The sequence below is a fragment of the Prionailurus viverrinus genome, chromosome B4 (genome assembly GCF_022837055.1).
Source record: "Prionailurus viverrinus isolate Anna chromosome B4, UM_Priviv_1.0, whole genome shotgun sequence".
Classification (NCBI taxonomy): domain Eukaryota; kingdom Metazoa; phylum Chordata; class Mammalia; order Carnivora; family Felidae; genus Prionailurus; species Prionailurus viverrinus.
In genome coordinates this window covers 78,930,675-79,002,763 of record NC_062567.1, presented here as the reverse complement: position 1 = coordinate 79,002,763, position 72,089 = coordinate 78,930,675, and the positions used below count along the sequence as shown (strand labels likewise).

The following is a 72,089-nucleotide window of genomic DNA, read 5'->3' as shown; positions in this document are numbered from 1 at the left end:
AAATAAAGTCACAATGGACAAAGGACCTGAATGTGAGACAGGAAACCATCAAAACCCTAGAGGAGAAAGCAGGAAAAAAAACCTCTCTGACCTCAGCCACAACAGTTTCTTACTTGACAATCCCCAAAAGCAAGGGAATTAAAAGCAAAAATGAACTATTGGGACCTTATGAAGATAAAAAGCTTCTGCACAGCAAAGGAAACAGTCAACAAAACTAAAAGGCAACCAACGGAATGCAAAAAGATATTTCCAAATGACATATCGGACAAAGGGCTAGTATCCAAAATCTATAAAGAGCTCACCAAACTCCGCACCTGAAAAACAAATAACCCAGTGAAGAAATTGGCAGAAAACATGAATAGACACTTCTCTAAAGAAGACATCCAGATGGCCAACAGGCACATGAAAAGATGCTCAACATCGGTCCTCATCAGGGAAATACAAATCAAAACCACACTCAGATGTCACCTCACGCCAGTCAGAGTGGCCAAAATGAACAAATCAGGAAACTATAGATGCTGGTGAGGATGTGGAGAAATGGGAACCCTCTTGCACTGTTGGTGGGAATGCAAACTGGTGCAGCCACTCTGGAAAACAGTGTGGAGGTTCCTCAAAAAATTAAAAATAGACCTACCCTATGACCCAGCAATAGCACTGCTAGGAATTTATCCAAGGGATACAGGAGTACTGATGCACAGGGGCACTTGTACCCCAATGTTTATAGCAGCACTCTCAACAATAGCCAAATTGTGGAAAGAGCCTAAATGTCCATCAACTGATGAATGGATAAAGAAATTGTGGTTTATATACACAATGGAGTTCTATGTGGCAATGAGAAAGAGTGAAATATGGCCCTTTGTAGCAACATGGATGGAACTGGAGAGTGTGATGCTAAGTGAAATGAGTCATACAGAGAAAGACAGATACCATATGTTTTTAGTCTTATGTGGATCCTGAGAAACTTAACAGAAACCCATGGGGGAGGGGAAGGAAAAAAAAAAGAGGTTAGAGTGGGAGAAAGCCAAAGCATAAGAGACTCTTAAAATCTGAGAACAAACTGAGGGTTGATGGGGAGGTGGGAGGGAGGGGAGGGTATGTGATGGGTATTGAAGAGGGCATCTTTTGGGATAAGCACTGGGTGTTGTATGGAAACCAATTTGACAATAAATTTCATATATTAAAAAAATTAAAAAATTAAAAATAGCACATTAAAAAAAAAAGAAATGCTGACTCAGGCTCATGGTTTGCTTGAAAACTAGAGCACTTCCAGAGAATCTGGGGACATAGTCAACAAATGTATAAGATTAAATTCAGCAGTAGTGGAGAATGATTGCTGCATTCTACCTACTTCTCTCTCATCCTTTCTGTTCATCTCTCAGGCTACATATACATCACTATATACCCTTAGCTCAACATGCTATAGGCATTAATGCTCAAAACATTTTTTTCCTCATAAGATATTACACAGCATTAAAAATGGAATCCAGAAACTGAGAGTGAGATATAACCAATTGATTTCAGTTTATCTTTCAATAAATATTTGAAAGGCAGAGATTTTTATTGAGTGATATTTCTGTACCCAGATTTAGAGTGATAAAGGGAGAAATACACACACACACACACACACACATACACACACGCACACACACTGGGTGTTTTAATTTTACAATATGAGGTTGATAGTATAGCTGATGTTATTTCTGGATATTTCTTATATTAGGATTTTATTTATATATCCACCAATTTACTCTTGAAAAATATCATATATTTTTGGAGGCTTTATAAAATATATGTTATAATTTACATATCTGATTTTAATACAGGCAAGTGAAAAATTTTCTTCTCAGAAAAATATGGCCAAATTTTCCCAAAGGGAAATATTACTAATTTTGCAAAATTTATCATACTTTTATGTCAGACGATAATAATTTAAGTTGTTTGAATATAGTAATTCTTAAAGACACTTAGTTGAAATGGTAGTTTTGATGAAGATTTTCTTGGGAACTTTTCATTTTTGCTAATGCATCCACATTTACTCTCATGGGTTCTGTGAACATGTAGGAAAATGAGGTTGCTTTGTCCAACAAATTAGATTGGTTTTCTCATAGAAGGCCTAAGAAATACTATCTTTTACATTTTAACATTTAAAAGGGGGATAATGATTTTAATGGTAGTGCAATGCTAGAAGCTCTCACCTCTTTTGAAAGAGTTGGTATTTCAATATCCCTGGACAGGGACAGATACCTTGATGCATGCACCCAACCTTTTTTTTTGCTCTACCTGCAAATAAATGAATAAACAGAAGGTCTTTGGTGATTTGCCCTGAAAAGTCCCTAATGGATCTTTGGAATAATTTTATTTAGTGAAAACAAATAACTAACAAGGGCTGCTTTGGCTCCAGTGTCCTTAGAGACAAGAGGACAAGCATCAGGTTATTTAGTTCATTTTCTTAGCTTTCTTAGTAGCTTTATTGAAGGAAACTAAACATATAATAAATTGCACACATTTTCAGTGTACAACTTGGTAAGTTTTGTGAAAACATTAAGAATCAAAAGAGTGAACATGTCCATCACCCGTAAAAATGTTCTTGCTCGTCTTTGTAATCCCTTGTGCCTTCTGTGTGTTCCTCCAGGTCTTAGGCAACCACTGATAAGTTGTCTGTAACTACAGATTAGTTTGATTTCTTGTAGAAGTTTAAGTAAATAGAATAATGCAAGATTGTCTCTGAGAGAATGAATATACTGAGAATGAATTTAATAATCCCTGTTTTTATGTGTTAATTGTTCTTTCCTTTTTATTTCTGAGCAGTATTTCAATGTTGTTGGATCTGTTGGGTCTTACAGTTTGTGAATATTACAAATACAGCTACTGGAAATAATTGTGTAATAGTAGATTAGTAGTATGGAAATATACTTTCATTTCTCTTCAGTAAATACTTTGGAATGAAGTAGGATGGTTCGTTAGTTTATAAGTTAGGTGTGCATTTAACTTTTAAAGAATCTGTCAAACTTTTCTAACATTCCTTTAGCATTTTACATTCCCTTTATTTGTATGAGAGTTCCAGTTGCTTTACATTAATGCCAACCCTTAACGTGATGAGTCTTTTTATTTTTTATTTTTTTAAATGTTTATTATTTTTGAAAGAGAGAGAGAGAGACAAAGTATGAGTGGGGGAGGGGCAGAGAGAGAGGGAGACACAGAATCTGAGGCAGGCTCCAGGCTCTGAGCTGTCAGCACAGAGACCAATGTGGGGCTCAAATTCACAGATGTTGGAGGCTTAACTGAACCACCCAGGTGCCCTGATGAGTCTTTAATTTTGGCCATTTTAGTAGGTGTGTAGTAACATCTCACTGTTGTTTTGATTTATAATTCCTTAATTACATAAGATGTACATTTTTAATATTCTTATTTGACATTTGCCTATCTTTTTTTTATTTTAATTTTTAAAAATTTACATCCAAATTAGCATATAGTGAAACAATGATTTCAGGAGTAGAGTCTTTAATGCCCCTTACCCATTTAGCCCATTTCCCCTCCCACAAGCCCTCCAGCAACCCTCAGTTTGTTCTCCATATTTATGAGTCTCTTCTGTTTTGTCCCCCTCCCTGTTTTTATATTATTTTTGTTTCCCTTCCCTTATGTTCATCTGTTTTGTCTCTTAAAGTCCTCATATGAGTGAAGTCATATGATTTTTGTCTTTCTCTGATTACTAATTTCACATAGCATAACCCTCCAGTTCCATCCATGTAGTTACAAATGGCAAGATTTCATTATTTTTGATTGCCAAGTAATACTCCATTGTGTATATATACCACGTCATTATCCATTCATCCAGCGATGGACATTTGGGCTCTTTCTATACTTTGGCTATTGTTGATAGTGCTGCTGTAAACATGGGGTGCATGTGTCCCTTCGAAACAGCACACCTGTATCCCTTGGATAAATGCCTAGTAGTGCAGTTGCTGGGTGATAGGGTAGTTCTATTTTTAGTTTTTTGAGGAACCTTCATACTGTTTTCCAGAGTGGCTGCACCAGCTTGCATTGCCACCAACAATGCAAAAGAGATCCTCTTTCTCCACATCCTCGCCAACATCTGTTGTTGCCTGAGTTGTTAATGTTAGCCATTCTGACAGGTGTAAGGTGGTATCTCATTGTGGTTTTGATTTGTATTTCCCTGTTGATGAGTGATGCTGAGCATTTTTTCATGTGTTGGTTGGCCATCTGGATGTCTTCCTTGGAGAAGTGTCTATTCATGTCTTTTGCCCATTTCTTCACTAGATTATTTGTTTTTTTGGGTGTTGAGTTTGATAAGTTCTTTATAGATTTTGGATACTAACCCTTTATCTTATATGTCATTTGCAAATATCTTCTCTCATTCTATCGGTTGCCTTTGAGTTTTGCTGATTGTTTCCTTCGCTGTGCAGAAGCTTTTTATTTTGATGAGGTCCCAGTAGTTCATTTTTGCTTTTGTTTCCCTTGCCTCCGGAGACATGTTGAGTAAGAAGTTCCTGTGGCCAAGATCAAAGAGGTTTTAGTCTGCTTTCTCCTCGAGGATTTTGATGGCTTCCTGTCTTACATTAAGGTCTTTCATCCATTTTGAGTTTATTTTGTGTATGGAGTAAGAAAGTGGTCCAGGTTCATTCTTCTGTGTGTCGTTATCCAGTTTTCCCAGCACCACTTGCTGAAGAGACTGTTTTTATTCCATTGGGTATTCTTTCCTGCTTTGTCAAAGATTAGTTGGCCATATGTTTGTGGGTCCATTTCTGGGTTCTCTATTCTGTTCCATTGATCTGAGTGTCTGTTTTTGTAACAGTACCAAACTGCATTGATGATTACAGCTTTGTAATACAGCTTGAAGTCTGGGATTATTATGCTTCCAGCTTTGGTTTTCTTTTTCAAGATTGCTTTGGCTATTCACGGTCTTTTCTGGTTCCATACAAATTTTAGGATTATTTGTTCTGGCTCTGTGAAGAATGCTGGTGTTACTTTGATAGGGATTGCATTGAATATGTAGATTGCTTTGGGTAGTATCGACATTTTAACAATATTTGTTCTTCCTATCCAGGAGCATGGAATCTTTTTCCATTTCTTTGTGTCGTCTTCAATTTCTTTCATCAGCTTTCTACAGTTTTCAGTGTATACATTTCTCAGCTCTTTGGTTAGATTTATTCCTAGGTATTTTAGGGTTTTTTGTGCAACTGTAAATGGGATCGATTCCTTGATTTCTCTTTCTGTTGCTTCATTGTTGGTGTAAAGGAATGCAACCGATTTCTGTGCATTGATTTTATATCCTGCAACTTTGCTGAATTCATGAGTCAGTTCTAGCAGTTTTTTGGTGGAATCTTTTGGGTTTTCCATATAGAGTATCATGTCATCTGCAAAGAGTGAAAGCTTGACCTCCTCTTGGCTGATTTGGATGCCTTTTATTTCTTTGTGTTGTCTGATTGCAGAGGCTAAGACTTCCAATACTATGTTGAATAACAGTGGTGAGAGTGGACATCCCTGTCTTGTCCCTGACCTTAGGGGGAAAGCTCTGTTTTTCCCCATTATGGATGATATTAACGTTGGGTCATTCATGTATGGGTTTTATGATCTCGAAGTATGCTCCTTCTATCCCTACTTTGTTGAGGGTTTTTATCAAGAAAGGATGCTGTATTTTGTCAAATGCTTTCTCTGCATCTATTGAGAGGTCATATGGTTCTTGTCCTTTTATTGACATGATGAATCACGTTAATTGTTTTGCAGATATTGAACCAGCCCTACATCTCAGGTATAAACCCCGCTTGGTCGTGGTGAATAATTTTTTTAATGTATTGTTGGATCCGGTGACATTTGCCTATCTTTTTTAGTGGGGTATTCGTGTATGTCCTTTGCCCATTCTTAGATTGACTTCTTTTCCTATTATGGAGTTGTAACAGTTCTTTATATACTCTGGATATAGTCTCCTATCAAATATGATTTTTGAATATTTTCTTCCATCGAATGGGTTTTCCAGTTTCTGAATGATGTCCCTTCAACAACAGAAAAAATTAATTTGGATGTTGTCAAATTGATTTATGCTTATATCAGTTGTGCTTTTGGTGTTATATCTAAGAAACCATTTTTAACACAAGGTCACAGGGTTTACTCTATGTTTTCTTCTAAGAGTTTAAAAATTTTAGCTTGCTTTATTTATTTATTTGAGAGAGAGATAGCACAAGAATGGGAGAGGAGCAGAGGGAAGGAGGGAGGAAGGGAGAGAGAGGGAGAGAGAATCCCAAGCAGGCTCCATGCTGAGTGTGGAGCCCAATGTGGGGATTGATCCCACGACCCTGGGATCATGACTGGAGCCGAAATCAGGAGGTGGACACTCAAATGAGTCACAAAAGTGCCCTTAGAATTTTAGCTTTTACATTTAATTCTATGACTCGTTTTGAGTAAATTTTATATATGCATGAGAAAGATGTCTGAATTCTTTTTTTTTTTTTTTTGGCATATGGATATCCAGTTGTCTAGCACCATTTGTTGCAAATACTATTTTTTTTTTTAATGATTTGTCATGGTACCTTGTTGTAAATTGATTGACCATTATAGTGGATTTAATAGTGCCCCTGAAAAAGAGTTGTCCAAGTTCTAATCTGCAGAACCTGTAATTGTGACCTTCTTTGGAGAAAGCTCTTTGAAGATGCAATTAAGCTAGAAATTTTGAGAAGACTCTAGTTCAAATGATTCCAATAATAACAGAAGAATACACAAAGGATACATAGGGAAGGAAGCCATGTGAAGATGGAGGCAGAGGTTAGAAACTATGCTACTATAAGTGAAAGAATTCCCGGGGCTACTGGAAGCTGAAAGCAGTATGGAAGTATTCTCTCCTTTTTTTTTCTTCCTTGGGACACAGTCTTTGCATGGGGAGGTTTTTTTTAGTTATTAGACAGTATTTTAGAATAAATTAAATTTTGCATAAAGATACATTATGGGCAGAGCATGAAAGGAGTAGTACAAGAACACACAGGAAAGATATGATAGCCAGGATTCCTGCAGAATGTGTGCGGGGGACATTTAAGACATTTTTGGTGTCTATTTTACTTATGTTGCTTAGAGGACAGTCATTTCTTATTTGTTCTGGATCCCTGTTTTTATCTTAACTTTTATATAATTTTATATTATTGTGGGAAAAAATGGAAGCAAAGAAGGGCCAGGAACTCCTGGGAGGGGGAAATAGGCCACAGAACACTCTTTACTGCCGATTAAAGTAGGGCAAAAGGAAGAACATTTGCCAAACACCTGACATTTAGGAGTCACTTTTATTTGCCTTATAGATCTTTGGGAGCTTGACGTGATCTGACTAATCACTTTCAATGTTAATGGTCTAATATATCAATAAAAGATAGAGATTGTAAGAGTGAATGAAAAAACACGACCCCTGTGAGAAACTTCAAAGTCTTCTGTTCCATTCTTTCTTCCCCTTCACATATTCCTATATGTTGTTTACAAGGAACCAACTGTACATATACATTCAGATGAAGAGAAGGGGGACAAAGAAAACTATATCATGCTACCACTAATCAAAAGTAAGCTGGAGTGGCTATTATTAACTTCTGCCCTAATTATTACTATTTCCTTCCATTTGCTTGCTTTGGTTTTGGTTCTTAAAGTGGAGTTTAGGTTGTTGATGTGAGATCTTTCTTATTTTTTAATATAGGTGTTTATTGCTATAAACTTCTCTGCAAGCCTGCTTGTACTATATCCTGTAAGTTTTGATATGCTGTGTTTTTGCTTTCATTCATCTCAAAAAGTATTTTCTCATTTCTCATGTTATTTATTCTTTAATCTATTGGCTATTTAGGAATGTGTTGTTTACTAATTGTAATTTTTTCAAATTTTCTTCATTTGTTGATTTATAATTTTATTACATTGTAGTTGGAGAACATAATTTGTGTCATTTAATCCTTTTTTAAATTCTTGTGATATTGCTTAGTATATGATCTGTCCTAGAGAATTTCCATATGTGTTTGAGAAGAACGTGTATCTTGATGTTTGGTGGGTGTTAGGTTTAGTTGTTGTATAGTGTTACTCATATCTTCGATTTACTTGATAATCTTTTGCCTAGTTCTATCCATTATTGAAAGTGGAGTATTGAGGTTTCTAACTATTATTTTTGAATTGTCGATTTCTTCTTTCATTTTGTGAGCTTTTGCTTCATATATTTTGGGGCTTTTTTGCTAAAGATATGTTCATAACTATCATGTCTTTCTGAAAGGATTTTATCATTATGAAATGTCATTCTTTGACTCTAGTAATAATTTTCATCATAGATCTTCTTTTGTTTGATATTTAATATAGCCATGCCAGCTCTCTTTCAGGTGGTATATGTTTTTTCAGTCTCTTACTTAAATCTTACTTGGGCTTTGAATCTAAAGTTTGTGTCTTGTAGATAGTATTGAGTTAGATAATTTTTAAAAATGCATTCTGTCAATTTCTGCCTGTTGATTGAGGCTTTATTCCATTATATTTAATATAATTAATGATAAGGCAGGATTTATGTTTATAATTTTACTATTATGTGTCTGTCTTTTTTCTTAATTTGTTCATTAGTCCCTTTTTGCTTTAAATCAATATTTCTCTCTCTAAATATGTATATGTATACATATGTATACAGTTTCATTCCTAACAACAGTGCAAGAGAGTTGCCCTTTCTCCACATCGTCACCAATACCTGTTGTTTCTTGTGTTGGTTGATTTTAGCCATTCTGACAGGTATGAGGTGATATTTCATTGTTTTTAAAAAATTTTTAATGTTTATTTTTGACAGAGAGAGGTTGATTGATTCAGAGCATGAGTGGGGAGGGGCAGAGAGAGGGAGACACAGAATCCAAAGCAGGCTCCAGGCTCTGAGCTGTCAGCACAGAGTCTGACATGGGATTTGAACTCACGAATCCTGCGATCATGACCTGAGCTGAAGTCCTACGCTTAACTGACTGCGCCACCCAGGCACCCCTCATTGTAGTTTTGATTTGTATTTCTCTGATGATCAGCCATAAAAAAGAATGAACTCTTGACATTTGCAATGACATGAATGGAGGTAGAGAGTATTATGCTAAATGAAATAAGTCAGTCAAAGACAAATAGCATACAATTTCACTCATGTGGAACTTAAGAAACAAAACAAATGAGCGTAGGGGAAAGAGAGAGATTGAGAGCGCGAGCACGCGCCAGGCAAACCAAGCAAAAGATTCTTAACCGTGGAGAAAAAACTGATGGTTATCAGAGGGGAGGTGAGTGGGCAATGGGTTAAATGGATGATGGGGATTAAGAAGTATATTTGTTGTGATGAGCACTGGGTGTTGTATTGAAGGGTGAATCACTATATTGTACATTTGAAACTAATATGACACTATGTTAACTAACTGGACTTTGAATAAAAACTTAAAAAATAAATATTTTTCTAGTATTCCCTTTTAATTCTTTTTTTTTCATTATGTTTTAGATTTATTTTCTTAGTTGTCATCCTGGGAATTACAATGAGCATCTTAACTTTTGCACTCTAATTCCAATAAACCAAATTAATTTCAATAGTATGCAAAACTGTTCAATACAGCTCAATACATCTTACCTCAGTACTACTATTATCCTAACATCATATCTTCAGGCATAAAAAGCTTAGAATGCAATTTCATTATTGCTTTATGCAATTGTCTTCATTAAGATAGAAAAGAACTATAAACAAACATAATTTATACTATCCTTTTTATTTCCCTATGTATTTACCATTACTAGTGCTCTTCATTTCTTTGGATTAGTTATTGTCTAATGTCTTCATTTCAACTGGAAGATTTCCTTTTAGTGTTTCTTTTGGGCAGTTCTGTTAGCTACAAATTTTCTGGTTCTGTTTATCTGGTAAATTTCTTTAGATTTGTTGGGAACACATCTCAGCTTTCCTTTGAGAATGTCTATACAGGAATTCAGAGTGTAATTACAGTATAGTGTCTTTTGCCAATTTTGGGAAGTTTCCAGCCTTATTTCTTCAAGTACTCTTTTGGAAATCTGATTGTAGGGATATTAACTGTTTTATTATTACCCTAACGGTCCCTGAGACTCTCTTCAGTTATTTTTCTGTGTTTTCTTCCTATTTTTTCAAATTGAGTAAATTATATCCGTCTGTCCTCAGATCTCCAGTTCTCACCTCTGTGATCACTACTCTAGAATTAAGCCCATCCAGCAAGTTTTTCACCTGGACTATTTATTTATAATACTGTAATTTACATTTGATTTAAAGAGATTTAAAAAAATTTTTTTGTGTGTTTGGTTGTAGAGAATTTGTTATTGCTTGTTGAGGTAATTTCATGATGGCTTTTTAAAAATTATTGTCAGATAAATCCACATCTGACTCATTTCAATGTTAATATTTGCTGCCTCTTCACATTTGTGTTGTAATTTTCCTGGTTGTTGGTATGACAAGTGATTTTCTTGTTATATCCTGGACATATTGGGTATTGTATTATAAGACTCTGGAGCCATTTTATTCTTTTTTTTTTTTTTTTTTTTTTTTTGCAGGCAGTTTCCTTGTTGAAGTGTAGCATGAGGGCTGGGTGGATGTTCATGTAGTTTCACATTAAGCCCTGCCAACACCAACCTGGTAAAATCAGTGCATTGAGTCATATTGACTTATTGCTGACAAGTGGAGTGGAATTTCAGGTCCCATCAGCCCCACTGACACCTTCCCATTGGAAGAAGGGCAGTGACTCTCATAGCCTCATTGCCTGAGTAAGGGTTTATGATTACCTCCCTGCTGGGCCTCATTGCCACCAGGGAAGTGAATGGGAGGTATAGTTCATAACCACTTTGTTGCTATAGCCTGTGGAGAATCTGCTCTTAGTGGGGTTCTGCTGATCAGAGAAAGCTTTTTTTTTTTTAGTTTATTTATTTTGAGAGAGAGCAAGCAGGGGAGAGGCAGAGAGAGAGAGCAAGAGAGAGAATCCCAAACAGGCTCTACGTTGTTAGAGTGAAGACCAGTGCGCCGCTGGTGAGATCGTGACCTGAGCCCAAACCAAGAGTCAGATGCTTAACTGGCTGAGCCACCAGGCACCTCCAGAGAAAGCTTTTTATAGGCATTATCTCATAGCTCTATGCCACAGTTATAATTGTTATCACTGTTTGCAGATCAAGAAATCAAATTATAGTTGTGCAAATTGTGTAATGTCGTGCATCTAGAAATTGGTGAAGTTTGGATTGAAATTAAGGATCCCTGACTCTAGTGGTTGTGCTCTAGTTTTCATAATTGTATAGTTGTATCTCATGAGTGTATATGCAAGATGCTGAATGCAAATCCTGTGTGTTTTCTGACTGCTCTACCACTGGGCATTTCACCATCTCTCTCCCTCTCCACTGCCCCCACCCTCAGTCCCCGAGACACAATATTGAAATAAACCAGTTAATAACCCTACAGTGGCCTCAAGGGGTTCAAGTAAAAGGAAGAGTCACACGTTTCATTATGAATCAAAAGCTAAAAATGATTAAGCTAAGTAAGGAAGGACTGTCAAAAGCCAAGATAAGCTGAAAGCTAAGCCTCTTGTACCAAATATTTAGTCACGCTGTGAAAGCAGAGAAAAGTTCTTGAAGAAAACTAAAGTGCTATTCCAAATGAACATAGAAATGATAAGAAAGAAACAGGTTTATAGCTGATATGGAGAAAGTTTTAGTGGTCTGGATAGAAGGTGAAACCAGCCACAACATTTCCTTAAACCAAAGCATAATCAGAGCAAGGCCCTAATTGTCTTCGATTCCTTGAAGGCTAAGAGGTGAGGAAGCTACAGAAGAAAATGTAGCTAGTTAGTTCACGTTAGAAAATGTAGACGTTAGTTCATGAAGTTTAGGAAAAGAAGCCATTTCCATAACATGAAAGAAGCCATTTCCATAACATAAAAGTACAGGGTGAAGCAGCAACTACTGATGTGGAATCTTCAGCAAGTTATCCAGAAGGTCTAGCTAAGATCATTAATAAAGGTGGCTACACTAAACATCAGATTTTCAATGTAGATGAAATAGCCTTATAGTGAAAGAAGATACTGTCTAGGATTTTCATAACTAGAGAGGAGAAGCCAATGTCTGGATTTAAAACTTGAAAGGACAGGCTGACTTTCTCTTGTTAGGGGCTAATGTAGCTGTTGACTTGAAGTCTAAGCCAATGATCCGTGACCATTCTGAAAATCCTAGGGCTTTTAAGGGTTATGCTAAATCTACTCTGCCTGTGCTCTATGAATGGAACAACAAAGCCTGGATGACGGCACATGTGTTTATGACATGGTTTATGGAATATTTTGAACCCCACTGTTGAGACCTAGGTCTCAGAAAAAAGTTTTCTTTCATAATATTATTGCTCATTGACAATGTATCCAAGAGTGCTGATGGAGATTTACTATAAGATTAATATTGTTTTCATGCCTTCTAACACAACATACATTTTGAAACCCATGGATCAAGGAGTAATTTTGACTTTCAAGTTTTATCATTCAATACATTTCATAAGGCTTGAGCTGCCATAGAGAATGATTCTTTTTTTAATTAAAAATTTTTTTAATGTTTATTTTTGAGAGAGAGAGAGCAAATGAGCAAGAGCAGGGGAGGGGCAGAGAGAGAGAGAGAGGGTGACACAGAATCTGAAGCAGGTTCCATGCTCTGAGCTGTCAGCACAGAGCCTGATGCAGCGCTTGAACTCACAAATGGTGAGATCATGACCTGAGCCAAAGTTGGATGCTTAACTGACTGAACCACCCACGTGCCATGAGAATGATTCTTCTTATGGATCTGGGCAAATTGAAAACCTTCTGGAAAGGATTCACCATTCTAGATGCCATTAAGAACATTCATGATTCATGGGAAGACGTCAAAATATCAACATGAATAGGAATTTGGATAAAGTTGATTCTAATCCTCATGGGTGTCTTTGAGAGGTATGAGACTTCAGTGGAGGAAGTAACTATAGTTGTAGTGGAAATAACAAGAAAACAAGAATAAGTAGAGCCTGAAGACATAACTAAGTTTCTACAATCTCATGATAAAACTTTCCTGGATGTAGTTATTTCTTATGGATGAGCAAGGAAAGTGGTTTCTTGAGTGGTTTCTCCAACTCCTTATAAAGATGCTGTGAAGATCATTGAAATAAAAAGATTTAGATATTTAGATAATAAAAAGAATATTACATAAACTTATTGATAAAGCAGTGGCAAAGTTTGAGAGGATTGACTGTAGTTTTGAAAGTTATACTGTGGGTAAAGTGCTATCAAACAGCATCACATGCTACAGAGAATTGTTTGTGAAAAGAATTAACTGATGTGGCAAACTTCATTTCTTATTGTAAGGAATTGCAATAGTCACCCCAAACATCAGCAACCACCACCCCTATCAGTTAACAGTTATCAATATCAAGGTGAGGCCCTCCAGCAGCAAAAAGATTATGACTCGCTGAAAGCTTAGATAATGGTTAGCTTTTCTTAAAAGCAATAATGTATTTTTATTTATTAAATTTTTTATGAAAATATTTTATGTAAATATAGTTGACATACAATATTATGTCGGTTTCAGGTGTACAACATAGTGATTCAATTATTTGAAATTCTTTGTTTGGGTCAATAAGTATTACATATTTGGTCCTCTCTCTGATCTGATTACTTACATAGCAGCTAGCTCAAATATTTCTTATCTTCAATCACTGCATACTTTGTCATTTTCCAACATTGTTGAATTAAAAGGTTTTTGCTTTAGAGGTCCCAATTAGATGGTTACATGAAGTTTCACTTTGTTACTTTAAAAAGTTTCTTTCTTCATAATTAGGAAAGGCAGGTATCAGTTCCCACTTTGTATCTGGTCCTGTAGCTTAGTTTAAAGAATATAGAAAAGCAAAATGAGGGAAAGAACAGGTCACAGTTTGTCTAAAAGTTAACCTTGGCACTTCAATACCAGGTTAGGGGACGTAGGCACAACACGGCATTTCCGGTGGTGGTATAGAAAGGGATTGTGTCTGCAGCCTAGACATGTTGCCTCAGTTCCTGTCACTACAATTCCAAATAAATCACTCCTTCCAAGTCACCTCATTCAGCCTGCATGTACTGAGGATGGTATCTTTTCTTCAAGAAATACCACCATTTTCTCCCAGCTGTTAATATTTCACACTATTAAGAACACTTTCATGGTATTGACATTGATATGATATAGATATTAAAAATTGAATTTACATGAAAATTTGAGTTAGAGGGCAGGGTCACCCAATGATAAAACGTCAGCAAATAAGTCTCTCAATGGAGATAAAATTTACATGTTTTAGGCATAGTTTTTGTTTAAAATGAGGGCGAGATTGTGGTAGAGGATGCTTAGGAGGGTTGCCCCAAATTCTATGATGTGTAGACAATGTTCATTGTCTTAATACATAAAAATAGGTTGTCAGTGACTGTCATATATTTGTCACTCAGGTTGAAAGGCACACTTCATAAATGGTTGTTGAAACCTTTCATAAAATTCACCTTCTGTGAATACAGACTCACACATAGAGCTCACCAGTGTTTCACCACCCACAGAAGATGAACATTTTTTCAGCAGAAAGCCTGCCTCCTCATGAGCCCAGGAAATATTTCTCTACCCTCCTAACCACAAAGCTTATAATAGTTTAAATGGGTAGGTAAAGATCTCTGTTTTGGAAAAATTGATATTCTGATATTTCTAGCAGAGATAAATTTTTCTAAATTGACAAAATTGACCTAATTTTCAGTTAAGTGAAAGAAACAAACATGTCCTTGGTAGTTCTGTCCTAAATATTACTAATAAATCTCTTATGTAAGACCGGGAATCTAGAGGGGGAAGAAACAGACCTGGGGAAAATGTCCTGAGAGACACATATACAAATAACGTTAACATCAGAGGTAGGCCATGTCTATACCAATAAGTAACAGATTGCAAGGCAAAAGTCAACTTTCTTTTATTTTATTTCAATATCATGTTAAATATTTTTAAGATGATAAGGATAGTTTTTCTGATTTATTAATCCTGCAAAATGTGTAATGCTTAGTGTAACATATTCAGATAATAAAAAAGAAAAATCTTCTAATGAAAGAAAAGGCGAAGTGATAACTATGTTGATAGTTTTAAGAAATACCTCTCAGATTTTTATGATTCTTTTGTTTTTATATCTCATGGGCCTTTCTATTTCTATTTTTATAATTAATTGATGAATTATTTTTTTGTATACATGTCTGTTTTTTTCCTGATATATTAGGAATAATTGGCAATAAAATATATAAAGTGCTTAACTTGATAATTTGATACATATGTATGTTGTAGATGGTTACCAAAATCAAGTTAATTAACACATCCATCACCTTATATAGTTAATCTTTGCGGTGAGAATGCTTAAGATCTACTCTCAGCCAATTTTAAGTGTATAATACAGTATTATTAAATATTATCTATACTATACATTAGATCCTCACAACTTATTTATCCTTTTTAAAATAATTGTTTTGAATTCTGTTTAACAGAACTCATAGATTTTCATTTCTTTGGTCTCAGTTACTGGAAAATTACTGCGCTCCCTTGATGGTGTCCTATTTCTTTGCCTTTTCATGTTTCTACTGGCTTTGCACTGATGTCTACAAATCTGAGGGAGCAGCTGCCACTTGGAACCTTTTAAACTGGCTTTGGTGGGAAAAGACTTGCTCCTCCAAATGGCCATGCGGGTGCCAGCTAGGTGTGTGCAGTGTTTCCACATCCAGGGAGGGTGCAGCAGTGCCTCAGAGGGCTGGACACAGAGCAGTGACAATCTAGTCATAGCTGCATCTGAGGCCCCAGGGTGTGGGGTGCAGAGCAGTGACAATCTGACCTTGGTGGTGTTGGTTCAAACTGTGACCTAGGACTCAGGGGGAAGAGTATGTGGTGGCAGAAAGGAAGACATGACCTGGTGAAGTCCTTTAAAAGGCATTAATTAAAGACAGACTTTCAGAGAAACATACTTTTGAAGAGTAAGATGAAAAAGAGATCAATTATAGGATGTCCCTAAAGAATTAAGAGTGAAATATCAGTTGTAATGTGTGAGAAAGCTACTTTAACTCCACATGCACTTCTTAAAATACTCATTCAGATTTATTCAACTTATCCAAGTTTGTAAGCGTTTCAAATGTAGTGAGGGTTGTGACTTAGAATGGTAAATTTTTGTACAGGGGGCTAAATTTACTCCTTCAGTTAAGCTTATGGTCTCTGCAAGTGATTGAAGGACCAACATCTACTTGCACAATCCCTTGTAGGGTATCTTGAATATATTTCTTCTGATACAGTTACATTACTTCTACCAATGTACATAAAAAGTCAAGAAAAAGAAAATATTACATAGACATATTATATTCCAAAATGCCCTCAATGCAATGGACTCCTTGAAAATGGGAGACGGCAATTTAAACACCAGTCATTCAAAAAAAGTGCTTGACAAACATTAAAAGGCTGGAATTTTATTTAAATGATTGCCCCCTCACAGTAGGTATGAGAGGAAGTAACACAGGCACTTTGCTGGAAAGGTTTATAGGACCAGAAGATGTGAAAGAGGGGTGGGTAGTATTAAAACTTCACAACTTTGTGTATATTATTTTTAATACTGTTTCCCTCATATGGTTGTTTTGGGCTATATTTGAGTTTATGAGTGTCTGAGGAGGAAGATGCCAATAGTCAAGATAGTATCTATACCATTAAATTTAACAGTACATACTTCTAATGGTACTTTAAGGTGGGTCATCATTTCACTCATTTAACCAGAATAGACCTAAGCTGTGAATATGGCCCCCTTGCTAAGTACCAGGGATATTTCTGTGATACTTCACCTGTCAAATCTAGTGACAACTGAGTGGAGGTGGGGGCAGAGGAAAAGATTTATCAGGCTTGCTGTGACTGTGCTTTGGATGGAGACTTATAGCTGAGATGAGAATCAACCTCATTCATTACCAATGCAAAGCTTACAAAAGTCATTTAAACATGGGCATCTGACTGATAGGTGGGGAAAAGGCATGAATGGTGAATCACATATTGTATGTTTTACAGGCCAGGTCTAGAAATGGTGCTCATCACTTCCACAGCCATTCTGGTAACTATAACTTTGGTACTTAGACACACCTAACAGTGTAGAACTATGGCAGAAAAATGTGGTCTACTGTGTTGCTAGGGATAACAACCAGCATGTTTGGCAAACATCAATATCTGTCAGATAGTAAGAGTAAATATCTTCAGAGTTTAGTTTTTTTTTTAATTTTTTAACATTTATTAATTTTTGAGGGAGAGACAGAGTGTGAGCAGGGGAGGGGCCGAGAGAGAGGGAGACACATAATCTGAAGCAGGCTCCAGGCTCTGAGCTGTCAGCACAGAGCCCGAAATGGGGCTTGAACTCACAAGCCGTGAGATCATGACCTGAGCCAAAGTCAGACGCTTAACTGACTGAGCCACCCAGGTGCCCCCAGAGTTTAGTTTCAGTGGAGAGTGAAAAATGGAATAGGGTTCACAGTCAGCAAGCTTAAAAAGAAAGTGAGAGTGTCAGTATGAGTGGAGAATAAGTGATACAGAGACAAATAGTATATATATAAAGCTTCAGGTTTTGTGTGTATTCACCTTCCCTTTTGGATTCATTGACTCATTTCTCCTTTACATCTTTGAGAGGAATGCAATTTTTTTAATTGAGTCATGAAAAGCTTGCTTCACTTGCTTGTTTCTCAGTGTGTAAATAAAGGGATTCAGCATTGGTGAGATAGAAGTAATAAGGAGTGAAATCCCTTTATTAATAGCCACCTCATCCTTGGCTGAAGGTTTGACATAAATGAAGATGCAGCTACCATAAGTAATGGAAACAACAATCATGTGGGAAGAACAAGTGGAAAAGGCCTTTTTTCTTTGTTGGGCAGAGGAAAACTTTAGAATGCTCCTGATGATATATATGTAGGAAAGAACTACACACATGAGGGTGATGATGAATGTAAACACAGCACATACTATAACCATCTGCTCTATCAACCATGTATCTGAGCAAGAGATCTTCAGGATAGGAGATGGATCACAGCAAAAATGATCAATGATGTTTGAATCACAGAATTCCAGGTCCAAACCTAGACTGAGTGGTGGGAGAATGATGATCAGTGCTGCTACCCAACAGAAGAGGATGAAGTTCTTGCAGACTCTGCTGTTCATAATGGTCATGTAATGCAGTGGTTTGCAGATGGCCACATAGCGATCATAGGACATGGTGGCCAGGAGAAAAAACTCTGTTACTGCAAAGAGGTCTGTAAACAACAGTTGACTGACACAAGCATTATAGGTAATGGACTTGTCACCAGATGATATGCTATATAAGAACCTGGGGATACAAGCAGTTGTGAATGAAATTTCTAAGAAGGAGAAATTTTGGAGGAAAAGATACATCGGTGTTTTAAGGTGAGAATCAATCAGAGTGAGGGTGATGATGGTTAGGTTTCCAGATGCACTCAATATGTAGGAAAGAAATAGAAAGATAAAAAGCAAAATTTTCAGTCGAGTGTCATCTGTCAGTCCCAGCAAGATGAAAGTCGTAAGCGTGGTTTGGTTTCTCATCTTTGATTATTTCTTGTCTCTTGCCCAATCTGCTTGAAACAATAAAGAGGACTATATGAAGAGCTCCAAAGTCCTGGCCAACTTCTAACCTCAAGTAAGTAGATCTAAGAGTGATTCCTATACACTTGGTTAATGGAGAAGTGAGCACATAACACATGGTGATGTTTGAGTGCCTCTTTGTGTCACACAACTAACTATTCATATTTAAATCACATATTTCCTATTGCTGCTTCTAATAAATCTACAACTTAGCTAGACCTGGTGTCAGTTGAACATATCATCTTATAAACATCATTAAACAAATTCCTCTCTTTATAAGTTGCTTTTGGATCAACAATTCTGCCCTACACCATATTTTCCATCTGCAGACATGCTTCTAGCAGAGAAGACTTGAAAACTAACAATGATCATTGGTCAAATAATCCCAGTACTAAAATTTACATATGTATTAGTTATTAAACTGGCAATGAATATTTATCACATAGTTTATCCTGTGTCAGCTTATTTAGTTCATCTTGGAAGTGTGTTTTTGTTGGATATATTTTCTTAAAGATTCATTTAAGTGTGTTAACAGTCCAATTTTTTTGAGGTTTTCCCCATAGAAATTTTACTTTAAATGTACATATTTAATATTTTTAATATTTACCTTTGGCTGTATTTTCTTTCTACTTTTAGAATATATTATCTACTTAATATATATTGTAGGATATCCTTGTTCTCCAAAGAATTTCTCCTCCAGTTACAAGCTGAAGTCTGGATTTGTATCATCTCATTCATTACTTCTAGGTTTCTTCAACAGTGATGGCCCTAAAGCACTCAAGCTGCTACAGTTTCATATTCTCTAGATCTTGAGAGCTTTTATTCCTCTTTCCCCATCAGTGGTTTCTCATTTAGAGCAGATTCTTGATACTAAAATTTGAAACTGAATTTCCATTGTTTCTTTCTAAACACATTTGACAGTGACAAATCACTCCTTGCATGTATTGAACAGTAATGTGTTTGATTCAAAATTATTACAGAGAAGTAAGGGAACATTAGGAATATGTTTATAGAGCTGAAGAGCCATAGCCCCAATTTTTTTGTTTTTGCCTACCTTGTTTCAGCTAGAAATAACTTATGGTAAATCACATGTACCAATATCACATGTACAAAGAAGTTTTAGCCTTTTAATTATACTTCCACGTTGTCATTTAAATTTCACCTATGTGATGTCTCCTCTGTCTTATCAACCATTTATACATCAACTCATCTGATTTTTGCACCATTTAAACTACTCTAGTCAAGGTCAACACTAGCTTCCCTCTTGTTTCACTCACTAAACACAATTCAGCCTTCATTTAGCTCAAACTCTTTGCTGCATATGAGACTATAAACTGCTACCTTATGAAAGTCATTATAGCTTAATTCCTGCCAACTCATATTTCCTTGAATTTCTTCCTACTACTTTGTCTATTCTTTTTCATTCTCTCTCGTGGCTTCCTTTCCTTCTCCAATCTGTTTGGTTATTGATCCATCTGAAATCTCTTTTCTAGAAAATCCTTTCTCTCACTCTGTCTCTTATGAATAAGTTGAATCTTATAAAAAGGTGACTTCAAATAGACTGATGATTCCCAACTTTGTATCTGCAGGGAAAATATATCTTAGGTGTTCTGACTTCAACATTCAGTTTATTCTTGGACATCTAGATCAGATTTGGAGGGTTTGAATTTAGACTTTTTCTTTTTCCTTTTTGAGTATCCTTGAGTGATTTGCTTAACGTCTTTATCTTGTGCTTTTTTTTTTCATGTGCAAAATTCAGGTAAAAATAATATTTACATCTTAGGGTTATACTGATAAATTTAGATACTATAGATAAAATATCTATAACTGCGTTTGGAATATGGCAAACAGTCATTACTATTAACTATATTGAGCATTCTTATTTTGTTATTTTATTGTGTCTTATTGAGAGTCCTGTGGATGTGCACATTTCAAGATTTTAAATGTGCCTCTCACTATTGCATTTCCTTCCCTGTCAATCCTAAGTCTCATCCAAGGACAATCTTTATTGTTCCTTTTTTCTTTACTCCCATTTTCAGTTTATCACTAGGTCTTGCCATTTTGGCTATCTTCGGAATTTGTTTCTTTTATTCTTTCACTCACAATACTAATTTTACTCTGGGTGTTTTTATCTCATTGAAACATTGCAAAAGCATATTAATACATACTTAACATATACCTTTGCATTCAAAATTTAAAATCAATATAATCTGAATCATTTTTTAAAAATCCCAAATATGATTAATTCTCCCTTATGTATTGTAGAAAAATGTTTCTGAAAGATTATTAACTGACATTAACCCTATACTAGATATTTCCTTAAAACTCTTGATCTGTCTCTCAATTATATGAAAGTTAATTTATTTTGGCTTTAGGTAAGAATTATGGAGAGTAGAAGAAGGAACATATTTAGGGATTTTGAGTTTCAAATGCATCAAGCATTTAGATTAATGGAATCTTTTCATGCAATAAAGATTTTATTCCATGCGTAATGAGTAAGGACAAGGCTTCTCATACTTAGAGAATTTAGGAAATTTGTTTAGCAGGGGATAAAAGAGTTAGGGATAGGTTAGAGAATTTGATGGTTCTGAATGAGATCTCTATGTTTGGGGCTCTCTGCTATCTTCCACTGATATGAAGCCAGAATAACAGAAGGAAAGAAAATGAGATAGACTTCTGCAGGGTTTTTTCCTTGAAGAGCTCTCAGGAGGAAAATAATAGGAAATAGTTGCTCCTTGAACACAGGCTATAAGGGCATTAGAAAGTCACATAGTATTCCCAGTCTCAAGATGGTGTAGAATTAGAAGAAGGGTGTTCCTATGCTTAATAGTGGCAGGAAGCTAAAAAAGAACGTTCAGTCCTTCATAAATTTTCCTGTATTGCAATTTGCTGTAGAGATATAAAAGTGTCTTAAGGCTTATACAGAGAACCACTGAACCGTAAGAGTTCTATGGGAAGAGGGACAAGAGATCCCACAGCAGAAAAGCACAGAATAGGTATTTGAGGATATGAAGAGATGATGGATATTTTGATAATGTCAACTCTGATGGATACTGACATTTCTTTACCTCTTAATACACTCAAAGTGCACAGATGTACCAGAATTAGGATGAAGCTGGGTTGAGGGCGACAGCACAGATGTATGTTAATGATTCACTAGAATGAGGTGGTGGAGTTAGGTAGGGAGGGAAGACACTGATATTAAGTTGAATTAAAAAAATGAATTTTTATTTTTTTCAGAGTTTGCAAGTAGAATTTTTGCTATCTCAAATAATTAAAATTACTCAAGCCATAATTTTAATCCTTTCTATCACTCCCTTTTACCTTCATCATAAAATTTAAGCTTCTCAGTGAGCATATGGAGATCTTTCTGATATTTCCAGTATTAATACAATTTACCTAATTTCTTCTATTCTTCTAGTGTACTTTTACTGGATGCTGTCTTACTCCCCATAGTATGTATATACCTCTATGATATACAATGGAATATTACTCAGGCATAAAAACGAAATTTTGACATTTGCAGCAACATGGATGTACCTACAGGGTATAATGTTAAGTGAAATAAGTCAGTCACAGGAAAACAAATTACCATATGATTTCACTCATATGTGGAATTTAAGAAACAACAAGTGAATAAACAAAGAAAAAAGAAACAAAAAAACTCTTAAATACAGAGACCAAACTGGTGATTGCCAGAGGGAAGGTGGGTGAGGCCTGGGTGAAGTAGGTAAAAGGGATTAAGAATACAGTTACTTTGATGGGCACTGAGATATGTATAGAATTGTGGAATCATTATATTGTAAAACTGAAGCCAACATAGCACTGCTAATTATACTTTAATGAAAAAAAAAAAAGGATAGTATATCATAGTGATAAAGAGTACAGTCTATAGAGTCAGGCTGCTGGTTTCACATTTCCTGATTCAATTTGCTTCACTTATTTACTGGCAGTTCCCATAAAAGGCCATGCTTAAAATTATCTGTGGAAATTTCCATATGCTGATCCTTTTCTCTTTAGTGATCTCTATACTTGCAGTCTCTAACCTTCCTATCCCTCTTTCAATTTTTGGTTTAGGTATAAATTTCACTAGGAATCTATCTATAACCCTTTAAGTAGAAGTAGCTTTTCCTTGTAGTCTATGACTATTCTTATGATAAGTCTTATGACTAACTTGTCAAATAGGGTAGACAAATTTTATTTTGGACATTATTGTGTCTCCAGCAGCAAACTTATCTCCAGGGGCATTAGTAAGTGTTCTTTAAAAGTTTATAGAAATAAAGAATTACTGTCATATTTGCCTTAAACAACAAAAACAAGGTATTTTCTTTAAACTGAGCAGGTTTTAAAATGATTTTATATATAAGACCATTAACCTATAAGCTGATTGGGGTAAAAATTAACTGATTTTTTTGAGACTGCCTTTAACATTATGCAGGTGTGACTGATTCTATTGTCTTCCTGTGGGCTAATGTCTAGTAAGAGGAAGTTTGCTTCCTGTGCTTTATACACTGTCTTTGAAATAAGAGTATGCTGTTCCCCCTTCTCCTTTCCTTTATAGCTTTAGTTTCCTCCATAATACCTACTTTCATGGAATTATTGTGCGTACTGATTGAGATAATTCATGCAGAGTGCCTGGCAGATAATAAGTTAAAGCCACTACCTCTTTTCTCTCCTTCATTTTCTTCCTCCTCCTCTTTTTTTTTTTTTTTAACATTTATTTATTTATTTTTGAGACAGAGAGAGACAGAGCATGAACGGGGGAGGGGCAGAGAGAGAGGGAGACACAGAATCGGAGGCAGGCTCCAGGCTCTGAGCCATCAGCCCAGAGCCCGACACGGGGCTCGAACTCATGGACTGCGAGATCGTGACCTGAGCTGAAGTCAGACGCTTAACCAACTGAGCCACCCAGGTGCCCGCTCCTCCTCTGTTTTTTTGTTCCATAACTTCCTCTAATACTTATGCGAATGTGTGAGGGCACTAATCAATGGCATTACAACTATTGTGTTTTCTTTTCTGAATTCTTTATAAAGCTTGTGAATTTTGGTGCCTCTGATAACCTGTTTAATGTTCTGTAAAGAAATACTAAGAGCAGAGTTCAGAGAGGCTGCAATTTTGGACATGAGGTAACAGGTATTTCACATTTCTTTCTCAACTATCATTAGGTAATTAAATGAGCAGTTATTTTGTAAATAGAGTCTGTATCTTTTGTTTTCCCTCTATTCCAAGGACGAAAAGGATTTCCTAGGTAAAAATTTGTTGATGAATGTTTTTACTTATTCTAGCAATCTGTACCCAATGAGAAACCTAGAGGTGTGCTTTTCTAAGGTCTGGTGAATTGAAGCATGGTATTTCTATTAAGACAGTAACAAATAACAGCATCAGACTCCTACAGATAGGAAATTACCTTGAATTATGTGCATCTCTGCAGAAAAGAAGCACTAATCATGCTCAGGGGGAGAAATAACTGATAATTAAGTACCCTTTTAGACAGAATCATATAGGAATTGACCCTTTTGAACCAAACTGAGATCATTCTTAAAGCTCTCAGTGCTTCACTGTGGCATGCTAACTCAGAGCATTGTCCCAGATTCCCAAACTCTCCTTTCATTCTAATCACCAATTTATTTTCTGTGATCTTGGAATGTTAAGTGAGTGTTCTGGTAAACCACTTTAATTTAGGTATATTTTCAATTTAGTGTAGTTCAAAGAATATTTGTATTTATAAATTTTTTTCTTTCAATGTTTGTTTATTTCAATGAACAAAACGAAATGTTTATTTCAATGTTTGTTTATTTTGAGAGCTTGAGTGGGGGAGGAGCAGAGAGAGAGGGAGACAGAGAATCCGAAACAGGCTCCAGGCTCTGAGCTGCCAGCACAGAGCCCAATGCGGGGCTCAAACCCATGAACTGTGAGATCATGATCTGAGCCGAAGTTGGATGCTTAACCGACTGAGCCACCCAGGCACCCTGGAATATTTGTATTTATAATTAGCTCATTGATCACTACAGACAACATTGCTAATAATTTGGCACTGTGATGAAGGCACAATTACAACTTGGTATAATATATATTTGTTGGTAAGTGTGATGTTGTGGGTCAGGTCACTTCTGTTTGTTCCTACTGTTTTTGTGACTACTCATGAATTAATTAAAAACATGTACTGAGAACCTATGATATGATTGATACTGTTATAAGCACTAAGGCCAAAATGAGTGAAAAAGTACTGACTCATCTCTACTGATGTGTGTATTAAACATTTCCAGTGAGTTCAATCCCTTAAAATGTAATTTTTCTAAAATAAAATAATATTACAAATAACTACTTATAACATTATAACTATTTGGTTTTTTTCAGAGATATCCAAATTAATTTATTTCCATCTCATATTTCAATAGACAAGTCTGATATTTTTGCAGAGACCACGGAGCTAGAATGTTAATTGAAGAAAAACTGAAATTCCCAAATAAGAATATACTTACTCTTGTGGAAGGTAATCATGACTTTAGATGACTCTATGATCCTGATGGTTCCAAAGATGAAACTGAAAGCATAAGTGGAGTCGAATGTGTGCACAAAGGCCCCTCTCATGGAAACATACACATTCACAGACAGTGTTTTACTGCAGGTAGTGTTCTCTGAGTTGCCCAGAAACTCTTGTTAAAAATTCTATTCCACTTTAGTGACACCTGGGTGACTCAGTCGGTTGAGCGTCCTACATTGGCTCAGGTCATGATCTCAAGGTTGGTGAGTTCAAGCCCCACATGGGGCTTGCTATTGTCAGCACAGAGCCCACTTCAGATTCTCTGTCCACTTCTTTTTGCCTGTCCCCCACGTATTCTCTCTTAAAAATAAAATAAAAACATTAAAAAAAAAGACCAAAAGAAAATATTCTATTCCACGTTAAACCTAGGAAAAAATTTCTTATATAGCAAACCTGAAAAAAAAGTCATTTATTTTAAATGATGAGAAATCTAAGGTGATTTTTAGAAGATTTTGGTGGATGATTTCTGATTTCTCTGGGCAAAAATAGACTTTTACACAGTGAAGTAACATAGATGTTTTATTATCTCAGACTCATATGGATGTGCAGGAGCTCTCTATGTGGGTAAATAAAGGGTCCTAGGTAACCAAGGTTCAAATATGACTAATGATTATAATATATGCTGAATTTTGGCAAAATACCTAATAGAGGCAGCAGTGGGAATCATGTCCTTGGAGACAATAAGGTGAAACAATTTTATTAGATACATTCTGAGTGCAAAACAATACTTTTCTGATGAAACGGTATTTCTGGCTACTCTTCAACTCATAGATAACAAAATGTTAACAAAAGACAACAAAATTGCTTTAGGTCTGTACTTTAAGTGGAAAAATGTATAAATATACTTGAAAGTAGTATATATATAATCAATTTCTCAATTTATTGTTAATACTTTTGCATGGTAAAAATATAGATTTGCATCACAATATATTCTTTATGGACAAACCTTTATTTGAGAAAGCTTCCCATATTTAACTATTATAAAGTTGTATGTTAAAAATCTTATTTAAAAAAATAAAAATCTTATTGTATGTAAATATCATCTATTTCTTTAATTACCAGCATTATTATCAGAAGAGGAATTTCTGAGGCAAAGGCCACTTATATTTTAGAATTTTGAGAGGCACCTGGGTGGCTCGGTTAAGTGTCCAGCTTTGGCTCAGGTCATGATCTCACGGTTTGTGGGTTCGAGCCTTGCATCGAGCTTTGTGCTGTGATAGCTCAGAGCCTGGAGCCTGCTTCAGATTCTGTGTCTCCCTCTGTCTCTGCCCCTCCCTGACTCACTCGCTGTCTCTCAAAAATGAATAAACATGAAACAAAATTAGAATTTTGAAGTGTATTGTCACACTTTGCTTCCAATGTGTAATGCCACATAATATTCACAAAAGTGTATGGGTCCCTTGCCACTGTTGGGATCGTAAGGGAATCCCATCCTTATTTTGGTTGATTTCTGAGTCAATTAGAGAAAGTAGGCAATTAAATGGTTATTAAAGTATCAGTTTTGTTACAGATAGAGATGTTAAAAATATGACTTTGGACATTCCAATAAGCATATCTATCAGGTATTGCTAGATCCAAATCTGTCCCATCAACCAGCGTGGGTAACTTATTGAATGACTTCAAGCAGTCTGAAAACTAGTTGTAGAAAAGACAACTTAAAAGAGGAAAAGGAATAGGATAGATCTAGCATACCCAGATCCTTGTTCAAGATCTACTTGTCAGATAAGTCTTGTCAACAACAGGCAAGGATAGGTACGAGACAGGCCAAGAGAATTGCACACATGAATTATTGAAAAAAATCTTCAAACTTTAGAAATAAAGCAGGAAAATGCCTGTCTTTGCAATGTCATTTTATAGACTCATCTAAAAATTATTTAATTATTCAGGAAAATATACTTTGTTATTTACTCTTTGCTTAAAGTCCACATACCTTGAAATGACACATTGACAGATTTCTGTTCAGTGGAAAAGATATTCCAAAGACTGCAGTTTTATGGCACTATAGGGTATTAATCTGTTCAGTATCTAGTAGATACTGAACAGTAGTCTTTTTTTTTTTTAATTTTTTAAAACATTTATTTATTTTTGAGACAGAGAGAGACAGAGCATGAACGGGGGAGGGGCAGGGAGAGAGGGAGACACAGAATCGGAAGCAGGCTCCAGGCTCTGGGCCATTAGCCCAGAGCCTGACGCGGGGCTCGAACTCACGGACCGCAAGATCGTGACCTGAGCTGAAGTCGGACGCTCAACCGACTGAGCCACCCAGGCGCCCCATGAACAGTAGTCTTGATTATAGTGTTTATTCCTTTAAAATATTTTTTAATGTTTATTTATTTTGAGGGAGAGAGAGAGTACAAGCAGGGGAGGGGCAGAGAGGGAGACACAGAATCTGAAGCAGGCTCCAGGTTCTGAGCTGTCAGCACAGGGCCTGATGTGGGATGACAACTCACAAACTGTGAGATCATAACCTGAGCTTAAGTCGGATGCTTAACTGACTGAGCCACCCAGGTGCTCTTTAAGTTCTCCTTTTAAACAAAGTTACTATCTTACTGGTTTAACTAGTTGAATAAAATATTTTGCAAGTGTTTGTTGAATAATTGTATGAATCATGTATTTCTTAAGTTTTTGAGAATTATTCTTAATGCATCTCCACATGAAGATAATTATGAAGAGTAGGGAGTATATATTTCTTCCTAATATTCACCATATTCAGTATATTTCTAAGATTTTCTTTTAACCAATTGACTTAACATTAAACCTCTGGTTAACAAAGCATATGCTTATACCCCTTAAGACAGAAATCAGCTCTCTTTTTAAGGCAGAACAGTCCACCTTCCCAGTTATACTTTCCCATTGCCAGTTCCTTTGAATATCTTTTTGGGCCTATGTCAAACATTTTGGAATTGACTTCAAGTCAGAGTACCAAATAAATATATTAGTAAGGCCACTCTAAACCTATAATTGAAAACTTACCTTCTAACATTTTCCCTGTATCAAGTATTTAGATATGTTATCTTTTTTCTTTTTAATTAATTAAATGTAAGACAGGAAATCATCAAATCATTTTAGTCAATTAATTAATTTAGATTCAAGTTAGTTAACATATAGTGTAGTATTGGTTTCCGGAGTAGAATTTAGTGATTCATCACTTACATATAACACGCAGTGCTCATCACAAGTGCCCTCTTTAATGCCCATTACCCATTTAGCCCATATCCCCACCTACCTTCCTTCCAGCAACTTTCAGTTTGTTCTCTATAATTAAGAGGCTCTTATGGTTTGCCTTTCTATGTTTTTGTTTTATTTTTGCATCTGTGTTCATCAAGGATATTGGCCTGTAGTTCTCTTTTTATGTGGACTCTATTTGGTTTTAGGATCAGGGTAATGCTGGCCTCATAGAATGCGTTTTAGGAAGTTTTCCTTCTATTTCTATTTTTGGAAGAGTTTGAGAAGAATAGGCATTAATTCTTCTTTAAATGTTTGGTAGAATTTGCCTGTGAAGACATGCGGCCCTGGACTTTTATTGGTTGGGAGTTTTTTGATTACTGATTCAATTTCTTTGTTGGTTACCAGTGTGCTCAAGTTTTCTGTTTCTTCTTGTTTCAGTTTTGGTAGTTTATATGTTTTGAAGAATTTGTACGTTTCTTCCAATTTGTTTTCCAATTTGTTGACATGTGATTTTTACATTATATTCTGTTATAATTGTTTGCATTTCTGTGGTGTTGGTTGCTATTTCTCCTCTCTCACATGTGGCTTTATTTGGATCCTTTCTCTTTTCTTTTTTGATGAATCTGGCTAGAGGTTTTTCAATTTTATTAATTTTTTCAAAGAACCAGCTCCTGGTTGCATTGATCTGTTCTGTTGGTGTGTGTGTGTGTGTGTTTTATTTTTGAGGTCATTTATTTCTGCTCTAATTTTTATTATTTCCTTTCTTCTGCTGGATTTCAACTTTGTTGTTCTTCTAGCTCCTTTAGGTGTAAAGTTAGGTTGTTAATTGAGATTTTTCTTCCTTCCTGAGGTAGGCATGTATTGCTATTTACTTCCCTCTTAGGACCGTGTTTGGTGTTCCCAAAACTGTTGTGGACTATTATGGTTTTTTTTTTGTTTCCTTGTATTTTTAAGTTATTTCTTTGTTTTCCTGGTTGACCAATTCATTGTTTAGTAGCAGTTCTTTACCCTCCAGTGTATTTGTGGCTTTTCCAAATCTTTTCTTGTGGTTAACTTCTAGATTCATAGCATTATGGTCAGAAAAGTTATGTGGTATGATTTCAATATATTTGTATTTTTTGAGGCCTGTTTTGTGACCTAATGTGTGAACTCTTCTGGAGAATGTTCCATGTGCACTTAAAAGAAGTATTTTGCTGTTTTAGAATGGAATGGAATGGAATTTTAGAATGGAATGGAATGGAATGGAATGTTTTAGAATTTAGAATGGAATGTTCTGAATGTAATACACACATCAGTAGAAATGGGTCAGTACCTGTTTACTCTTTTTGATCTTAGTACTCATAGCAATATCGATCATATCATAGGTTCTCAATACATATGTTTTGAATTAATTCATGAGTGGTCATAGAAACTGGAACAAACAAAAGTGACCTGCCCCACAACATCACGCTTACCAACAAATATATATTTATACCAAGTTGTAACTGTGCTTCATTAGAGTGCCAAATTTTTAGCATTTTATAAGTCCATCTGGTCCAGTGTGTCATTCAAAGCCATTGTTTCCTTGTTGATTTCCTGCTTAGATGAAATGTCCACTGATGTAAGTGGAATATTAAAGTCCTTTACTATTACTGTGTTTTATCAATTACTTCCTTTTTGTTTGTTTATATATTTGAGTGCTCCATGTTGGATGCATAAATATTTACTATTGTTACGTCTTCTTGTTGGATTGTCTCCTGTATGATTATATAATGCCCTTCTTTGTCTCTTTTTACAGTCTTTGTTTTAAAGTCTAGTTTGTCTGGGGGTGCCTGGGTGGTTCAGTCAGTTAAGCGACCGACTTCGGCTGAGGTCATGATCTCATGGTTCGTGGGTTTGTGCCCTGCGTCGGGCTCTGTGCTGACAGCTCAGAGCCTAGAGCCTGCTTCAGATTCTGTGTCTCCCTGTCTGTCTGCCCCTCCCCTGCTTATGCTCTGTCTCTCTCTCTCTCAAAAAAATAAATAAATAAAAATGTTAAAAAAAATTAAAGTCTAGTTTGTCTGATATAAGTTTTGCTATTTGGACTTTCTTTTGACCTACGTTTGCATGATAAGTGTTTCCCTGCTCCCTCTCTTTCAATTTGCAGGTATCTTTAGGTCTAAAATGAGTCTTGTAGGGAGTACCTAGATGGGGCTTCCTGCATTTTGACATGCTATGTCTTTTTATTGGAGCATTTAATCCATTTACATTCAAAGTAATTATTGATAATATATTTGTTGGCATTTTATTACTTGTTTTGCCATTGTTTCTGGAGGTTTTCTGTAATCTTTTCTAGTCTTTGTCACTTTTAGTCTCTCCTTTCCCTTAAGCCAAGGCCTAATTCAGAGTAAGGTCCTAACTGTCTTCAATTCTCTGATGGCTGAAAGAGGTGAGGAAGCTTCAAAGAAAAAGTTTGACCCTAGCAGAGGTTAGTTCATGAAGCTTAGGAAAGGAAGCCATCTCTATGGCATAAAAGTGCAGGGTGAAGCAGCAACCACTGATGTGGAAGCTTCAGCAAGTTATCGAGAAGGTCTAGCTAAGATAATTAATGAAGGTGGCTACACTAAACATCAGATTTTCAATGTAGATGAAACAGCCTCATATTGAAAGAAGATGCTGCCTAGGATTTTCAAAAGTAGAAAGGAAAAGCGAATGTCTGGGTTCAAAGCTTTAAAGGACAGGTTGACTCTTTTATTAGGGGATAATGAAGGTGGTAACTTGAAGTCAAAGGCAATGATCACTGACCATTCTGAAAATCCTAAGGCCCTTAAGAATTATGCTAAATGTACTCTGCGTGTACTCTATAAATGGTACAATAAAGCCTGGATGAGAGCACATGGATTTGCAATACGTTTTACTGAATATTTTGAACATATTGTTGAAACCTAGTGCTCAGAAAAAAAAAAAGATTTCTTTTAAAATATTACTGCTCATTGACAGTGTATCTGGTCACCCAAAAACTCTAATGGACATTTCCAGTGAGATTAATACTGTTTTCATGCCTGCTAACACAATATCCATTTTGCAGCCCATGGGTCAGGGAGTAATTTTAACTTTCAAGTCTTTAAGAAATACATCTCGTGAAGCTTGGGCTGCCATAGAGAATGATTCTTCTGATGGATCTTGCCAAATTGAAAACCTTCTGGAAAGGATTCACCATTCTAGATGCCATTAAGAACATTTGTGCTTCATGGTAAAAGGTCAAGATATCAACATGAACAGAAGTTTTAATAGATGTTGATTGTTTTGAGGGGTATGAGCCTTCAGTAGAGGAAATAACTGCGGATGTGGTGGAAATAACAAGAGAACTATAATTAGAAGTGGAACCTGAAGATGTTACACAGTTGCTGCAATCTGATGATAAAACTTACCTAGACATAGAGTTGCTTCTTATGGATGAGCAAAGAAAGTGTTTGTTTGTTTGTTTACTTGAGAGAGAGAGAGAGAGAGAGAGTGCGTGCAAGCAGGGGAGGGGCAGAGAGAGTGAGAGGGAGAGAGAGAGAATCCCAAGCAGGTTCCACACTGACAGTACAGAGCCAGATGTGGGGTTCAAACTCATGAACTGTGAGATCGTGACCTGAGCCAAAACCAAGAGCTGGAGGCTTAACCAACTGAGCCACCCAGATACCCCAAAAGTGGTTTTTGAGATGGAAGCTACTCCTAAGGATGATGCTGTAAGGATAGTTGAAATGAGAACAAAGGATTTAGAATATTACATAAACTTAGGTGATAAAGCAATGGCGGATTTTGAGAGTATCGACTCCCGATTTTGAAAGAAGTTATGGGTGAAAAGTGCTATCAAATAACATCACATGCTATAGAGAAATTATGAAAGGAAAAAAGTCAATTGATGTGGCAAACTTTATTATTGTTCTACTTTAAGAAATTGCAACAGTCACCCCAACCTTCAACAACCACCACCCTGATCAGTCAGCTGCCATCAACACTGAGGTAAGACCCTCTATCAGCAAAAAGATTATGACTCTCTGGGAGCAGTGATGATCGTTAGCATTTTTTAGCAATAAAGTATTTTTAAATTAAGGCACATACAGTGTTTTTTAGACCTAATGCTGTTGCACACTTAATAGACCAGAGAATAATGTAAACATAACTCTTACGTACACTGGGAAACCAAAAATTCATCTGACTCACTTTATTATGGTACTTGCTTTATACAGTGGTCTGGAACTGAATCCACAATATCTCCAAGGTATCCCTGTATATTACCTTTACCAGAGACCTTTAAAATTTCAACTTGGAGGATTCCCTGTAGTATTTTTTTGTAGGGAAGATCAAGTGGTAATGATTTTTCTTATGTTATGCTCATTTGGAAAGTCTTAATTTCTCTTTGATTTTTCAAAGGACACTTTTGCTGAATATAGTATCATTGTTGCCAGTTTTTTCTTTCACAATTTTGAATATATAGTCCCACTCCCTTCTGGCCTGCAAAGTTTCTGCTGAGAAATGCTTCGATAATCTGATAGGAGCTCCCTTGTGTCTGACAATATTTTGCTCTTGCTGCTCTCTAGATTCTCTCTTTAACTTTTGACAGTTTGTTTATAATGTCTGTCAGGGTGGGTCTCTTTGAGTATCTTATGTAGACTTCTTCAAGCTTCTAAAATTTGTGTGCCCATTTTTTTCAGATTTGGAAAGTTTTCAGCCATTATTTCTTCAAATTTTCTCTCTGCCCTTTCATCTCTCTTCTCCTTCCGGGACTCTCATAATGTATGTATTTGTCATAATGTATGATGGTGTCTCATAAATCCTTTGGGCTCTCTTCACTTTTCTTCATTCTATTTTATTTTTCTGCTCCCTGACTCAAAAATATTTTATTGCAGCATATTGACACACAATGTTACATTAATTTCAAGTGTACAACATAGTCATTCAACAAGTCTATATATTGTGCTATGCTCACCACAAGGGTAGCTACCATCTGTCACCATATAATGCTATTATAATGCCATTCACTATATTCCCTAAACTGTGCCTTTTATCCCTGTGATTTATTCATTCTGTAGCTTGAAGTCTGTATCTCCAAGTTCACTGATTCATTCTTCTGCTTGAATAAGATAACTATTTAACCTCCCTAGATAATTTTTTAAAATTCAGTTGTTATATTATTCAGGTCCAAAATTTCTGTTTGGCTCTTTTTATAGTTTCTGTCTTTTTGTTGATATTTTCACTGTTGTTCATGAATCCTTTCCTGATTTCATTTAGTTGTCCATATTCTTATTCAGCATCTCAGCACTGTTATTTTGAATTGTTGGGTATTTCAGCATGTTTCCTTAGGGTCACTTGTTGGAGATTTAGTTTGGTCTTTGAGCCATCATTCCCTGTTTTTTATTTACTTACTTGTTTATTTAGTATTGTGCTCTTAAAATTTGGACGTTTGATGTTTATTTATTTTTGACAGAGAGAGGGGGAGAGGGAGAGAAGCAGAGAGAGATGGAGACAGAATCAGAAGCAGGGTCCAGGCTCTGAGCTGTCAGCACAGAACCTGATGCAGGGCTTGAACCCATGAACCATGAGATCATGACCTAGGCCGAAGTTGGACAGTTAATTGACTGAGCTGCCCAACTGCCCCAAACTTGGGCATTTGAAAAAGAATGGAGTTTGGAGTTTGGATGAAAGATGCTAACATTTTTGTATATGTATAAAATGTCTATGGAAGGACATATAAAAGGACACATAGTGAATGGCTCTATGGCAGACTGAATAGCAGGGGAAAATGGTGAGGAAGAGACTTATGTCATACTGTTTATAATTTTATTTAAAATTTTATTTTATTAACACTTGCATGTAGTCCATGTGAAAAAAGAGGGATGAAATAAAATGTATACCATAAAAAGAATGAAATTATCTCTAGCAATACAGATCAATATCAACTATTTTAAGTAACTTAATTCAGATATAATTCATATAATACATGACTACTAGAGGAAATAGGAAATGAAGATCAGAGTAGTGCGTGACTGATCAAGGAAAATTTACTGAAAGAGATCATTTCTAGCTTGTTCTTGGAAGACATTTTGCTAGTCATAATTATCAACTTAAAAATAATGATGCCTAGGAGTGCCTGAGTGGCTGAGTTGGTTGGGTGTCTGACTGTGGCTCAGGTCATGGTCTTGTGGTTCATGAGTTCGAGCCCTGTGCTGGGCTCTGTGCTGACAGCTCAGAGCCTGGAGTCTGCTTCAGATTCTCTTGTCTCCCTCCCACTCGTGCTATATCTCTCTCTCAAAAAAATAAATAAATTTAAAAAATGATGCCTCAAATGTACATGTATTTCACTCACATTCATATTACCTGTTGGTGGGAACCAGAGGAAATATACAATGATAAACAAGTGAAAGACTAATACACTGAAAATGATATGACATTTGATGAAGGACATTAAGGAAAGTACAAATAAATGGAAAGATATCTTATGTTCATGGACTGCAAATCTTAATAATGTTAAAATTTCCATACTATGAATGGACAGTGATCTGTAGTGATCACTGGAATCCCTATCAAAATCTCAATGGTACTTTTCTAAACACGAAAAAAGAAGAAAATTGTCATTAAAAAAATCTATGGAATGGGAGAAAATACTTGCAAACCTAGTATCTGATAAACGGTTAATCTCCAAAATATGTAGGGGACTCTTACAACTCAGTTGCCAAAAACTCATTATAATACTTTAATGAGGAAAGGCACATATTTATTGTCTTTCATACAATAAAAGGGAAGGTAATGATATGAGGGTAGATTTCATAATGAACGTTAAAAGTTTTTTGAAAGAAGCCTACACTGACAAATTTTGGATGCAGCCAAGTTGACTAGACTATTAAGAGGAAGTATTTCTGAGTGTCTTCATTCTTACTTTGATAGGGATTTCATTCTTTTGATTGAATTCTTGAAACCTTGCTTCACTTGCTTGTTTCTCAGGATATAAATAAAAGGGACCACAGAATTAATGAGTACTGATACTCCTTTATTAATGGTCACTCCTTCTTTTGCTGAAAACAATCTAGATGAAGATATAGCCACCACTGGTGATAGAAATTGCAATTATGTAGGAAGAGCAGATGGAAAAGTTTTTTTGTTTTTTCTGTTGAGGAGAAGGAAACCTGAAGATAGTCTGGATGATGTAAATATAAAGCTGCACCACAGAAATGAGGGCCATGATTAATGTTAGTGAAGCACAGGTAATGATCATTTTCTCTATGTACCGTGTATCTTAACATGAAGTTTTTAGGAGAGAGGATGCATCAGAGCCAAAATGATCAATGACAGTGGAGTCACAAAATTCTACCTGAAAGCCCACACAACATCGAGTAAACACAACAATAAATCAGTCAGCCAACAGCCAAGGATAAGGATAGTACAGACCCTTTGGCTCATGATGGTCACATAATGAAGGGGTATACATTAACCACAAAATGATATATGATATGGCAACTGGGAGAAAAAATTATATTGCTCCAAAAATTATGACAAATATATTTGAGTAGCACAAGCATTGTAAATAGTGGTATTATCACCAGTGGATATGCTATAAAGGAATCTGGGAACATAAACACTTGTGAGTGAGACTTCTAAGAATGAGAAATTTCTGAGATAAAATACATGGGAATTTTAAAATGAGAATCAATAAATGAAAGCATGATGATAGTCCAATTCCCTATTATTCTCAACATGTTTGTGATGAGTAGAAAAATAAAAAGAACCTTCATCTCTGAATTATCAGTCAATCCCAAAAGGATGAATTGGTTTCAGCATGCTGTATAGTTTCTCATTACTAACTTCTGACTTCTCTCCAATCTGCAAGGACAATTTGAGAAATTGAATTTGATGAGAGAGGGGTCTCTCAATACCACATGGTAATGAATAATGGGTGAAACATAAAGGCATGCCAGATGATATGTGATTTTTTTTTTACTTCTTTCACTTAATCATGTACATTGTCAGTATAATTTTGGCCCTGTCTTTGTTGCAATTAGCAAAAAGAGATTTGCTTAATAACCCTTGCTATTGAATTACATATGAAGCACAGCATTCTTCCACTTCTTTCGTTGTTTTTTCTTTCTAGGAAGAGTGAGCTGGATTAAATGAACACTCTAAGGCAACCTTTTCGCTTTTTCTTCACCTTTCATTATTTTACTTCATCTGATTGACTTACCTGATTGGTACACTTGGGCAAAAACAGAAGAATATTTCTGGCTCAGGTCCCCACTTCACCTAATGGAATGGGTATCCTTCAGTCTCTTTTTAACTTCTCCAGGACAGTTTTCATACTTGTGGACACTGCTCTAACCCAGTGTGGTCTTTGTAGTACTGTAATTACTATTAGAATTTAAACCTGATGGCAAATATAAGTGTTGTTCGTCAATCCTCAAATTTATTCACATTTGAAATGCAGATACTGAGATGGTAGTGATGTTTTCATAATTTGGATCATCACCTTATCTAGAATTTGCCTTCTCTCACCATTATCTGAGTTGGACACATTTTTTCTGTTTTTCTGTTTTCTCACTTAAAGTGATCCAGAAGAGATTCTTCCAGTTAAAAGTCATCTCTTGGCTTTGGACCCTTTCTCTTGGATCTTGAAACTTTTCTACAAGTATTGATAGTTCACAACATATCCTAGGAATCTTTGCACATGTAGATTATTTTGATTCTCATCCAGGAAGAAATGTTGGATCCAGGCTAAAAGTATCGTCACAGAAATTGCATACTTTCAGATAGCTTGCCTCAAATTGAAATTTAATGTTACTTTAGTTTTAGTGTCACTGAGGCAAAAATCATAAGCACATTATTTTTTTTATTCTCTCTTAAGCTCCATCCAGTCTACCCGTTACAGTCTCCACTTCAATGCCACCATCTCAATCTCTCATTCACTGCCCGATTCACAACAATAAGGTTCACTGTAATAGCAGAGATTTATGACTATATTTTCTCTTTTTCATGTCTGTACTCTGATTACCTAAACTTTAAGCATCTCTAAGATTACTAATTTCGGTGTCCTATTTTCCTCTCCTCATACAGGTAAGTAGAATTCTAAGAAAATATATTTACCACAGAAAGATGATTAATCATAAAGATGAGCATAATTGATCACACCAGTGCATGATAAAAATTCCATCATGTTGCCGATAATCACTTTTCTATTTCTTGGTTATTTCATTTTCCTATCCTTCTCCAGCCATACTACCTATAGCATCTGTTCTCTAGGTTTTTACAACCAATATGCCTATGCTCTTAAAAATATAATCATATTTTATATCCATTACATTTTAAGAAATTTAATAAGATTCGGTGAAGGAAGATAATAGTATTAATTACATGCTATTATTAAGAAATGAGTGGATTGATATTTATGAATCAAAGACAGTCTTTACATTTTGAATAATTTGACTTGGGGGTCTGTTGTGTACAACTATTTGGCTTTTAAGTATGGTTGTCTGTATCCATCCATCCATCTTTTTTTTTTTTTTGTATTCTGAGTGAGTAATACTGCCACTTCATCTTTCATGATTACTCAGCAAACCCCTTTACTGGTTTCTGGTGAAAACTTGCCTCCAAAGGCAGTAAGATTAATTTGGATAGTGAGATAATTTAAGCTTGACATAATTTTGAATTAGGCCAAGTAAGCCCCTTGTATTTTCAGTCAACCCCTTTCTGTAACTTTTTTTCACTTTGCTTGTTTGGCCTGAGACAGGGAACTTCACTGGGGATCATGCTTTTTAATCTTCCTTTACCATATTTATTTGGGGGTTTCATTTTTTTATACTAACCCAGATGCAGAATAAAAATAAACAACAAGCTTACTAAATTGTATGTCCTGCTTTATTTTTGCTAATGCCATTTTTGACTGCTTAGTGTTTCTTTAGAGAAGAAAGGAAGCCAGATGTTGGGGACTCCAACATACACAAAGTGGGATAATAACTGATACACAGCTTTCCTCAGCTATTGCTAACTCATTTGTATTAGTAGCTATTCAGATGTTTCCAATGTTCAATCAGTGGTCCTGGGACTGTAGATTTTTCTTTATGAAGACAATAACTCATCCTATAGCCCTGGGATTTATTGGCTTGATCACAAAAGGGGGTATGGGACTTGACTAATGGAAAAGACTGCATGTTAGGATAATTATACCCTAGAATTTATTGCTGAGCTACTCAAGGAATGATAAAAAGGCTAATTTGTGTTGTAGGATAGGATTATCTCTCTATTCCATCCATCAACTATTTGGCAATCTCCTGAATCTGCTCAACATCCAAGGATTCACAAAAATTATTAGGAGGAAATACAGGCAAATATGATGCTCAGAGTGATGAGTAATTTGTTGTTTATCATTCCAATTTTGCATTTTTTTGGTAAAAGATAAGATTTTTGACCTTTTATTTTTATCAGCTGTTGTGATATATACTGAAGGACTGAAGAATTTTCATTCACTCCAGCAAGATTTTATTCTAAAGTGTTCTTCCCCATTCCTCTGCTCAATCCAAATCTACCAACCAATAGCTACTAAACCATGGCTCCAGGCTTGCAACCCCTTCATTCTATCCCATGATTAACACAGATCAGTTTACTCGTACTTTGTGAGAATTTGAGTGGCAAAAACTTTTCAGTAAATAAGTGAACTTTGAGCCATTTCAAAAATCTTCCCTGTAAATCTTTAACCTTCTTTCTCATCTCATAACGGTTGTCTTGAGTTGTCCTTATGTTAAAACCTTTAAATAGAAGTGTAGGCTAATAAGTTTTGATTTTTTCTTTCTTCATATTGTTTGGCGATAAGGAGGTGGGAAGAAAGCTAATGCTGGTAATCTTATATTTACTAATAGGCAAAGCCAGCTTTGCTCATAATGTAACTCACTTACAGGTCAAGTGCCATTTGGAAATAGCTTAAAAGTACTGTGAATTCACCTCATGAAATTTCCAAATTTCTACACAAAAATTAAAGGACAAGCACAAAATATGCCCCCAAATGAACGCTACTCCAACCTAGCAACATTTAATCATTTTTTTCTTCCTGAAAATTTTCAAAGTAGTTATTAAAACTTAAAGTGTAATACTTAGTTTTCTGACAGTAATTCATAGCTTCTGTTGAAAGTTTCACCCAAAATGACCTTGGGACCTGAGTGCAAGTAAAAGTTACAATGAAAGATTTTTAGTAGAGGTGTATACATACAGTGACTACGTGTTTTCAGAAAACGACATTCGCAAAAGCCCTAAGAATGCAGAGATCTTAAAAATGTTTTATTCAGGTACCGTCACTGGAAATTGTTTCCCATTGCAAAGTTAGGAAATAACTTTTTACATTTAGTAGGTTACAGGGAAGTAAAACTGACACAGAGGGAAAGGAATACCAAAAATGGATTATGGAAGATTTGATGGCCTGATCTTTTCTGAACATGGAGATAGGGTATCTGTAATTTTTAAACTATCAGTGACTTCTGTTATATTTGTTCAATATGCTATGGGTGCATAAGAATCAAGTGAAAAATAAACAAGAGTGCCCTTTGTGATTACTATATTAGAGCTGGTAATGAATCTTCTAATGAACTTGGACACACAAAAATACATGTAGTAGTGGGACCATTTCCTAAGAGACATAGTAGCATACCATAGCATTTAATATATAAAGAACCACAACAATAATATTAAAACAAAGTAAATGCCTGACTTCTCTTCTAAGGCAATCGGATGTAAGAATTTGTTATAAATAGTGCTTCTATGATCATTCAAGTATATATTATGTTTTCCTCCTTGATTTTGGTATGGTGGATTTTTTCTTTTTTTAATTAAAAGTTTACTTTGATATAATTATAGATTCACATGCACTTATAATAGATAACACAGAATAAATCATGCATGTTCTTTCCAGTTTCTTGCAATGGTCACATCTTATGAGACACATCAGGACATTGGCAATCACACAATCTAAGTATAAAAAAGTTTCATTATCACAGTGTCCCTCATTTTGCTCTTTTGTAGTCATTGAAACCTCCATTTTCCTTACTCATTCCATCACTGGCATGCACTAATTTGTTCTCCATTTCTGTAATTTTGGTGTTATATAAGCAAGTTAATACAGTACATGACTGTTGGGATTGGCTTTTTCACTTGGCAGAATTCCCTGGAGATTAATCCAAGCTGTTGTATCAGTAACTTGTTTCTTTATACTACTATGTATGATGTCCTTCTGGAGAGAACAAATAGTCCTGGTGGCCTTCCGTCCTGGGAATGAAACTGCTTTCAGTTCCTTACTGCTCCATCCGTTTCCTTCAGGACATTCTAATGGCGCCTCTGGCTTCTTCTCCAACACTGTGGCTTGATTTTCAATTGCACATATAGAACTTGGGGAGTTGTGAATAAGGATTTTTTTTTCAGGGGAAGTTGAGGTGAGGTTGAAGATTTATAGGAATTGGTGGGATGAACAAAATTTTCTATTAAATGGCAAATAAGTGAATTCCCCATTTGTTATAAAACATTGATGTAGTTCTAACTTGAGTTGTTAGTGTGAGATATAGGTGGACAGAATGCACAGGCTTCTTCACATTTTCATCCTTTCAAGTACAGTCACGGACAAAGAGGGAAATTGTAGAGGGATGGACGAATTCAATTTTCCTGGCTGGCCAACAAGTTTAAAAGTTACCTTCTAGAGACATCTAGGTAGATGAAGACAATGTAGCTACATAGCAACCTGCCTCTCATTATTTCTTTCCAAATGATACAAAAAATAGAAAAGTAAATTCTACACCAGAGGTGGGCAAACTTTTTCTGTAAAAGGCTAGATAGTAAATATTTTTGGCTTTTGGGGCCATGAGGTCTCTGTTAAGCTACTCAAATATGCCATTAAGAGCAGCCATAGATAACATGCAGATGAGTGGGGGTGGACATGTTTCAATAAAGGTTTATTTACTAGACCCAGTGGTGGATAGATTTTACCCTCAGCTCTTATTTTTCTCACTCTTGCTCTAAACTGTGGCCCTTACTGCTGAGGTACTCCTAAGTGGCTTTCCTGGTGTTCAGCTAGAAGTCTGTGGTTTGAAGAGATATTAACAAGGTCTTTTCACTTTCTCTGGGCCCAGACTCCAAGCCCACAGACTACTCAGCCTCTAGTATCTTTGTTGAACTCTCAGGCTTATTACTCATGTGCAAACACGGACTACACTTGTTCCTCAGCCAAGGCATAAATGGGGAACTTCTGCCCAGATTCCAGCTCAGTGTAGTCTTGACCTGAGGGTAGTAACCACTTCAGCTGATTTGATCTTTGCCAACTCAATTCAGAGAGACTATCATGTTGAGGTTAGTCTCTGTGTCACACTGTAGACTAAGCTAGTGTTAATTGTGGATACGTTTATTGAAATCTCTCTTTACAAAAAGATACAGTTTTGAGTTTCTTGTCAAATTTCTTCATAAAATTGATTCAGTTTCATGATGATTTAAAGCAGAGAACATGGGCTCAAATTAGTTACTCTGACAGAGCTGGAAGCAAAAGTCTTTTTAATCTTGTTTTATTTTGTGTGTGTGTGCATGTGGGTATGAGTGCTTGCATGTTGTCAAGCAGTTGTGGTCTAAACTTTTCTCCTCTTTCTTGATGAAAATCTAAATATTCTAGCTTGCTTATGTCTTTAGTATATCATATTTGTTTCCAGATTCCTAGTATTTATTTTCTTACTTTGGTTGCAATATGTTTTAATTTTACTTGATAGGCCCATTTTGAGTTCTTTTATTTTAGAGTTTATCTTAATACCTTAAAACATAGATGAAACTTTTTTTTTATATTTCAAATGTTTCCTTTGGCATATTTACATATGCAAATTGAAGGAGTTTAGAAAAGCTATTGATCCAAAGATTTCTCAGGACTCATAGACACTATATTTCACATTTCATATAATCAATCTCTTTTTGAATAATATTAGAAAAGCTTAGAAATGGAAGAAGATTTAATTTCTTGGAAACAAAATCTCATGTTCCTTCAATTGAAGAAGTAAGTCAACCTGACTGAACTAGTTAGGACTTCCAGAAAAAAATGCTAAGGAACAAATCATTGTTTTCATTAATTTTTCAAATTCAATGTGCTCTTACTTGTAAGGTAAATGCAATTTTTTTTATTGTGTCATTGAAAGCTTGTTTCACTTGCTTGTTCCTCAAAGTATAAATGAAAGGGTTCAACAAAGGAGCAACAGATGTAGTAAGCACGGATACCCCTTTATTGATGCCCACCTGTTCTTTGGCTGAAGGCTTGATATAGATGAAAATACAGCTGCCATATGTGATGGAAATAACAATCATGTGAGATGAACAAGTGGAGAAAGCCTTTTTCCTTTGGGAAGCAGAAGGGAATCTTAGAATTGTCCTGATGATATATATGTAGGAAAGAATGACACCAATCAGTGTAATAATGAATATCAATACCGCACAGATTATAACTGTCTGTTCTATAAGCCACGTATCTGAGCATGAAATCTTAAAGAGAGGAAATGGGTCGCAGCCAAAATGGTCAATGGCATTGGAGTCACAGAATTCCAGCTGGAGGCCCATACTGAGTGGTGTGACGATGATCATCAACCCAGAGATCCAGCAACAGAAGACAAAGATGGTACATAATTTGTTGTTCATGATGGTCATGTAATGAAGGGGTTTGCAGATGGCCACATAGCGGTCATAGGACATGGCTGCCAGGAGAAAAAATTCTGTGGCCCCCAAAACCCCAATAAAAAATACTTGACTAACACAAGCATTATAAGTAATCGTTTTATCTCCAGTTGATAAGCTGTACAAGAACCTGGGAATACATACCGTTGTGAATAAGATTTCTAAAATGGAGAAATTTCGAAGAAAAACATACATAGGTGTTTTAAGATGAAAATCCATGAATGTAAGAATGATAATGGTCAGATTTCCAGTCATGCTCAGCACATAGGTGAGAAATAAGAAGATAAAAAGGAGAACTTGCAGCTGTGGGTCCTCTGTAAGTCCCAACAGGATGAATGTTGTTATTGCTGTGTGATTTCTCATTGCTACCTTTGATGTTTTAAGCAATCTACGTGTAAAACTGAAACGTCAAAGAGGAAGTGTCTGAACAGAAAACAAGACAGAAATCAATGAAACAGAAAACAAAAAGCAAGAGTGAAGTTTAAAGGAATCAAGAGCTGATTTTTAGAAAGGATAAATAACATTCATACAACTGTCATGAAAAAAAAGGAAAAGATAAGATTTATCAGGAATGAGAGCAATGATAACATTACATGTTATAAAGCTGTTAAGATAAAAATGAAATATTTTGAAAACATCTGCAGAGTAGATTTGATAACTTAAATGAATGAATTCTTTGAAAGGTACAATTTACCAAAGCTAATTCAAGATGAAATATCTAACCTAGATAGCCCTGTATCTATTGAAGTAAACAAACATATAGTTAAATCATCTGACAAAGAGAACTCCAGGCTCAGGTGGCTTAATTGTAGATTTCTACTGAAAACTTAAGACAAAAACACCAGTTCTGTATAATTCCTTTCATAAAATTGATTGTTGAAAGCAAAAGTTATAACATTATCTAATGGAGTTTCTGATGTATATAAACATAATATAAATGATAATCACAATAAAAAGGGAAGAGTACAGGGTCCTATATAGTAATATATTTTCTAAATTCTACCTCCATTGGTAAGATATTGATTCAAGTTTGTGAAATGTTTACTGTTTATATTATAAGTCACAAACTTTTAAGAAATGATACAGTCAAAAACATATAAGTTAAAATGACTACACTAAAGTGGTTAATTTTAGTCCATAAAATAGGAAACAAAAGAAAGAACAACAATGGGGACAAACAAAAATCAAGTAACATAAATGATAAACAGAGGTCGAAACATAAATGATTACATTATATAAAATAATCAAAACATACCACACTGATTAAAAGGTAGAGATTATAAGATTTGTTTTTTAAATTGATAAGAACAGATACTACACTTGATCTTAGCCAAAAGGCCAAGAAGCAATAAGATGTGTTTAAAAATCACCCACCTAGATGCTATATTTAAACACCTCACTTCAAATATTACTTCTGTAAAGAATAAAACAATGAGTACCATGTGAACCATAATCAAGAGAATGTTGGAGTAGCTATGTTAGTATCACCACCAAAGAAAATTAACAAGCATATAGATGAAATTACATATTATCTGATAAATAAGCCAATTCACTAAGAACACCAAGAGATTCTAATTATTTATTAACAGAGCATCAAAATATAAAAAGAATAAACTGGCATAAATGAAAGAAGAAACAGATAAATTGGCAATTATAGCTGGAGATTGTCTTACTAATTGATGGAACTAGTTGGTTTTAAGTCAATAAAGGCGTAGAAAAACTATACAATTTATTTATTTTGAGAGGTGGGGAGAGGAATAGAGAGAGAGAGGGAGAGGGAATCCCAAGCAGGGTCTGCACTGTCAGTGCAGAGCCTGACGTGGGACTCAATCTCAGGAACTGCAAGATTATGACCTGAGTCAAAATCAAGACTGAGATGCTTAACCAAGTGAGCCACCCAGGTACTCCTCCATCTCCTTTTATTAGGCAAGTATTACTATGATAGCAAAACCAAACAAAGACATTACATAAAAAGGAAAACTACTGAATGATATCGTCTACACATAAGATAGAAATTTTCCACAAAAGAATAGTAAATCAAGCTCATTATACTCAATAACTTTATAAGAATAATACATCATGAGAAGGTGACATTTATCGCAGGAATTCAATGTTGGTTCAATATGTATGTATGTATGTATGTATGTTTTATTTATTTTTAAGACAGAGACAGCGCATGAGCAGGGGAGGGGCAGAGAGAGAGAGAAGGAGACACAGAATCTGAAGCAGGCTCCAGGCTCTGAGCTGTCAGCATAGAGACCGACATGGGGCTCGACCCCGCAAATGGTGAGACCATGACCTGAACTGAAGTCGGACACTCAGCCAACTGAGCCACCCAGGCACCCTTTTATTTATTTATTTTTTAAGTTTTTATTTAAATCCTAGTTAGTTAACATAAGTGTAATATTAGTTCCAGGAGTAGAATTTAGTGATTCATTACTTACATATAACAACTAGTGCTCATCACAAGTTCCCTCCTTAATATCCATCACCCATCTAGCCCATCCCCTGCCCATGGTTCAATATATTTTAAATCAATCAATGTATTCTCCATAATAACAGAAAAAGGGAGAATGAATAATTTCTTCTGAATAGTTTCAGGAAAAAATATTTGACAAAATTCTACACTTATTTAGGTTAAAAATTTTTTGGAGCAGCTGGGTGGAGCAGTTGATTAAGTATCCAACTCTTGGATCTCAGCTCAGGTCATGATCTCATAATTCATGAGCCCAAGCCTTGCTTGAGATTCTCTTTCTCCTTCTCTGTGACAATCCCCCACTTGGGATCTCTCAATCAAAAATAAAGAAACTTAAAAAAAATTAAAAAATTTCTCAGTGAAGTAGAAGCAGAGAAAACTATCTCAATGTGAAAAGGACACCTACTTATAAAAAAACAAAACAAAACTTCTGCTAATATCAAATATAAGGAGAACAACCTAAAAGCTTTCCTCTAAAATCATGAACTATGCAAAGATGACTACTTCATAGTTCATATTCAACAATGTGCTGGAGTTCCTAGCCAATAAAATAAGGTGAGAAAAAATGGTAACATTGTGATTAGAAATAAAGGAGTTAAATCATGTTCCCTTGATAACATGATTGGGTAGATATAGAATCCTAAGTAATCTACAAAATATCCTTTAATGAGTAAGTGAGTTTAGCAAAAGCAAAAGATAAGAGTGTCAAAATAAGTGTGTATATATCTGTATTTATGTATACGAACAATAAGCATTTGACCTTGACATTTTTTATTTGTTTTTTGAACTCGAAAATATTTAAAGATGTCATTTATAGCACCATTTAAACATGAAATACTTGGGCATAATATGAACAAATTAGAATATAGCAATACAATGGAAATTTTAAAACACTGACATTGAGATATGAATAAACATAGAACTCATTGGAATAGAACAATGTATATTGAAATAGAGTATCGTAAGGCAAACTGAGGAGAAAAATAATGTCTTCTCACAAATGGTGCTACTACAATAAGATATACATATGGATAAAAATGAACACAATGAAAAATAAACTTGAAATAGATTATAGACAATAAAAAATGATTTTTCAAAAGATACTGTTAAAAAATGAAAAGAAATGCCCTGTACTAAGAGAAGAAATTTATAAAACATACATCTAACAAAGGTCATGTATTTAGTGTGTGTATATATAATATATATATAGAAAACATATATGCAAAAATATTATGGGTATATTTTAAATATATGAAATGTATATTATTTTAATATATGTATGCATAATATAGATACAAAATAACATCTATATGCACATACTCATATACACATACTTAACTAATAAAAAATGGTCATATTTGAACATATACTTCATATAGGAAGATTCACAAATATCAAATGTGCACATGAAAAGATGCTCAACATCATTAGTCATTAAGGAAATAAAAACTAAATGATAATAAGACATTACTAAACATTGGTTAGAATAGTAAAAATTAAATGTACTAACAATAGCCAGTGTGGTAAAAATGAGGTAATTGAAATTTTTGTATATTTCTGGTGGAAATATAAAATAGTAAAACTACTTTTTTAGTTTTATAGTTTATTATAAAATATAAAATGTATCTATTATATAATACGGTAAACCCATCCCTAAGAATTTAAGAGGAAAAAAAATATGTTCTTAGAGAGACTTAATAATTGCAACTTTATTCATAATAACCAAAAGAGGAATGTAATACAAGTAAACATTGAGAAGTGGAAAAATGGTATATTTTTACATGGAATGCTACATAGCAATAAAAAGAATAAAGAATTCATGTATGTGATAATGTGGATAAATCTTAAAGTAGTATGCCAAGGGAAAATATGTACACATTAAAGAGAAAATACTTTAAGATTTAATTTAATCAGAAAAGACAAACCAAATCTATTATGAAGGATTAACTGGGAAAGAGCACAAACATTTACAAGTGATAGAAATTTGTGTATCTTGATTGCATTAGTAGTTATAAGGAGGTATATACACGTTTGTCAAAACTCAATGGAATGCTACACTTAAGTGCATTTTATTGTATATATGTAAGTTATACTTGAATAAAAGTGATTTAAATAAGACCAGTCACACAGTGGGGGAAGATATTTGTAATAATCATTAAGGACTGTAATAAGAATTTATAAAATTTATTACAAACCAATAGGAAAACAAAACCCAATCTAATAACAATTAGACTAATTTCTTCACTAAAAAGCATATCTAAAGGCCAGTGAACATGTGAAATGTGAACTTTCTAGTACTTAGGGAAAAGGAAATTAAATTCACAGCTACTGCACAACCATGAGAATAAGTGACATTAAACAGATGGACCATACCAAGTACCTTGAAGATTAGAGTGTACATTCATATAAACACTATGAGAACTTTTTGAATATATTTATTATGCTGAGGTCCAGATAACTGTGAAACAGGAAATTATGATCCTAGGTATTTACCCAATCAAAATGTATACATATGTATGCAAAATATATGCATGTTTAAGAAAGGTTTAGCCTCATTCTCAATAATCCAAAAACTTGAAATATAAAAATGTCCATTAATGATATGAATCAGTTTTTAAATTGTGATATATTCATAAAATGGACGAGTATAGTAATGAAGATAAAACTAATATTGCTACATGCAATAGCATGAAAAGTTCTCACAAACATAATTTGAATGAAGATACGAGACACAAAAGAATACGTAGAGTATGATCATTTACGTGAATTTCACAAATAAGCAAAACTTATCTCTGGAGTTAGAAATCAGGATAGTGTCTCTATTCAGGGAGGATTGTGAGGGTATGGACTAGGTCTAGGCTTAGGTTATAAGGCTTAAATGATGCCATTCGTGTGCTATATACAGAACTGTGCCCTTATGATTTGTTCACTTTTCTGTAATGTTAAACTATTGCAAAATTTAACAATTAAAAAAAAGACAAACCCTGAGATTTCACCATTTTATCTGACACTTTAGTGTTCTATAATAGTTCCTTATTTCTATACTTCTTAGTAATGCACCAAACCCTTTTACATACGTTCAGCTTATTAAAATATGAGGCAATGCTTGTCACAAGTTGTATTCATTAGCATAGCTCAGGTTAACATCCAGCCAATCACTGAATTTCAAAGACCATGCCATTTAAGTGAATTAATATATCTGTGTGTGTGTGTGTGTGTGTGTGTGTGTGTGTGTGTGTGTCTCTGTATGTACACCTTTATTCAGTCTCCTCTCCTCTACCCCCCTATCTTTCATTCATTACTCAGGCTGCCAAAACCTGGCATCTTTATCCACTAATGTACTATCACCACTCTTGCTCAATTCATTATTATTACTCTGCTTTTAGAAGGCCTCCTTCCATCCTGTTGCTCACATCTGGCTAAGGCTATTTAGACTCTACATCCTTAATATGTTATTAAAAAAAAAGTTCATCTCTTCCATTCCTACTTTAGATCACTTTGATCTCATTTTCGATATGAAGCATTCATACTCTAATTGGACTTCCTGTCTCCTGTTTTGATCATTTTAATTCTCACTGCACCTAGAGTAAGTTCTGAGACACCATCTCAATTCCTATAGACTAGGCTGGCTACATCTCCACCGTATTCCTATATCCATCATCCCTACATCAGAGCTGTATTGAATGACTTATTTACTGTTTGTCATCCTATTAGACTGTGACACTCTTGACAGAGCCCAACTTATTCTTAGTAGTAGACTCAGATCTTATCACATTTCCTGGAATATAATAGTTTCTCTGTATATTAATTAAACACATAGATATCTACAAAGACCAGGATATATCCTCTACTTATATTTTAAGGTTCTACTTGACAGAAGTCCTTTAATTCCTGTGGTTCATATAGAAGATACTACACTAATGTTGAAAGATCTTCCTTCCATATAAGAATTTGTATCATGCTCCCCTAACCCTTCAGTGCCCCATTTTTTGAGTATTAGAATATAGTCTCTCAGGCTGGGCGTTTCATCGACTCTGCCTGGTCAGAGTTCCATGGGACATTTCATTTAAATTCTAATGTAGACCATGTGAAAAAAAATAGACATCATAAAAAAATAAGGATAAGGTAATGAGGTCTTTAAAAAGTTCTAGATATGAGCTAATGATAGTTTTCTATAATATTCTATTTACCTGAACTTGTTGCTAGGAAGTCCCTTAATTGTATGGGGTTACTCTTTGATTTTACTGACTATATATAGGGCAAACTACTCAGACTGTAGTTCAGTTAGAATGGACTTAGCATTTCTGTTGTATGGTGTGGTGTGAGATAGCTAGTTTCAACCAAAGCCTGCTCCTGGGTTCCTTCTTTGACAAAACGGTCTTGGATGGACCTATGTAACCAAAAGTAGCATTCAGAATCTCTAGACACTATCAGAGAGGATGAATGCTGAATTATGCTTATGGGCAAAAAACTTTGTCTAAATGCTGTTATTCTATTCTCTTCTGCAGAGGCACACCTGAAACACCCGTAGTAGCTCAAATAAGCAGCACAGAATTGTTACCCAGAGCCCACCTTCCTTTCTTCTTCCAGTCATGCTTCCTTCATTCCCTATTGTAGCCTCCAGTAAAAGTCCCTGCTGATCCTGGATATCATTCTAGGATGCAGAATAACCCTTTGCCTTCTATTTACCTGCTTCAGAAACATGCCTCAGAAACATTCTGACAAATTAATTATATTGCAGATGTAACTTATTAATTTTTAACATGCCTAGACATCAAAACTGTTTAAAAAAACAAGATCTTTTTTAGTTGAAGAGATGTATTTGTACAATTGAGATTGTGTGTGTGTGTGAGTGTGTGTGTGTGTGTGTGAGTGTGTGTATGTGCATGTGTTGGCAGTTAGGGCAATAGATACTGCATTATATGCTTATCAAATGTGACCATTTTATTGCTTACACATTTAACCAATTCATAAAGCAGGCTTAGAAATCTCTTCATTTGCTTCCATGATTAATATTCTTGAGAAAGAAATAACATTCAAGAGATGAAATTAATTTCTCATACCCTTATGAACTATCCAAATTTTTAATACACACATGCGTTTATAAAAATGAATGTTTGTATATAAATGTGTATATATGGAAATATATATATATATACACACACACATGCACACACACACTTAGGAAAGTGACAGGAAATATTTTAATTACTTTTTCAAATTTCATAATAGAAAAAATTGATTTGAGAAATATGAACATACTTACAGTTTAGTCTCTCATTCAGGCCCCAGTTTTCTTTCCACACAGATCCTCAGTGGAACTCACAATTAAATAAGAATTATCAGTAGTGACATGGATATAATGTAGTCATGCTTTCTCACTTTCACTCAAAGGTAACAGTAGAAACACATACACAACCTATATCAATTTTTATATCCTTAGGTCTAACATTTATCACAAATTACAGTATCTGCCTAAATTAGAAAAGGAGCTATTTCTGCATAATCTGATTAGCTATATAGAAGGAAAAACTAGTAAACAGGCAAGGAAAACCAGAAATTCTTTGATTTTTGAAAAGTCGATGATGTGACCAATTTTAGTGTGGGGTGGTTTCCTTAAAGTTTCACCAAGAAATGATTGAAGATGCTTTACATAGGCAACCTGTTATGTAGGTAAGATCACCTAAGTTAAAAAAAAACACAAAAAACAAGTATCCTTGGTGAGCCTACTTTGAAGTCACTAATGAATGGACAATGTAATTGGTATAGAAAAGTAAAAGAAAACAAAAGCTGACTGATTCACCTAGGAATAGGGACATGTCCTTGGAGATTGGAAGATGCATTAATAACACAAGGTCAGGGTGTATTATCAGTGTATTAAGTCTTTGCCAAAATTATGATCTGAATAATATTATGTTCTTTTGTTCACTTTAATTCACATTTTGTTGACTGCTCATGATGTATAGCAATTTTCAGATGTTTGTTGGCAATTTATGCTTTATTTATGAGTATAATACTACTATTCTTTCAATGTTATTTTAACAAAAGTGATACCTTATTCTTTTCTAAGATATTTTTATATATTCAGGATATTAAGTTTATGCATGTCTAAATGTGTTACAAATCCTATTTAATGGTTTGTTATTTAACATTTAATATAATTTAGGGTGTTGCTGGTATAAAGAAAATTGGGTTAATATGTAGTAAAATATATATATTTTGTTTTATTATTTTTGAATCTGTTGCCATTACTTGAGAGGCTTTACTGATTCTGATTTTATCATATATTTACTTATATTTTCTTCCAGTAGCTTTATGACCTATTTACATTAGCTTCTATAATGTGTCTGGATTATATGAGGATACAAAATTTTCCCCCAAATGATTAAACAGTTTTTTTAATGCCATTTTAGGGGTTGAGAAAGATACAATCTGGCAGAAAAACCTGTGGTAATATTTTGCACATAAAATGCTAATTTTTATCAGTATGTTAATAATGTGTATGTGTATTTTGTATTTTTTAATATTTATTTATTTTTGAGAGGGAGAGAGAAGGAGTGGGAGAGGGGAAGAGAGAGAGGGAGACACAGAATCTAAGCTGTCAGCACAGAGCCCGATGTGGGGCTCGAACCCATGGACCATGAGATCATGACCTGAGCTGAAGTTGGACATTTAACCATCCGAGCCACCCAGGTGCCCCAGTATGTTAATAATATATTAACTAAGGTTGAAGAATTTGAAAAAACAGCATATCATGAATTGATGTTCAACACTCTTTTCTCATATGCTAGAAATTTAATGTCAGCATCTTTGCTTACTAAAATAGTTAGTAAAATGTAAAAATTTAAAAAAAGGTGGTTTTAACCAGAAAAGTGGCAATGTAAATAGTGAGATGTAGTTAAATTCCACCAAATAGATGGAACATGAGACTGAATAAGAGAACTTTGGGAATAAGTGTAGAAAGAAGAGAGAAAAGATCAAAAGATTGAATGAACCTTGGGCCAATCCAACATGCAGAAGTCAGAAAAAGAAGGATGGATCCATAGAGAATTTGTCCTTCAAGAAGTCTCCTGTGTCATTTGTAATGTACCACTTGGTTTTGAACATAATCTGTCAGAATGCTTTCTAGGATCTTTTAAAGGACAAATCCAGGGTAAAAAACACATGAAGAAATCATTAGTTGACATTGCTGCCTGTAATTCTAATCCAACACTGCTGAATTATTTTCCCATTCATATTTGATTCTTCTACCCCCTTTTTTCTACAGTAAGATTCCTAGTTGTCAACATCAACATATTTATTAATTTGCCCAGTGCTAAAATTTTTACAAGATGAAATCAGAATTTCTCCCTCAGTACCACCAATGATAACAAAGATTCATTCGTTAATTCTTTTACTCTTTAGAACATATCCCATGGACAGTCAAGGATCAGAGCATGATATTTTAAAGAGTTACACACTAAATTATTTTTGTTTCTTTGCATTTTACCCCTGTGGTTTGTTCAATGTAAATTACTGTTAACTTCATTTGTTTCTGTTTTGTTCAATTATAATTTTTCCCATAATATGGTCCCTTAAACTTTAAAATATAGTTGAAAAATTAAAATTTTATTTAAAAGGTATACTCAAAAGAGCTTCATGAGTTCATTTCATTTCTTGAAAAAGTTTTTTGGATTTATGGTATAAGAATGTCAATTTTTCAATCATGTATCTATTCATTCACAAAAAGGTTCAGTACTCATATCCTAGGTATGGAATCAGGCATTAGATTATTGATTATTTTCCAAATTCTCATCTATCTATTATCTATCTGTATATCTATCATCTATCATCTATTATCTATCTATTTTCATCTATCCATCTAACCATCCATCCATTTATCTGTCTATCATCATCATCTATCATTATCTGCCTGTCATCTAACTATCCATTAACCTAATTGGAAATATTGCATAATGGTTAAAAAACTACACTTGGAATTAAAGCTCTAATTGCACTTCTGTCTCTATAATTTCTAAACTTTGTAATGAGTGTGAGCAAGTAAAACGATTTCCCTAATTCTCAGTTTTTTCAACAACCAAAAAAATTCATTATTATGTATACTTTGCCTCATCATGATTACATTGAAAACATATATACAATTAGCATAGTACTTCTGCATAGTAGAAATTCAATAAATGATAGGTGCTACAATGATTAGTAACTCTACAAAAAGTTTGAACTTAAAAAAAAACAAGTTTGAACTTAGGTGTACATTGTCAAGTCACTGAAGAAAATATTCATTCTCAAATTACAATGTGCAAAACCCTATTTCTTTTCTTAATATTGAACACAATTGCTTGTTAAAAAAAGATAAGTAGGAGTAGTATTGGAGTTAGGTACCCATATGCTGCTCTTCTAGTGATAGATTTACATGTTCGAAAAGAAAAGACTCAAAAAGCAATTAATTTAGCACATATTATTGCTATTTTGGCACATATTATTATGTATGATCCAAAATAATCTGCTAGTTTACAGCCTGATTGTCTTGATGATTGTCTACATGATTGTTTTAATGTGACAACTCAAACAGTTGTCTATCATCATGCTTGAAACAATAAAGACAAAGGCCATCTGGTGTTTTGTAGGCTCTTCTGAGTATTTTTTCATCTTTCTTATTTCTCCTTAGAGACACTCTCCCCTTAGATTTCCTGTAGAAATGTGTTCATTCCTTTTAGATCATTTGAAACTAATAAGTATTTCCCAAGTTTCAAGCTAATCATCTCAGCTATTGTAATCTTCATGAATGATTGCCAAGTGGAATTAGTGGACACACATCTTATAATTTGCATGATATTTATTTATTATTATTATTTTTTTGTTACTATTTTATTTATTTTTTCAATATATGAAATTTATTGTCAAAATGGTTTCCATACAACACCAAGTGCTCATCCCAAAAGGTGCCCTCCTCAATACCCATCACCCACCCTCCCCTCCCTCCCACCCCCATCAACCCTCAGTTTGTTCTCAGTTTTTAAGAGTCTATTATGCTTTGGCTCTCTCCCACTCTAACCTCTTTTTTTTTTTCCCTTCCCCTCCCCCATGGGTTTCTGTTAAGTTTCTCAGGATCCACATAAGAGTGAACACATATGGTATCTGTCTTTCGCTGTATGGCTCATTTCACTTAGCATCACACTCTCCAGTTCCATCCACGTTGCTACAAGGGCCATATTTAGTTCTTTCTCATTGCCCTGTAGTACTCCATTGTGTATATAAACTACAATTTCTTTATCCATTCATCAGTTGATGGACATTTAGGCTCTTTCCACAATTTGGCTATTGTTGAGAGTGCTGCTATAAACATTGGGGTACAAGTGCCCCTATGCATCAGCACTCCAGTATCCCTTGGGTAAATTCCTAGCAGTGCTATTGCTGGGTCATAGGGTAGGTCTATTTTTAATTTTCTGAGGAACCTCCACACTGTTTTCCAGAGCAACTGCACCAATTTGTATTCCCACCAACAGTGCAAGAGGGTTCCCGTTTCTCCACATCCTCTCCAGCATCTATAGTCTCGTGATTTGTTCATTTTGGCGACTCTGGCGTGACGTGATATCTGAGTGTGGTTTTGATTTGTAATTCCCTGATAAGGAGTGACGTTGAGAATCTTTTCATATGCCTGTTGGCCATCCGGATGTCCTCTTTAGAGAAGTGTCTATTCATGTTTTCTGCCCATTTCTTCACTGGGTTATTTGTTTTTCGGGTGTGGAGTTTGGTGAGCTCTTTATAGATTTTGGATACTAGCCCTTTGTCCGATATGTCATTTGCAAATATCTTTTCCCATTCCGTTGGTTGCCTTTTAGTTTTGTTGGTTGTTTCCTTTGCTGTGCAGAAGGTTTTTATCTTCATAAGGTCCCAGTAATTCATTTTTGCTTTTAATTCCCTTGCCTTTGGGGATGTGTCGAGTAAGAGATTGCTACGGCTGAGGTCAGAGAGGTCTTTTCCTGCTTTCTCCTCTAGGGTTTTGATGGTTTCCTGTCTCACATTCAGGTCCTTTATCCATTTTGAGTTTATTTTTGTGAATGGTGTGAGAAAGTGGTCTAGTTTCAATCTTCTGCATGTTGCTCTCCATTTCTCCCAGCACCATTTGATAAAGAGACTGTCTTTTTTCCATTGGATGTTCTTCCCTGCTTTGTCAAAGATTAGTTGGCCAATACTTTTGTGGGTCTAGTTCTGGGGTTTCTATTCTATTCCATTGGTCTATGTGTCTGTTTTTGTGCCAATACCATGCTGTCTTGATGATGACAGCTTTGTAGTAGAGGCTAAAGTCTGGGATTGTGATGCCTCCTGCTTTGGTCTTCTTCTTCAAAATTCCTTTGGCTATTCGGGGCCTTTTGTGGTTCCATATGAATTTTAGGATTGCTTGTTCTAGTTTCGAGAAGAATGCTCGTGCAATTTTGATTGGGATTGCATTGAATGTGTAGATAGCTTTGGGTAGTATTGACATTTTGACAATATTTATTCTTCCAATCCATGAGCAGGGAATGTCTTTCCATTTCTTTATATCTTCTTCAATTACCTTCATAAGCTTTCTATAGTTTTCAACATACAGATCTTGTACATCTTTGGTTAGATTTATTCCTAGGTATTTTATGCTTCCTGGTGCAATTGTGAATGGGATCAGTTTCTTTATTTGTCTTTCTGTTGCTTCATTGTTAGCGTATAAGAATGCAACTGATTTCTGTACATTGATTTTGTATCCTGCAACTTTGCTAAATTCATGTATCAGTTCTAGCAGACTTTTGGTGGAGTCTACCGGATTTTCCATGTATAATATCATGTCATCTGCAAAAAGTGAAAGCTTGACTTCATCTTTGCCAATTTTGATGCCTTTGATTTCCTTTTGTTGTCTGATTGCTGATGCTAGCACTTCCAACACTATGTTAAACAACAGCGGTGAGAGTTGACATCCCTGTTGTGTTCCTGATCTCAGGGAAAAAGCTCTCAGTTTTTCCCCATTGAGGATGATGTTAGCTGTGGGCTTTTCATAAATGGCTTTTATGATGTTTAAGTATGTTCCTTCTATCCCGACTTTCTTGAGGGATTTTATTAAGAAAGGGTGCTGAATTTTGTCAAAGGCCTTTTGTGCATCGATTGACAGGATCATATGGTTCTTATCTTTTCTTTTATTAATGTGATGTATCACGTTGATTGATTTGCGAATGTTGAACCAGCCCTGCATCCCAGGAATGAATCCCACTTGATCATGGTGAAGAATTCTTTTTATATGCTGTTGAATTCGATTTGCTAATATCTTATTGAGAATTTTTTTTTTAATTTTTTTTTTCAACGTTTATTTATTTTTGGGACAGCGAGAGACAGAGCATGAACGGGGGAGGGGCAGAGAGAGAGGGAGACACAGAATCGGAAACAGGCTCCAGGCTCTGAGCCATCAGCCCAGAGCCTGACGTGGGGCTTGAACTCACGGACCGCGAGATCGTGACCTGGCTGAAGTCGGACGCTTAACCGACTGCGCCACCCAGGCGCCCCAAGAGAATTTTTGCATCCATATTCATCAGGGATATTGGCCTGTAGTTCTCTTTTTTTTACTGGGTCTCTGGTTTGGGAATCAAAGTAATACTGGTTTCATAGAATGAGTCTGGATGTTTTCCTTCCCTTTCTATTTCTTGGAATAGCTTGAGAAGGATAGGTATTATCTCTGCTTTAAACGTCTGGTAGAACTCCCCTGGGAAGCCATCTGGTCCTGGACTCTTATTTGTTGGGAGATTTTTGATAACCGATTCAATTTATGTGCTGGTTATGGGTCTGCTCAAGCTTTCTATTTCCTCCTGATTGAGTTTTGGAAGAGTGTGGGTGTTTAGGAATTTGTCCATTTCTTCCAGGTTGTCCAATTTGTTGGCATATAATTTTTCATAGTATTCCCTGATAATTGTTTGTATCTCTGAGGGATTGGTTGTAATAATTCCATTTTCATTCATGATTTTATCTATTTGGGTCATCTCCCTTTTCTTTTTGAGAAGCCTGGCTAGAGGTTTGTCAATTTTTTTTTTTTTTTTCAAAAAACCAGCTCTTGGTTTCGTTGATCTGCTCTACAGGTTTTTCAGATTCTATATTGTTTATTTCTGCTCTGATCTTTATTATTGCTCTTCTTCTGCTGGGCTTAGGCTGCCTTTGCTGTTCTGCTTCTATTTCCTTTAGGTGTGCTGTTAGATTTTGTATTTGGGATTTTTCTTGTTTCTGGAGATAGGCCTGGATTGCAATGTATTTTCCTCTCAGGACTGCCTTCGCTGCATCCCAAAGCGTTTGGATTGTTGTAGTTTCATTTTCGTTTGTTTCCATATATTTTTTAATTTCTTTTCTAATTGCCTGGTTGACCCACTCGTTCTTTAGTAGCGTGTTTTTTAACCTCCATGCTTTTGGAGGTTTCCCAGACTTTTTCCTGTGGTTGATTTCAAGCTTCATAGCATTGTGGTCTGAAAGTATGCATGGTATAATTTCAATTCTTGTATACTTATGAAGGGCTGTTTTGTGACCCAGTATATGATCTATCTTGGAGAATGTTCCATGTGCACTTGAGGAGAAAGTATATTCTGTTGCTTTGGGATGCAGAGTTCTAAATATATCTGTCAAGTCCATCTGATCCAATGTCTCATTCAGGGCCCTTGTTTCTTTATTGACCTTGTGTCTAGATGATCTATCCATTTCTGTAAGTGACGTATTAAAGTCCCCTGCAATTACCACATTCTTATCAATAATGTTGCTTATGTTTATGAGTAGTTGTTTTATATATTTGGGGCCTCCCGTATTCGGTGCATAGACATTTATAACTGTTAGCTCTTCCTGATGGATAGACCCTGTAATTATTATATAATGCCCTTCTTCATCTCTTGTTACAGCCTTTATTTTAAAGTCTAGTTTGTCTGATATAAGTATGGCTACTCCAGCTTTCTTTTGGCTTCCAGTAGCATGATAAATAGTTCTCCATCCCCTTACTCTCAATCTAAATGTGTCCTCAGGTCTAAAATGAGTCTCTTGTAGACAGCAAATAGATGGGTCCTGTTTTTTTATCCATTCTGATACCCTATGTCTTTTGGTTGGCGCATTTAATCCATTTACATTCAGTGTTATTATAGAAAGATACGGGTTTAGAGTCATTGTGATGTCTGTATGTTTTATGCTTGTAGCGATGTCTCTAGTACTTTGTCTCACAGGATTCTGCTTAGGATCTCTTGTAGGGCTGGTTTAGTGGTGACGAATTCCTTCAGGTTTTGTTTGTTTGGGAAGACCTTTATCTCTCCTTCTATTCTAAATGACAGACTGCTGGATAAAGGATTCTCGGCTGCATATTTTTTCTGTTCATCACAATGAAGATCTCCTGCCATGCCTTTCTGACCTGCCAAGTTTCAAAAGAGAGATCAGTCACGAGTCTTATAGGTCTCCCTTTATATGTTAGGGCATGTTTATCCCTTGCTGCTTTCAGAATTTTCTCTTTATCTTTGTATTTTGCCAGTTTCACTGTGATATGTCGTGCAGAAGATCGATTCAAGTTACGTCTGAAGGGAGTTCTCTGTGCCTCTTGGATTCAATGCCTTTTTCCTTCCCCAGATCAGGGAAGTTCTCAGCTATTATTTCTTCAAGTACCCCTTCAGCACCTTTCCCTCTCTCTTCCTCCTCTAGGATACCAATTATGCGTATATTATTTCTTTTTAGTGTATCACTTAGTTCTCTAATTTTCCCCTCATACTCCTGGATTTTTTTATCTCTCTTTTTCTCAGCTTCCTCTTTTTCCATAATTTTATCTTCTAGTTCACCTATTCTCTCCTCTGCCTCTTTATTCCGAGCCGTGGTCGTTTCCATTTTATTTTGCATGTCGTTTAAAGCGTTTTTCAGCTCCTCCCGACTGTTCCTTAGTCCCTTGATCTCTGTAGCAAGAGATTCTCTGCTGTCCTCTATACTGTTTTCAAGCCCAGCGATTAATTTTATGACTATTATTCTAAATTTACTTTCTGTTATAGTATTTAAATCCTTTTTGATCAGTTCATTAGCTATTGTTATTTCCTGGAGATTCTTTTGAGGAGAATTCTTCCATTTGGTCATTTTGGATAGTCCCTGGGGTGGTGTGGACCTGCAGGGCACTTCCCCTGTGCTGTGGTGTATAACTGGAGTTGGTGGGCGGGGCCGCAGTCCGACCTGATGTCTGTCCCCAGCCCACCGCTGGGGCCACAGTCAGACTGGTGTGTGCCTTCTCTTCCCCTCTCCTAGGGGCGGGACTCACTGTGGGGTGGCGTGGCCCGTCTGGGCTACTTGCACACTGCCAGGCTTGTGGTGCTGGGGATCTGGCGTATTAGCTGGGGTGGGTAGGCAAGGTGCACGGGGGCAGGAGGGACAGGCTTTTAGCTCACCTCTCCTTAGGTGATCCACTTCAGGAGGGGCCCTGTGGCAGTGGGAGGGAGTCAGACCCGCTGCTGGAGTGATGGCTCTGCAGAAGCACAGCGTTGGGTGTTTGTGTCGAGCAAGCAAGTTCCCTGGCAGGAACCGGTTCCCTTTGGGATTTTGGTTGGGGGATGGGCGAGGGAGATGGCGCTGGCGAGCGTTTTTGTTCCCCGCCAAACTGAGTTCTGTCCTCCCGGGGCTCAGCAACTCTCCCTCCCTTTGTCCTCCAGCCTTCCTGCTTTCTGAGCAGAGCTGTTAATTTATGACCTCCCAGATGCTAAGTCACGCTTGCTGTCGGAACACACTCCATCTGGCCCATCCGCTTCTCAAGCCAGACTCGGGGGCTCTGCTTGGACGGCAGGCCGCCCCTCTGGCCCGGCTCCCTCCCGCCAGTCCATGGAGCGGGCACTGCCTCGCCTCCCTTCCTACCCTCTTCCGTGGGCCTCTCGTCTGCGCTTGGCTCCGGAGACTCCGTTCTGCTAATCCTCCGGTGGTTTTCTGGGTTATTTAGGCAGGTGTAGGTGGAATCTAAGTGATCAGCAGGGCACGCGGTAAGCCCAGCGTCCTCCTATGCCGCCATCTTCCTCCAATCTCTTTGCATGATATTTAAAAAGAGGAGTTTACAAAAATCTTTATTACCCAGGGCATAGTACCATATGTTTAGATGTACTGACAGTGCAGAAAAATCACATTCTTAAAATATTCGCACTATATGTCTCTGCTTTGAATCAATATGAGGATATTTTATATTAATTTTTCTGCCTACAAAATGAAATATTGTTTCCCAGTGAGTATGTTTGCCTTTCATTATGGTCGATACCATAGTAGTTTCCAGAAAAAAAAGACCAACATGTACTGCTTATGGTAAGTAAAATAATGGTGCTTCTTTCAAAAATTGAAGAATAATTACAAATACTATGTAAGTTACATACAAATAAGCAATGATTTAAAAGTGATATTTTGTTATTACTCCTTGTATAAAGCATTATTTATTCCTCATTTTCTAAACCCATAAATAAGAGCTTGACATTTGATTTATGTGCTTGCACCTGCATTTCTAATACTCTAGTGATATAAACCAGACACTGTACTACAATATTGTAGAGGGAATGAAGAGTATCCTAGTGTTCTCTAGAGAAAGAGTGCCTGAACAACTCTACAAGTCGGTCAAATGTAACAGAGTTGGAGGATATTTTTCTTCAAGAATTGGCTGCACATATGTTAATATGCTTTTTTTAAATAGGAAAAATAGCTCTTTTGGAGGTGCTAATTCTGATGAACACTTTGAGCAATGAAAACTTATCATTGATAATTAGTGGGGTTTGTAAATTTTTATATGAGGTAATTGGCAAAATCACGTAAAAGGAAAAATATTATGTATTCAATAATAAAAAGAATGACTTCAGAACAGGTAAAGATATTGTTTGGCAGAATTAAGAAGGATGTAGTTTGAATATTTTTATTTAAAATAAAGAATACATATGATATAGTTTTTTTTTTTTCCTCTCTGCCAGTGCTTATCTAAGTTTATTTGGGAATAGCTTACTTATTTAGCAATTATTTAGCAAGTTGATAACAAAGATTTCCTCGGGTTAAGAGGAATGTAAAATGCATCACTAGATTTATTTTAATTGAAATATGGCTCTAAAATAAGTAACCAATTAGTGTTTTGAATTCACAGTACTTTTTATTTTGCTTTTATAAAATAATAAATTAGAGAAGTTTGAAAAAAACATGTTTTTTTATGGTTTTTATGGTAGGATGTGTTACTAAGAATGACTGAATTCTTGATGAAAAATATAAATGCCCTATAATTTAACAACTTACTGAAATTCCTTTATTTTTAATTACTATTATTTTTGTATATGTTTGCAGAAATCATACTTTCATGTATCCTATATAGACATTTATAAAAATGGGGTCAATTTGTATAAACTTTTTTGCAATTTTGCATCTAAAATTACATTTAGAATATTTGTAAAGGGACTATATTCGTCAATGTCCTCACTTCAAAATGAAATTATCCGCATGAATAAAATTATTTAAAGAATTGATTATTTTAAAATATTTAGATCGCTTTCTACTTTTCACTCAAACTACGCCATGACATATGGCTTATATGTAAGATGGAAATTGAATTGCCTTTTGAGAGAGGTGAATATCCCATTATATATTCTCAATATTTTTTTGCTTTTTAGAAATTTGTGTTTTTTTCACATTGCTGAACTTGTAATAGTTTCAATTTATTATTTTGGATATTCTTTAAATATTCATTTTAAAAAAAAATAAATGTTTATTTATTTTTGAGAATGAGAGAGCAGGGGTGGGGCAGAGAGAGAGAGGGAGACAAAGAATCTTGAAGCAGTCTCCAGGTTCCAAGCTGTCAGCACAGAGCCCCATGTGGGGCTCGAACCTATGAATCCTGAGATCATGACCTGAGCCAAAGTCTCATGCTTAACCGACTGAGCGACCAGGCACTCCTTACGTTCTTTTTCTTTTGTCATTTTCTATGTCTTTATCAGTAGTTCATAGAAAAGTTGAAAGAGGTGATAATGGTGCTCTAAGCAAATACAACTTTTAATATGAAATCTAAAATTTCAGAATTTAACTGTAGGTCTTAATTCATTATACTGGCATATTTTATATCTACAAAGTCAATAATTAAAAATGAATGAATGAATTTTGAATCTGGAACCAAGATTGTATCTAATGTATTTAAAGAAATGGATGAATTTGGAATTAGTTACAACTGAGTTGGAAGTTTGTAAGTAAGGGCCAAAAAGTATTATGGATTTTGCAGGTCAATTTTCAAAACCGAGTTGACTTCTATAGTGCTTTTTAAAAATAGTTTCTGTTGCATGGTTCTAGATCGTATCTTCAGCATCTTAGAGTTTTACCTCATAAGTGGGTATATTTGTGAATATGAAACCTTTCATATATCATTGTCTACGTATAAAGCTAGATAGTATAAAGCTACGTATAAAACTCAGATAGTTTCTTATTATTGTACCTTTTTATTTCTAGAATTTGTTTGACATCACAAAAGAGAAATGAAGCACCATACAAAACAGATAAAGTTTATCCTTCTGGGACTGACAGATTATTCTCAGTTAAAGATTGTCATTTTTTTATTTCTACTTCTAAATTACATGTTGAGTATGATAGGAAACTTAACCATCATTGTCCTCATGCTACTGGGTTCTCATCTCAAGACCCCAAGGTATTTCTTCCTACGTAATTTCTCTTTCCTGGAAATTTCATTCACAAGTGCTTGTTTCCCCAGATTCCTAATCACCATTGTAACCAGAGAAAAGACCATTTCCTATAATGATTGTATATCTCAGTTATTTTTCTACATATTATTGGGGATTATAGAATTTTTCCTTCTGGCAGCTATGTCCTATGACCGCTATGTTGCCATCTGTAAACCTTTGCATTATACATCTATCACGAACAGCAGAATTTGTCATCAGCTTGTACTCAGTTCTTGGGTAACTGAATTCCTGGTCATTTTCCCTCCACTAATCTTAATTCTTTTCTTTTTTTTTTTAATTTTTTTTTCAACGTTTATTTATTTTTTTGGGGACAGAGAGAGACAGAGCATGAACGGGGGAGGGGCAGAGAGAGAGGGAGACACAGAATCGGAAACAGGCTCCAGGCTCTGAGCCATCAGCCCAGAGCCTGATGCGGGGCTCGAACTCACGGACCCCGAGATCGTGACCTGGCTGAAGTTGGACGCTTAACCGACTGCGCCACCCAGGCACCCCTAATCTTAATTCTTAACCTGGATTGTGCCTCAAACATCATTGATCATTTCATTTGTGACATTTCTCCTGTCCTGCAACTTTCTTGCTCAGACACACATTTACTAGAACTGATTGCTTTTTTCTTAGCTCTGATGATCCTCATTGTCACATTGTTCTTAGTAATCCTTTCTTACTCTTACATCATCAAGAAAATTCTAAAATTCCCTTCAATTAAGCAAAAGAAAAAAGCCCTTTCTACCTGCTCTTCTCACATGATTATTGTATCCATCAGTTATGGTAGTTGTATATTCATGTACATAAAGCCATCTGCAAATGAGTTACTTCAAGCAAAGGAGTAGCTGTGCGCAATACTTCAGTTGCCCCTTTGTTGAATCCATTCATTTATTCTCTGAGAAACCAGTAAGTTAAACAAACCTTCAGAGACATATTTAGAAAGATACTCTGTGCTTCAGACAAGTAATACTGTTTTTGAAATAATTAATATGAAAACATCAAAAAAAACCCAGTGAACAAAAACTGTTTAGATATTTCTAGTTTAAGAAATGATCTTTTGGCAGAAAAACAGACACTCAGATCAATGGAACAGAATAGAGAATAGAGAACCTTTCTTCCCCCTACCCCCACCCCCATGTTCATTTGTTTCTTAAATTCTACATATGAGTGAAATCATATGGTATTTGTCTTTCTCTGACAGACTTATTTTGCTTAGTATAATACTCTCTAGGTCCATCCACATTGTTGCAAATGGCAAGTTTTCATTCTTTTTTATGGCTGAGTAATATTCCATTCTACATATATACCACAACTTCCTTATCCATTCATCAGCTTTTGGACATTTGGGCTGTCTACGTAATTTGGCTATGTTGATAATGCTGCTATAAACAAACATCAGGGTGCATAGATCCTCTTGAATTAGTATTTTTGTATCCTTAAGAAACCATTATTCTAGGATTATGGAGAAGCTTAAAAAAGAGTATATGTTATTGAGCTTTTATAGATCTTTTCTATAATCTGACTTCTCCCTACTAGTGTACATTAAAAGTAATTATAACTCAAGCAGAACAGTTTAGTATCTAAACCATGTAGTTTTGAATACTGGCTCAGCCACCTGAAAATTGGTTCTTTAAGATATGTGGATGAGACAGTTTCACTGTTGGCTTTGCAACAGAAGTATTCCTCAGGGGCTAAGTTGATATAATTATATTTGACTCTATAAGATAGAGAATTATTGATCAGTGCCCTTCACAATTATGTTAAAACCTATGAGTTAGTCATACATAAAGTAACGATGATGTCTATGTAATTTAAATTCTCTTCAATTAATAAGGAATTAACAGGCATGTCTGAATAAGAGGGAGATGTTGTAGCTGCTTAATTGTAGTATGGAGATCATGCACCTTAGTTTTCTCCAATCTGTGGGATTCCTAAGTCTTTCCTTGTTTTTCATGACCTTAATGTATTTAAAGAGTACTGATCAGGTATTTGGTAGAAAGCCTGCCAATTTGGTTTGTCTAATGTTTTCTCATGTTTATATTGAGGCTGTACATTTTTGTGGAGAATTCCATGGAGGTGGTATCCCCTTTTTAGGGTATTGTATCAGGGAGTATATGATATCTACATCTTATTACTGATGTTAAATTTGTTAACTTGGTTAATGAGTGTCTTCCAGTTCTTTCTATCATAAAGTTCTCCTTTGAAATTATTAAGTATTTTGATGGAGAAACTTTGATATGTGTTGCTGTGGTTGTAAATTGTGGCAGAGGGACAACATTCTATAATTTTATGATTAAATCTCAGTCTTTTAGTGGGCCTGTGTTCTTTGGCCTTCATAAGTGTTTCTTATAAAAATCTTTTCCCTTGGAGTACAGGCCTTTGTGTGAAGAATATTCTGGGATTATTTCAGAATAGTTACTCTTCCCTATCCTTGCCTGAGTCAGGGGGAGATCCTTGGTTTTTCAGCTTGAGAACCTGGTGGGATTAGTTGGAGGCAAAACCTAAACAAATGTGGGGACCCCCTTTCACAATGATCTTCAGTATCTTCTAATTCTCATGGTGGTAAACACTCCATCTCCAGCAATTTGCCAAAATGACTATTAGTGGAACCATCACCTACATATAGTTCCAGGATTTATATTCTATGAAAGTAGATCTCAACTGTGACTCTGGACTTTCCAGTCTCTCCAGATTTCAGGGTGTTGTTTCTGTGCAATTTCACTTCTACAATGGGTAAAGTTCAAGTAAGTTATTGACTTTGATAAAGCAGAAGTGATGACTTTCAAACGCTAAGTGATGGAACTGAAGCAGGAAGTCCATAGGGTTTTCTATAAAGGTGCTTATGTTGTCTGCATAAATAAAGTCAGTTTTGCTTCTTCCTATTTAATATGAATACTTTCTTCCTTTTATTTTACTTTACTACATAAATTAGAATCTACAGTACAATATTTAGATGTAGCAAGAGTGACCATCTTGATCTTACTCATTTTCTTAGGATGAGATCATTCAGACTTTCACAATGAAGTAGTATGTTAGCTATAGTATTTCTTTCCTTTTTCTTTTGTTTTTTACTATATTTTGGATGTCCTTTGGTATCGTAGACTCTGGGTCTAGAGTTCTTTCTTGTCTAGCAAGAAAGTGGGACACAGGATTAAAATCAGGGAGATGGCTAATGTCCAAGAGAAGACAAGAGCCCAGGTTAAGGGTGTTTGCTCTGTTTTTATTATCAGAAGGTTTACAAAACATGGTGATGGATATGCACAAAGAGACAATGAAACTGTAAACATTAACTCATGGATGTGAAGAAAAGGGGGTTTTGAAGAAATGTGGGGTTAGGGATTTGGGTTAACATAAAACAAAATCCTGGCGCCGGGTAGATGGTTGTTAAGGGCAGACATGAGGCTCTGCCTCGGTTTACCTAAAATGGCCTAGGGGGCAGGGAGGGGGACAAAACAGAAGAGACTCATAAATATGGAGAACAAACTGAGGGTTACTGGAGGGGTTGTGGGAGGGGGGATGGGCTAAATGGGTAAGGGGCACTAAGGAATCTAATCCTGTTATCATTGTTGCACTAGATGCTAACTAATTTGGTTGTAAATTAAAAAAATAAAATAAAACAAGGTAAATTAAAAAAACAAAAAACAAAAAACAAAACATGCTACCTCAGGGTCAACAAGGCACCTTTCTTTTGCTAATAAGTGCCACTCCAGGCAACTTCACCCTGCTGTGGTCTATAGCCCTGTTTACCTGTTTACCTAATTTGGTCCTTCCTTCCTGTGAAAGCAGCTTTCAGCTACAGTACTACATTGGGGGGTGTTTCGGCCTTGAATACCTAATCTCCTTTACCTCATATATCTTTGTTCTATTTTGGGGCCTTTGCCCCGCCCTCTCTATACTTATTTACCTAATCTTGTTTTCCCAAACTTGGGTGTGAGCATTCTATGGTTTTGTAATTCTTTATGCCTTGTTTACTCCATCAGTGCAGGCTCAGGGAATTCCTAAACTTGTTCCCCACAGTTTGGTATTTGTCATTCATTAGATCTACTCGCTGAGATTTTTTTTTTTTTTTTTTTTACATTGTAATATTAGTTTAAGGTGTACAATGTAATGATTCAGCACTTATATACAACACCCAGTACTCATCACAAGAAATACACTCTAAGAGTTTTTATTAGATATGCATACTGACCATTTCAATTGTTCTTCTGCAACTATTGAGAAAAATTCCACTTGACCAAAATTAAACTTTTTATATATTGCTAGGCTTATATGCCATTTATTTTTAAATATTTACAACTTACTCATGTGTGAGATTAGTTATCTATAATGTCTATTTTCTGATTTTTCTCTTAGGATAAGGATAATTTTATTTTCATAGGATGAGTTGGAAAGTATTCCCTACTCTAATATATCCTGGGGGAGCAGTGTGTAATTATTAGTATTGCTTCCTTAAATATTTTGTGGAAATTACTGGTGAATAAGGAATTTTCTTTATGGAATATTTCTTTTCTTTCTTAATGTTTATTTATTTTTGAGAGAGAGAGCATGAGCAGGGGAGGAGCAGACAGAGAGGGAGACACAGAATTTGAAGCAGGCTCCAGGCTCTGAGCTGTCAGCACAGAGCCTGACACAGGGCTTGAACTGATCATGACCTGAGCTGAAGTCAGTCGCTTAACCTACTAAGCCACTCAGATGCCCCATCTTTGTGGAATATTTCTTAATTATAAGTTCAATTTCTACAACAGATATAGACCTATCATATCTTCCCCCCTCCCTTGACTGACATTTTATTGTTCTTGTCTTTCAAGGGATTTTCCATTTCTTTTATATTTTTTAATTAGTTGACCTAAATCTGTTCAAAAATCTCCATGTTATTGTTCACTAAGAATGTCTGATACTGGTCTTCTCTGATACTGATCTTCTCTGATACTGGTAATTTGTATCTTTTCTGTGTTTTTCATCTTCGATCTCCCTATAAATTTATCAATTTTGATGATATTTTTTGGAAATCATATTTAGTTTTATTGATATTTTCTTATTTTTTTGTTTTCTATTTCACTGATTTTCACATTGATCTTTATTATTCCCTTTCATCTGCCTACTCCGAATTTTCTCTACTATTTTGATAGTTGATTGAAATGGATACTGGGGTTATTGATCTGAGAATTTTGTTGTTTTCTTTTTTTTCTTTAATGTTTATTTTTGAGAGAGAGAGAGAGACAGGGAGAGAGAGAGAGAGCACAAGCAGGGGAGGAGCAGAGAGAGAGGGAGACACAGAATCTGAAACAGGCTCCAGCTCTGAGCTGTCAGCACAGCGCCTGACATGGGGCTCGAACTCACAAACCGTGAGATCATGACCTGAGCCAAAGCCGGATGTTCAACTGACTGAGCCACCCAGGTGCCTCATGTTCTTTTCTAATTTTAGAGTCTTAAGTTTCTTTTTAAGTTATGCTTTAGCTGCATCCCACAAATTTTGTTATAATTTTGTTTACACGGCATTTTATTTTTTCTTTGATTTCCTTCAACCCATGGGTCATATATGTGTTATTCAGTTTCCAAATAATAGTGGGTTTTCCAGATATCTTACCATAATTGATTTCTAAGTTAATTACATAGTGTTCAGTAAACATACTATGCATGACTTGAATATTGTAAACTTATTATGACTTTTTTGTCACTCAGATTATGATCTATTATGGTAATGTTTTGTGTACTACTGGAAAGAATATTCTGTTGATGTTGGATGGAACATTCTGAACATGTCAATTTGGTCAATTTCATTGATAAGGTTGTTCAAGATTTCCATAACCTTCAACCTTTTCTATCAATTACTGAGTGTGTAGAAACTTCTGACTGTAATTGTGCATTTGAGTGCTACAGTGTTAAATCAGCTGCATTTGTCAAACTATGGCTGATTTGCAAACTTAGATTAGTTATGGAGATGAGTTTGGTAAAAATTGGTGAAATCATTCTGTGAAAATCAATTGGTTACATAGAATTTCCAATGAAGTTCATTGTATGTTTCAGTATTATTTGTAAATTATATTAGTAAAATTTATAATATGTCTGTGTATTTTTTTCTGATAATTTGTTTTAAATACAAACACACTAGTTCTCTCTCTGCCTGTACACATTGAATGATTTGGACTTTATTGAGCACCACACTGATTGAGTCATACCTGCATCAATAGATACAAATTAAGTATTTAGATTTACATAGAATCCAACTCCAAAGCAACAACTGAAAAATGAAAAGCTTTGTAAAGCAAAGAGGGAAACAAGAACATAATTCTGGAATAGCTGGATAATTCACATTTCTGATGCCTAAGAAGAGAGTCCACTATACTTTCCAATTCTAATTAAAGTTACTATCAAATTGAATAAAACAGTTTTTACCAGCAGATGTAGTAAATGTTTTTGTTGAGACACAATTGTAAATATTATACAGATGTTTTAGACATTCATGCTTTCAGGTAGAATTTAGTTTTCAACTGTTTTTGGTTATGTGTAACTCTGTTTCTATAAACACTTATTAGAAGAACTCATTCTTTTTACGGTGAGAAAAGGGAACTCAAGCATTGAAAATTCAAATAAACAGTGAGGAAAAGTGTTCTGATGGTAAGTTAAATGATTTCATGTGTTCATGCATTGCTTGAGGAAGAAGAGAGGAAAGAAGCAGATAGACAAATACTAAGTTTTCTTAAAATATAGAGCAATAATTAAAAATTTCTTATAGGAAAGATTAGGTAAGGTTTGGATGGTGCAAGCATGCTTAAATCCATATTCTTCAATGTCTGCAAAAATTCTGAAAGAGAGATATATTTTTATATTTTTTATTTTTAAATTATTTTTAAATTATTATTTTTTAATGTCTATTTTTGAGAGAGAGAGAGAGCACAAGCAGGGGAGGGGCAGAGAGACAGGGAGACACAGCATCTAAAGCAGGCTTCAGGCTCTGAACTGTCATCACAGAGCCTGATGCAGGGCTCAAACCCACAAACTGTGAGATCATGACCTGAACTGAAGTCGGATGCCATCCAGGTGCCCCTATATTTTTAATTTTTAAAAGAATGAAAGCATATGAACACTGGAAAACATTTTGGGGTACCATCATTGTACCAGAAATTTTGAGAACTACCTGAGAGAAAGAAAGCATATGGTTTAATTTCCAAAAAAAAAACAAAAGAGAGGACATTGGATCATAGGAAACCAAAGGCATACCTGACTCTTTCTAAGAGAGCCTCAGATAAGCTCCAGACTCAGCATTAGCAAATTAAAAGAACATAACGGGCTGTGTAACAATCATCAGGGTAGTTCATTCAAGATGCTTTGTGGTGAAAATATTGAGATCTTACAGAAATGGCAATGCCATACTTCTAATAACTTTCAAATTTAGTCCAAAAAGGACATTATCAATGCTTATGCACTGGGAGAAATAACTTTTTAGAATTGCTTAGGGGTGCCTGGGTGGCTCGGTCTGTTAAACATCCGACTGCTGACTTTGGCTCGGGTCATGATCTCAAGGTTGGTCGAGCCCCATGTCAGGCTCTGTGCTCACAGCAGGAAGCCTGCTTGGGATTCTCTGTCTCCCTCTCTCTCTCTCTGACCCACCCCCACTCACGCTCATGTGCATGCATTATCTCTCTCTCTCTCTCTCAAAGGAAAAAAGAATTGCTTAGAATTTTATTTAGCGTCTGTTTGGTGTGCAAAGGGAAAGTTCTTCAATGATTAAAACTAAATATTGGCATTGTTAAATGTTATTCGCATTCATGTGACATCAAATCACTCATCCTCAGAAAATTTTCAGGGCATGTAAATGTAAAAAGATAGTCAAACCAAGTAAGGTCAAAATAGGATAAATGGAGAACAAAAGCTGAAGGAAAGGAAGTTGAATATTGTAGTGGGTGGAGAAACGTAATAATGTTAATATTGTGTTAGTCATAGGATTTCATTTAAAGTTCAAGTCATGAATATCTTAATGATTAAGATTTTTTTTTTTAATTTTTTTTTAACGTTTATTTATTTTTGAGACAGAGAGAGACAGAGCATGAACAGGGGAGGGGCAGAGAGAGAGGGAGACACAGAATCTGAAACAGGCTCCAGGCTCTGAGCTGTCAGCACAGAGCCCGACGCGGGGCTCGAACTCACAGACCGTGAGATCATGACCTGAGCCGAAGTCGGACGCTTAACCGACCAAGCCACCCAGGCGCCCCCTTAATGATTAAGATTTATTTGAGAAGCATTTGTTGACTAAGTTCTTGAAGGACTGCTTTACCTGCTGGTTCCTTAGGGAGTAAATAAAAGGATTTAGCATTGGGGCAACAGAAGTATTGAGCACTGCTATACCCTTGGTCAAAGCCACTCCTTCTTTTGCTGAAGTTTTGATGTACATGAAAATGCAACTTCCATAAGAAATGGAAACTACAATCATGTGTGAGGAACAAGTGGAAAAGGCCTTTTTCCTTTGCTCAGGCGAGGGGATTCTCAGAATTGTTTTAAGGATGAATACATAGGAAAGAACCACTAATATTAAGGTCACCATGAGTGTGAATACTGCTAGGAAGAATCCCAGGAGCTCTAGGAATGCTGTGTCCGTGCAGGAGATCAACAGCATAGGAGAAGAGTCACAGGTGAAATGGTCAATGATGTTGGAGTCACAGAAATCCAGTTGAAGTCCCATCATGACAGGTGGAAAGATAATGAGAAATCCAGCCAGCCAAGAGCTAATTACAAGCTGGTTGCAAATTCTGCTGTTCATTATTGTTGTGTAATGCAATGGCTTACAGATAGCTATATACCGATCATAAGACATAGCAGTCAGAAGAAAAAATTCTGTCGAGCCAAGGAGTATAAAGAAAAACACCTGGACCATGCAAGAATTATAGGAAATAGTCATATCCCCTGTTATAATGCT

At 35.6% G+C, this 72,089-nt stretch overlaps 4 protein-coding genes and 2 pseudogenes across 4 annotated transcripts in view; 1 reads left to right on the top strand and 5 right to left on the bottom strand.

Moving 5' to 3' along the window:
• Positions 1-17,649: 17,649 nt before the first annotated feature.
• Positions 17,650-18,588, bottom strand: LOC125170307 (olfactory receptor 6C2-like). The gene has a single exon (XM_047866842.1). It carries the CDS (start codon positions 18,586-18,588, stop codon positions 17,650-17,652), a length of 939 nt encoding a protein of 312 aa, XP_047722798.1.
• Positions 18,589-35,218: 16,630 nt separating this feature from the next.
• Positions 35,219-36,138, bottom strand: LOC125169463 (olfactory receptor 6C2-like; annotated as a pseudogene).
• A 6,283-nt stretch (positions 36,139-42,421) lies between these two features.
• On the bottom strand, positions 42,422-43,369 carry LOC125170626 (olfactory receptor 6C2-like). The gene has a single exon (XM_047867326.1). It carries the CDS (start codon positions 43,367-43,369, stop codon positions 42,422-42,424), a length of 948 nt encoding a protein of 315 aa, XP_047723282.1.
• Positions 43,370-44,271: 902 nt separating this feature from the next.
• On the bottom strand, positions 44,272-44,356 carry LOC125171479 (uncharacterized; annotated as a pseudogene).
• Positions 44,357-62,965: 18,609 nt separating this feature from the next.
• Positions 62,966-64,142, top strand: LOC125170277 (olfactory receptor 6C70-like). Its single transcript, XM_047866758.1, is given in 3 exon segments — positions 62,966-63,461; positions 63,704-63,997; positions 64,000-64,142. Coding segments are annotated over 3 exon segments (933 nt in total).
• A 7,254-nt stretch (positions 64,143-71,396) lies between these two features.
• LOC125170203 (olfactory receptor 6C76-like) overlaps positions 71,397-72,089 on the bottom strand; it is a 936-nt gene continuing 243 nt past the window's right edge. The window contains exon 1 of the mRNA XM_047866567.1: positions 71,397-72,089. This exon is cut by the window's right edge and continues 243 nt beyond it. Within this exon, the coding sequence (XP_047722523.1) occupies positions 71,397-72,089 (693 nt within the window).

What these genes read in the sequence shown, in the direction of transcription:
- LOC125170626 (XM_047867326.1), bottom strand. Translation starts at nt 43,369, where the DNA reads ATGAGAAATCACACAGCAATAACAACATTCATCCTGTTGGGACTTACA.
- LOC125170307 (XM_047866842.1), bottom strand. Translation starts at nt 18,588, where the DNA reads ATGAGAAACCAAACCACGCTTACGACTTTCATCTTGCTGGGACTGACA.